This window comes from Choloepus didactylus, chromosome 6 (genome assembly GCF_015220235.1).
Source record: "Choloepus didactylus isolate mChoDid1 chromosome 6, mChoDid1.pri, whole genome shotgun sequence".
NCBI classification, from domain to species: domain Eukaryota; kingdom Metazoa; phylum Chordata; class Mammalia; order Pilosa; family Megalonychidae; genus Choloepus; species Choloepus didactylus.
Genome location: NC_051312.1, coordinates 52,748,537 through 52,820,625, shown reverse-complemented (window position 1 = coordinate 52,820,625; position 72,089 = coordinate 52,748,537). Strand labels below are relative to the sequence as shown.

The following is a 72,089-nucleotide window of genomic DNA, read 5'->3' as shown; positions in this document are numbered from 1 at the left end:
TTCAAGCCTATAAAATAATAGAATAGCATGGATATATTTGTGTAGTATCTGGGTTCAGAGAAGATGACTATGGCCAGGAGGAGGTAGGATAAGCTTCATGGTGAGATGGATAGGATCAGGCTAGTAGACATGCAATGGAGATGGTTCCTCAAGAAAGAGATACAGTTTATACAAAGACATGGAGATTGGACCTGTGTCCTTGAGGGAATCAATGGAGAGTCCTAAGACGGTTGTTAGAAAGCCAAGAGTACGAAGACTAGATGGACTGATGGGACCCAAGGACTGATGTGCAGAAAAAAGCCTCTTCCTTTTTCTCCCATGCGGGGGGCTTAGATGGAATTATTGCATTTTTCAAAACTGAGTCATCTTTTCTGTAGCACTCTGACAGCAAGTCCATTTCAGACTGTCTGCAGCTGTCCCCAGCAATCTCATATCCTCTGTCCTTCCTACCCATCCCTAAAGGCATTTTGTTTCTTCATAAAAAAGATGTTCTTCAAAGAAATTTAAAAGGGATCTCATCAAGGAAACCTGGGAATGAATGAGTTCCAAGATATATTTATAACTTGGCAAAAACTGAAAGGGATTACTTGAGTAAAGGGACTGATGACGGAGTAGAAAGAGGGTTCCTTTCTGAGATAGTAGAGAATATCAGAGAGCTCAGGGGAACTGGAAATTCAGGATACAGGAGGGTGAGCATTTCTATTTGTGCAAGTATCAGAACAGTTGAGCAAGTGGATCTTTCAAGTGATGTTTAAATGAATAAACAAGACCCATGACTCAGGGTCTGAAATGGAACTTTTGCAGTTGACCCTGTCGCTCTAGAGATGCTGTCTCCAGACTGAGACGGTGGGATGCCTTAATGAACATTAAAAACAGTTTTATTAGAAAAATATTAGGGGCATCAGGGAGGCAAGAAAAGATAATCAAAACAATCTATAATTCTGCTACTTAAAAATTATGTGATATAAGAAGTGACTCCAATTGCATCACTTGTAGTGAATATGAATGTTATTCCACACACTGAGATGGACAAGAAACAACACTTTATTATTTTTTTAATATAAAATTAAATCCCATTCTGAGCCTATACCCTAATTCCCCTCCCATCCCACAGGTGATTAGGGATTCAATCTCAGTCATTATCATCACCCCAATCCCTCAGAGTTGGGCAAGGGTCCCAGGGTCTCATATAGCAACAAGTCCAAGCATTCAGCCACTGGACTTAGTCTATGATGTGTATTGCTGAGGGTTCTATGGTCTCAGACCACCTGGTCTCTTCTGGTTCTGGTTCCCGTGCTTGAAGCCTGGAAAATCTTTGGTGAGGCTTTGGAATTCCCAGCTCCCTAGATTTTACCATCTGAGGTACTCCTCATCCAGGGAGTGCCGCAATACAGAAGTTGGGGGATAGGGAGGGGAACCTTCCCTCCAAGAATCACAGATTTATGTCCTATTTCTATTTAAAGGGCCTTCTTTCTTTCTCCAGTTCCACCAGGGCACCAAATATAATCTCAATGAGTTTAAGTTTTATAAAACTCATAACCAGGATCAGAACAATCTTGTAAACAACGTTGGCTTCTGGCCCTGAGACAAAAACCTCCCTTGTGGCAAGTGGCCACAAAAAAGGCCTGACCATCTGCTTACAATGGAGGATGGGAGGAAACATAGGAAAGACAAACACAAGTTAATATTCCAAAATTATCCCACCACACACTGTTGACAGTTTGGCAAATATCTTTTCAGAATTTTCTTATGCTTTCAAAGCAAAACGTCTATTTACACATAAGCTTTTTTTTTTCCCAACAAAAAGGGGATCATTCTATACATATGAGTCTGCAACTTGTTTTTTTTTTTCCCTTGGATTGCATGGATGTCTTTCTAGGGCAACTTTATTCCATTCAATGACATTGGGTATTGCTCCATTGACGGACAATCAGGTTGTTTCCATTGTTTTGCTGTCATAAATAATGCTTTATTGTTCACATTTATGCATGTCTTCGTGCCATAATTTTTCTATCATTGCTTCCTAAAAGTGAGCTTACTGGGTTTATCAAGTGGTTAATGAATCTTACGCACTCAGGTTTATTTGCAAACTACAGCACACAGACCCTACAAAGATGGCACTGGCCAGCTCTGCTGGATCAGTTAACACAAGCTGATTTACAAGAAAGAGCCTGAAAATGAATTTCTCAAGACTCTAATCTTTGTAACTTTGTGGTTGAGTTGGCACAAAAATTACTCAAAAAAGCTCCTCAGTTTGCCTCAGGGAGTAGAATTCTCACCATATAGTGTTCAGGCAACAACAATCTGGGCTTTACACTAATCAGCTAGGTGACACTGGACAAGTCATTTCCCACTTGGGGTCTCAGGTGTATCATCTGTAAAATGGGGATGGGATGGACAAATGAGCCCTGAGAGATGCTGCAGTGATATCATACATATTATATGTTTTATGAATCCATAAACACGCTTCTCCTGCGGTGGTGACCAGGATCCGTCTGTGGGTATATGAAGCAAACTTTGGGCTATATTGCCCCTGCCGTGTCTCTTCAGTCTCATATGTTATATTTTAACAATACTACATTTGTGTTAGCTTGTGTTCCCTGAGAAGCAGACCCTGGGACAAGGATTCAAGTTTAAGGGGTTTACTTTGGGAAAGTGCTGGGAACACCTGTAGGGGAGTTAGGGAAGTGATACAGGGAAGGAAAGTGGCCAATATAGAGTGGGTTATCAAGCCAGCAGCCACTCTGGATGTCTGGAGCTTAATCCCCAGGTAACAGTTTAAAACATAGTGAACACCAGGAAAAGTGCTTTAGAGTTATTTTACCTGAAGGGCAAGGGAGCTGGGGGTGTATAAACACCAAGGTCCATCAGCAGATCGAGCCCCCATGCAAAGGCTGAGTTGCCTCCCTTGGCTTAGAGAGAAGCCTAAATTCAACAGTTCGGGAAGAGTTGGCTGCAGCACAATTAAGGGATATGGGCAGGGTGCCAGCAGTGTACGTCTCCATTTACACCCCCATAGTTTCACTCTTCTATGCCCTTGCTCTTGCTCATGTTGTCCTTTCTCCTTTCTTTTAACTATAATCCTCAGACTTCTTGAGTTTTTGTCTTCTGCTGCAGCTTACTAGCTGTGTGACTCTGGGCAAATTACTTAAGCTCTCTGTGCCTCAGTTTCCTCATTTGAACAATAGGCATAATGATAATTCCACAATTAATTGTTAGGATTAAATGGTAATGGATGGAAAGTACTTAGAGGAGTTCCTAATACATATTAAGTGGTCGATAGGCATCAGTCATTATTTGTATAACCAGCCACCCCAAGGGATAGTTCCTCAAAGAAACCATCCTTGAGACCCTAGGCTGGGTTAAGGGCTCCAGCGCCTTCTATAGGCTCCTACAACCCCTTGGTGGACCTCTGTTTCAGCACTTAACTCATGATGGTGAAATCTTCCACATACGAGTTTGTCTTCTGTGGACAGTGAGTCACAGGAAGGCACTACCTTGGCTTGCTCAGGTGCATCTTCTGCCCTTGGCAGAAGACCTGGGACTAGCCCTAGAAAAGTGATCCATAAAATGGGTAATAAATAGATGCTCTGATTTCACTCACTCACAGATAATCCCTTTGCTTGAAGACTCACCCTGGATAAAATATAAATTTCCCTAAACTGCAGTAATATACTTCCTTGATTCTAACACACACAGTCCTACTATCCCCCACTCCCCAAATACTCACTCACACACAGGTACACACGCTAACACACAAAACAGTTTTTAATGTTTCTGAAATCAGGTTGCATCTATTTTAACACAGAAATATGTTTCCATCCTTATGTGCTTTACCTTAAAAAATTAGCTGTTATTAAATAAAGGGGGGGCCCTACTACTAGAATTGACAATATGTGGTTTAGACCTCAAGGTGAAAGATAACTTGGAAACAGTTCAGTTCCTCTTCATGAAGAAAGCAGTTTCCTGGAGGACAGCCCCACCCATGCTGCAGATCTCATGTCCCTGTCATTCCCCTGACACAATCCCAGGAACTGTTTCTGCCAAGTCTCACTGGCATCAGTCTCATTCCCATAGAGGATGGGCAGGCAGGGCAGGTTGGTGGGGGCCTAAGACTTCTGTTGAAGTCAAATTGAAGAGAGGTCCAAAGGCAGGTACAGAGAAGTCAAATCAGATATCAGGGCGAAGAAGCCAACAAAGATGGAAAATGAGGTCAAAGTTCAGAAATGGAGTAAAAGTAGCAAGAAAGTGAGAAGTAAACCCAGTGAAGAGGTTCACATCCAGCCAGGAAGATTCCTGTGTTAGTGGAGAGCTGTGTAGTGTGTGAGTGAATTGGTCTGGGATGGTGTGATAGTTTGGAGCTGTTATGCACCCCAGGAAAGGCCATGTTCTTTTAATTCATTCTTGTGGATATAGATGTATTGTGGGTGGAACATTTTGGTTAGGTTTTTTTCAATTGAGATGTGACCCACCCAATTCAAGGTGGGTCTTAATCCTTTACTGGAGCCCTTTTATGAGAGGATAAAAGGCAGAAACACCGAGAGAGAGAGAGAGAGAGAGAGAGAGAGAGATTGGAGAAAAATGCCCAGAGAAGCAAGAAAGATCCACAGGAGCTGAGAGAGGGAAAGCCATTGAAACCAGAACCAGGAGAGCAAGACCAGCAGACATCGCCATGTGCCCTCCCATGTGACAAAGGAACCCTACATGCCAGCAGCCTTTCTTCAGAGAAGGTATCCTCTTGATGCTTTAATTTGGACATTTCCACAGCCTTAGAATTGTAACTTGTAGCTTAAAAAATCCCCATTGTTAAAAGCCAACCCATTTTCTAGTATATTGCATTTTGGCCGCTTTAGCAAACTGAAACTGATGGATACCTCAAAACCAAGATCCAGGGCAGAAAGGACCTGACAAAAGAGGGCCTGGTAGATGAAGCCATTTGAGGTGGGAGAGGAGAAATCATCAACAATGAACAAAGGGCGTTAGGAAGGAGTAGTTAAGGTTAGCGTTAGACATTAAACCAAATTTGGTTTTGGTCCAAAGATAGAAAAATAACTCCAGATAGAAAAATTTAGAATTGGCTTGCTAATATCATTAAACCACAAAAAGAACTTTGTAGTAAAAAGATCAAAAGCAAACACGTATTTGAATTCTGGCTCTTTGGCTTAACTAGCTGGAAGAATTTGGGCAAGCAAGTTGGACAAGTAATTTCTTCATGCTTAAGTTTACAGCATGAAATGCAGATAATATTACTGGGCTGTTCTGAGGAATCAGTGAGATAAGATAATGCTGGTGATGATTAATTGAATACTTAATAGGTATCAGGCATAGTACAAGGGGCTTTCATGTACTTGGCATTATTTCCTATAACAATCCTATGAGGTAGGTACAATCATTCTCATTGAACACAAGCAAATTGAGACTCAGTGCCATTAAGTAACTTGTGCCATGTCCCACAGCTAGGCAATATATAGAAATCATCATGCATGGAATATAGTAGGTGTTTAACAAATATGAGTTCTGTCTTTTCACTCTGCCTGCAACACTAGCCATAGATGATTTTAAAATTGTCTGCTCATTGAAGATAAAATTCATGGAAGTGTGTTCCCTCTCTGCTGTGCTAGGATTTGTTAACTCTCATAATGTTCTTTGTGATCTGATAGCCTCTCAGTCCACTGAGGTCATGACCTTTTTGTAATGTGTTGACTTCCTCTGCTGACCTCCATCTGCATTTGTTTGTGGCTGTCTCTCTGTGCCATTTCCTCCTCTACCTAATTCCCAAGATGATTTGTTTCTTTTTTGAACTTGAGCAGCCTAAGAGATAATGTCAAAATCAATCAATCCCCCAACAAGCTTGGTAAGTACAATCCCTTGGCTTTGCATAAAGGAAAATCTCTACCATCCAACTTGTGGGAAACGGTGGGGCTGTGTGGAAGAGAACAGGGAGGCTAGAACACTTCCTAAAATATGAAATCTCATGAATGGGGAGACTTCAGCCTCACAGCATCCAGGTCTCAGTGTGAGAAGATGAGAACTGAGAAAGCGTCATCCCCTGGGACTTCTGGGAGCTGCAGGTGGGAGATGGTAGCCCTTGATCCAATGTGGATAACCAAGAGCCTCTTTCGGGAGTCCCAGGAACAATCCCTGAGTCTTGTTCTCCCTCAGCATGGCCTCGATTGAGAGGATGCAGTGGTGCCTTGGGAAGCATGGATAGGTTTCCCAGGAGAGGAGAAGGCTGGGATCCCAAGGTTACCATCTCTTTCAAAACAGTGCCAGAGGCTGCAAGCCAACAGCCATGGGCTGATGCAGCATGTTGTGGATTTGCCTTGCAAAGTGTTTGCAAAAAAAATTTAAATTAGTTGCAACATTTAAAATGTGAGGTTTCACATGAAACACCAGCATTCTGGCATCTCACATCTGCACCCCTGAGCCAGCCTTCCCACGGGGACAGAGCAGCCTGGATCTCAGGAAGCTTCCTCAGATGGAGCAGGGTCTCCACCTGCTCTGCACTCACTTAGGTTACCTGCCTAGTGCCCATCGGCATTTGAATTTCAAAAGAAGAAATGGGCTAGAAAATAACATTGGGGTTAAAAAAAGAGTCCTAGCTTATAACAGGAAAAGTATATAATCATGACCTTTACATATTTTTATCCCTGTTTTACAGAAATAGAAACTGGAGACCAGAGCAGTTCTCATGATTAGTAAATAGTGGAACCATAATTTGAGGTTGGGTTCCTCTGGCTCCAAGGTGTATAACCACTAAACTCTGCTATGCCTCTCCACCACAATAGCCTCACCTGGGTTCTGCTTCCACCTTTTGAATTGGATGCCCACCCATTCCTGATTCCTCAGGGCACCTGATGCCCTGTTAAGTCCCAGGAGTAAATATGATGCCAGTCACCATACTTAATACCAGGAAAATCCAAGTGGGGTCTCACTTTCCTTCTTCCCTGGTTGGCACCCTCTCTGCTCTCTGTGTCCCTGATGAAAATGTGCATGGTGATATTCAAATAGGATAGGAGAAACTCCTTTGTTTATCACTGAGGTTACCATTTGCATTGAGGGAAAAGAGATTGGAGGACTGTCACTCCAGCAACTCACCAGCCATCTGCACTTCACATCATTGGCCTGAATTTTCAGCCTCATTAAATTCTGTCAGGTCATCTGGTCCCAATCTCTGTGGTTGCCTAAGTGCGTATTTGTGTCCCAAGAGTTATTTTCATTTGTAACCCATGTTTTACTGCTCCCACCACCCCATCACTTTTAATTGCTCTTGCAGTACTTCCTATAGTATTTAAAAGTCCACCGCCCCCCAGCTGTTTCTGAGAGCCCCCAGGGGCTGCCACATGTGTATCAGATACTTTTTCTTGTGGATTTCTACATGGCTTCTGCCTTGTCTGTCAAAGTTTCCTGGTGAGCCACTTTTGTTGAGCACCACAGTCTCCTACCTGGTGCCACTGCCAAGAAGGGTCAAGGTCAAGGACATGGAACATGCATGTTCTATGTTTCATCATGGCTACCAAACTCTGCTCCATAGGATTCAGAGGAGAGGCCATGGGGAACTGGGCTGGGAGAAAAATCTGAGTGACATGCACAATATTGAGCTATAGTTTGCTCCTCCCCTTTGCTGGCTAGGCTTTATCACTGCACCAAGACTGTCTGCTTGATGTCCTCTTCCCTTAGACTGAGTTCTCTCCCAGGAGGCTCCTCACTCCCTTGTGCAAACCCTTGCTGCCTTACCCACACTTAGCTCAACTGGATTTCAGTGATGGACGTGGCTCAGAGTCAAGCCGGGACCCCTGAAATCTTAAATGACAGTATTTTATATAATCTTGTGCTTTTGAAACCCAAATAATCTGAAATAGGCCTATCATCCAGCCTCAGTCCAGACACAGGTTGGTTTAAGAATTCCTTTGGGTGCTTGGGTATGCAGTTCCAGTGTCCTCTTTCTTAAGAAGTAAGCCTTGTGACTCAATGGAGATTTGGGGGTTTGGATTCTGCTCGGTGTAGTCTGAGCAGCAGGGCTACAGCATTAAGATCACTGCTACAAAGATGGGCCTCCTGAGCCAGCTTAAGCAACAAGGCGGGATGCATATATGGAGGTAGACGCCAAGGACAGGGATATATGAAGGAATTATGGCTGTGAATTAGTTTTCTAGGGCTGCCCTGGTTTCCTGAGGCTGTGGTACAAATTACTATTAAAATTACTACTATAATAATTTAATATATTTAATAGTTTATTATTATTTATTATTATAATTTAATATAATTTAATATTAATATAAATTATATTAAATTATATTAAATTATATAATATTAAATTATATAATTTAATATTAAATTATATAAATTATTATTTATATATTTTATAATATATAATTTAATATATTATATATATATAATATATTATATTTTATATATATAAAATATATTTTATATATATAAAATAATATATTATTTATATATTTTATAATAAATAATTTAATATTAAATTATATAAATTATATAATATAATATTAAATAATTTAATATATTTAATAGTAATACAAATTACTATTAAAATATTAAAATATTTATAATATGAAAGAGTAAATTTCTCTTTCATATTATGGAGGCTAGAAGTCCAAAGTCAAGGTATCTAACTGAAGGCTCCAGTGGAGGAGTTCTTCTTTGCCTCTTCCCAGCTTCTGGAGGTGACCATCAATCCTTGGTGGCCTATGGCTTGTCCTTGCATAATTCCAGTCTCTGCCTCTGTTTTCATCTGGGCTTTATGACTGTATTTGTGTATGCATCTCTTCTCCCTTTCTTATAAGGACGCTGGTCAATCCATTATAACTTTGTCTGCAAAGACCCTATTTTCACATAAGGTCACAGGTACTAGTCATTAGGACTTTAACATATCTTTGCAGGGGGCACAATTCAATCCATAAGAGACAGTGAACTGTCTCTTGTTTCTGGCTTGATCTGTGTAGTTGCATTCTCTTTCCTTGCAGATGGTCTGTCTCTCCCTCCTTAGTTCACAAGATGGTATATGGCCATCCCACAGCTCTCAGGTTTCCATGTAACAATGCCAGAAATATGCAAAACTTATCATGTCTTTTCCAATCCCAATTTCAAACGACCAGAGAGGAGAACCCGATTGCTTCCACTTTGGTCAGTGTTCACCTTGGATCCCATCATCTCTGCCCAGTCCAGCACATCTTCCTCTATGGATCAAAGGAAGTTACTGAAGAAGGTCATTGTGACCTAAAGGTGTCCATTCTACCTGATTATAGTTTTGCCATCTTCTTTTATTCAACTTGTACCTTTCTGGGAAAGCATTGAGGGGATAGTCAAGAGGAGCACTGAGGTCTAGCAAATAATCTTGGTAGCTAACATATACTGAACAATTCCTATGTGCCAGCTATGTGCTACATAGGAATTATACGATCTTATATATACAACAAGATTGCCCAGTGGTTATTATTATTAGCCTCATGTCATAGCGAGGACGTCCATGTTTAGGGAGATGGCTGGGTCAAGATCTATATGGAGAGCAGAGCTCAAACCAAATCTCATGCTTATAATGGCTAGATTTAGAATCAGACACATCGTGAGGTTGTCGTGAGGTTGCCACTAACTATGTGAGTCTGAACTAGTCATACTGAGCCTCAGTTCCTTCATCTGTAAATGGAGATGAAGTACCTTACCTTTCTTATTAAAATGTTTAAACTAAGCAACTGAAGACCATCGTTCTTTTCCTCCATGTACCTGTCTTTCCTGCCTCATCTAAGCACACCTGTTCTCTCTTATGCTCTCCGACCATAACTAAAACCTCCAGAACTTTCCAGCCACCTCCTGATCTCCACGAAACACTGACCTCAAATAAACAGTTAAACAGGTAACAAGAATGCAAAATTCGGAATCAGAAGAAAATTGGAGTCAGAAGATCTGGATATGCATTTTGCAGCAGCATTATCCTGCTTGTTTCACCTAAGGCAAATTTTTGTATAGTTCTGAATCACAGTTTCTCCATTTGTAAAGAAAAAAAAAGAAAAGGAAAGAAAAAAAAAAGAAAAAAGGGAAAATAGAGCACTGAAAACATGTAGAGGTGGCAGTGGTGGTGATGTTTGTTGTTTTTTTTTTTAGTCTTTTTTTTTTTTTTTTAATTAAATTCAGTTTTATTGAAATACATTCACACACCATACAATCATCCATGATATACAATCCACTGTGGTGGTGATGTGTTTTTATTCTAAGTATTAAACTAAGAAATGACATGAAATGTTCTGGAAACTCTAAGGCACCACACACTTGGAAGGGATTATTATTAAGGTAGAGGAATCCAGGAATGAACTTTTGGCCTATTGCCTGGTTCCCAGGATGTTTTAGGCAGCCCATTGTTTGCACAGTACTTTGATACTCTTAATTTGTAGCTGCATATGTTTGCATGTCTTACCTTTTAGATGGCAGGAATCTTAAGCCAAGGGTGTGTCTTTAAAGTTTTTTTGCAGAACTTAGAAATGATGGATGCTTAAAAATTCTAGATATACAGATAGAATTCAGACTTTCTTGGTGTCTGTCTTTTGTGTTTTTGTTGCAATGTTTTTAAATTTTCTGGAGACCTGTTGACAATGGGGCGAAAGCCTTTAAAATTCTCAAAAACACCTATATAAATACAAAGATGCTATTAAATTTACAGGCTGTGCTTACTACTAACACTATACAAATTTATGAGTAGTAATAATAACTATAAACAAAAATGCTTGTTTCTCTTTTGTTCTTCACATTTGGCAAATACATCTGATATAGGTCAAATTTCTTTACATTTCTCCATCCTATGTGCCTTAAGGCACATATTGAGTTCTCAAAAGAAGAAAGGAATGTATAACAACATGGAATCATGAAATATTAAGAGCTTAAAGATCATTATGTTCAGCCCCCTCATGTGAAAGGTGAAGAAACTAAGTCTAAGAGACATGAAGTGACTTGCCTAAGGTCAAATAGCAAAAATAATAATTTTTTTGGTCTTTTTTTCAAAATATTTTGATATCTTTAGCATTGTTGATGTTTCCTTGCTAAGAGAACAATTTTTATATGATTTTTTTTATTCCAAGAGCCAAAGCAATGCATATTAGGCTCATTATAAAGATGGGAAGAGTAGAAGTGAGCCAGAGGAGGGAAGCCAGAGAGGGTTTCCAGGCTCAGCAGTTGCTTTTTGGCTTACTGCAGATGCACCAGTAAAGCAACTAATCATCTAACAGCAAAAATGCATCTAACCAGGTGAATTTCTCTAAATTAATAATCAAGTTACTTCATTCAAATAATTATTTCTTGAGTATCTACTTTATACCAACAGTGTGCTAGGCCCGATAAGGAAACAGATTTTAATTATAGGTAATAAAGGTAATATTTATAGAACAATGGCCAAGGGCAGGGACCCTGGATCCAGACTATTTCCTTCAATTTTTCCTTCCTCCCTTCCTCCCTCCCTTCCTTCCGTCCTTCCTTCCTTCCTTCCTTCCTTCCTTCCTTCCTTCCTTTCTTTCTTCCTCCCTCTTGCATTTGAGCTGGACTCATTCCTCAGTGGACAACTGGTATCTTCTCTTTCTTTAATTCCAATTTCTCCTTTGTATTTGGAACATTGTCATATGTTCAAATTTCACATTCATTGTCACATGAACTCTCAGCCACTAGGGCACCTGACATCCCTAGAATGGCAAAGCTGGAAGGGAAGGTAGAGATGATCTAGTCATCATATGATACTCACATTACAGCTGGGAGACTAAGGTCCAGAAAGGAAACATGACCTTTCAAGAAAATACAGCCAGTGCAAAGCAGAATTGGGACCTGAACTTGTTATGTCTTTACCCAGTGCTCATTTCACTGCATCATCTGAACACGAGTGTAAGCAGAGCTGCTGAGAAGAATTTAACTTCTTAGGAATGGTTCACAGTCTCAACAGACTTCTCATATACTTCAAGACTTAGCATTCATGGAATACTTAGAACTGGAGGGAACCTTAAGATTATTGAATCCAGTGTTGTCATTTTGCTGAGGAGGAGACCAAGGCTGAAAGAAGTGAGGGGGGCTTGCCCAGATCACACAGCTGGAGAGGGGCAGAATCAGGTCAGGGATTCCAATCTACTGACCTTCAAGCCCACGTGTTCTCTCTGTACATGCTCATTCTTATTTTTCAAAGTCTCCATTTCAAGAACCCATCTCTTTACAGTCACGTAAACTGAAAGGAATTTCATTTCACAATGCCTGGAAGAGCTTCAAGTGGAATTTATCCAAACCAGGAGGAAACTACTCTGTTGGTTTTTCTCTGCACAGTAAGTTCAGGTTGGTGTGTGGTGGGGGTGGAGCTATGGATAGCTGCCCAATTTTGCCTTAGCAGTTTCCTCATCCTTTCATACCCAGAATGTACCATAATTATTAGCTTGTTGGTGAAACCAGACCCAAAGTACTGAAAATGAAATTGGGAAGCTGGTAGAGCAATACCTGGCCCAGCCAAAACCAAGATCTCATGTTTGGGTAGCACATCTGTAGCCATATTGTCTTTCATACTCACAAAATGAACATATGGCTTGAGGGACAGACTGTTTAGTGGGTGTGTCATGTGCATACATGTGCATGCATCTGTGAGTGATGTGTAAATTATAAATCACATAAGCAAGGAAAAATTAAAAAGAAACCCATAGCTTTCCCTCATACTCTCCCATTCTCTCTCCTCTGCTAGGGAAGAATATCTTTCAATTTTCTAGAAACCAATCCCTAGTTCTCAACTGTGGCTGCCCAATAAAATCACCCAGGGATATTTGAAATTGATACTGATGCCTGAGCTCCACTCCCAGAGATTCTGATTCACCTGAGCTGGGATGTGGTCTTGACATGGTGATTTTTTAAAGACTCCCCAGATGTCTAGTGTGTAACCAGGGTGGAGAACCACTGAATTAGACCACCAAGTACCTCTGATTGCTGGGATCCAGTCCTTGTGAACTCTCCTAGCTGCTGCTAACTTTTCTGTATGCACTTTGGGGTAAAATACCCTTAAAATATGGTAACAGTGAAGAAAAGAAATCCATTCAATTTAATAGATGTGTTGAGAGTTTTCTAAGGGTCTGGCACTGGGACAGATGGACTGTGGTGGGTGCAAAGATGAATGAAAATGTCCATTTCCCTAGAAGATCATAAGGTAAAATAAGGGGTTCAGGCACCTATACAAATAACTACTGCCTAGGAAGGGAGCAATTGCTTTTTCCTGGGAAAATCCTGGAAGGCCTTATGGAAGTGGTGAAATCAGATCCTGGACCTTGAAGATTATGTAATGTGTGGGAACATTTTTTATCTTCTTAGTAGAAGATTCCTTTGTAAGGAGAGGTCTGCTTAATTGACAAGTTGCTTTCTTAAGTCACTGTGGGGTACAAGTGAACTGTGGGCTAGTGCCAGGGCGATGGAAAATGGAGCCTACCCTGTACAATGAAGAGTGGGTACAGGGGATTGAGGCTGAATATTAGGTGTAGAAATGGTCAAAAGACAACCTGGAGGCTTTCTGACCAAGAGCAGAGACTTTAGAGATATTTTTAATGAGGAATTATTTTGAGTTAAATGGGTATTATGGAATATAAACCTCCTCCTCCATGTTTACTAAGAAATCCTCAGTAAAATACATATTGCTGACTAATGATTTGGTGAGAGTGGATTCTGTATGGAAAATACAATGAAGTGCTGAATCCTGTTTTGAAACCAGCATAGAATAAAACCGGAGAATGCACATGGGACAGCTGTCTTATGGGTAGGTTGCTAGATTTAGCAAGTGAAGTTTCAGGATACCCAATTGGATTTGAATTTGAGATAAAAATGAATAATTTTTTTAGTGTAAGTGCCAAGTGATATTTGAAAATATATTAAAAATATTGTCTGATATTCAGATATAACAGGGACTCCTGTATTTTATCTGGAAACTCTACTATGGGTTATAGTTGGCAGCATTTTTACAATCAGAGGAAGTGAGCAAAGGCAAAGAGGACGGAAAGTTCAAGATGTGTTCAGGGACTATGGAGAAGTAGACTGGAAGTGTAGTGTCGGGTGTGTTGGGAGTTGTCTGGACAACAGAGTAGGAAAATAGGCTAAAGCCACTTCCAGAATGTCATAAATACAAGTCTAACTGGTTTGGGCACTGTCAGCAATAAAGAGTCCCTCAATATGGTAAAGGAAGGGAAATCATCCATCCATCCAACCGTCTATCCATCATCAATATCCATATATCTATGTATCTGTATCAATATGGGACAGCAAAAGATATGTGTCCTCTGAATTCATATTCTAGTTTTGCTATGTTTCCACTAAGTGATCTTTGGCAAATCACTTAATCTCTCAGCCTTGGTTCCCTAAAAAATGGGCATAATTAGGTCTGATCAGGATTCTCCTGCTGACTTTCAATTCCTGAGCAGATCAGGCCACTGTGAATGCTTTCTTTGAAGGCTTGTTTGGAGATGCCAGCCCTGTGTACAACTAATACCCCTGTCACCTTAAAAATTCTTTCTCAGTCTATTTCACCCTCTTGCAAAATCACTGGACATTTCACCAGTGAGTAAGGGATGCATCTTTGTTTCTCCTACCAAATCAGTAACTTTGTATGTAGGTGGGTGTTTCTATTTGTATACTGTGTTACAAAGTGTGTTCACTTTTGTTATTTCCATTGAACCCTCATGGAGATCATTCTGCTATCAAGGGAGGATAGATGGGAGTGCAGCATTAAATTGGAGGTAGTGAGATCACTAGTAGGTTGCTACTACAGACCAGGCGAAGCGTAATGAAGACCTGATCCTGAGTAGTGGAAATGATAGCTGAAAATGGAAGGGATGGATGAAAAGAAACAATGCAAATAAAAACAAAGGGAAGTTCTGATGTATGCACTTTGGTCTCCTTGACATTGCTTCCATTTCCTCTAGGGACATGTCCTGGATAAGGATGAAACTGGATGCTCCTTGGCTGTTTCAGATGACACCACCCCTAACTTTCCATTGGATAAGGGATGGCCCAAAATAGCTGCTGGTCCCCTAGGCTGGTGATTACTGGGACTCAGATTCCTGTTATGAAAACATGGGGAAGAAGCCAGGCACTTGCCCACTTACCCTCTCACCAGCTGACTTGGGGCATTAGCGCCTGGTGCCTGCTGACGCAGAGCATCTGCCAAATTCCATTAGCCCCTTGGCCTGGCTAAGCCGGGCATGTCCTGTGTTGCTGCCAAAAGAAGCCCTCCAGGAAGCAGCTGGGAGATGCGGAGATAGTTGTTTCCTACTAAGTGTCAATCAAATACTGACTGTCTGGTAGTTTGAAGTTGAGGATGGGAAGAGGTAAATGTATTGGAGCAGAAGACAAAGTCACGTATTAATCTAATGGTCACTTCTGAAGACAGAGAAAGCATTCCAAATAATCAACATGGATTACTTGTTTTCTTCTCTTTGCTTGAACTTTATATAACACCCTCTGGAGTCCAGAGAATAAGTCAAGTCTTAGTGAAATGACATGTAGGAGCATGTCACTGGTTCAGAGCAGGCTGCTGGGAGGTGGGACAGATGATGACCATCTGCCTTGTTGCCCAGGGAGCTGAATTCTCCCCACTGCTGGGCTACTTGACCCTCAGGTGTAGGCTCAGCCCTCCTGTATCTGCTACTGCCTCTCCTATTCCTGATCATGGGGAATTTGTGGACCCTAAAACAGGAGCTACATGAGTTAAAGTGTTAGATTGAGCTTTCTGGTGGTCCCATTCTGATTCAATGTTGATTTTAGCATCTAGAATCATTTTTGTTTTTGTTTTTATTCTTGTCCCTATGATTAGGTTCCTACTTGTATTCAGTTTCCTCTAGCTAATCCCAAGGAATTAGAATCCAATGCTCAAATCTTAGTATGCAGGTTGGGGCCCTGCTTTACAGGCAGAATTCTTTGATATCTCTGACACCTGCTTACCTGGAGGATGAGGCGCTAGGGAAGCAGTGGTTTTATCTTGGCTGCACAACAGAGAGAAGCTTTAAAAAAGTACAGATGTTTGGACACCACTTGCAGAGAGTCTGATTCTACTTGTCTGGGGTGAGGCCTGGGCATAGGCATTTTTCCAAACTTCCCTAGATGATTCAAATGTACAGGTCAGGATCAAGAGCCGCTGGTCTGGTGGTTAAGATCAGGGGGCCTTGGTATTACATAGATGTGACTTCAATCTGGTTTTATAATTTAACTGGGTGACCTAAGGAAAGCTATTTTAGCTCCTGTGTGGTCAGTTTCTTTGTCTTTAAAATCACATCTACCTCACGGTTGATGTGTAAAGCATCTAGCATAGTATCTGGTGCAAAAGAGACATGAAATATTATTGCCCATGGTCAGAACCTTGTCCTTGTGTCAACCATCTTCTAGGATAATGACCTGGGCTTCTTGCGCATGGATCATCTGTCTAAAGCCATGGATACCACTTTTCATGTGCATGTCTGTAGAATAGTCATCATCCATTCACACCCAACTTCTGCTCCACCCTGATGGGCACCTTGATTCTGCTACTCTGATCTACCCCACCAACCATGGAACCTGTTAGTGCAAAACTGGGAAAACCACAATGCAAACTGAGTTCATCTTCTTGGTCATTTCTATTCAACTGGCAGTGACTACACAAAGCATGACCTTGAGAGGGTTTCCAAGGCTGAAACTGAGCTCAGCCAGGACTTCTTAGTGATGTCCACCAGGCACGGGAGAGTGAGAGAGCGATGCTCCCATGTGCTGCCTCTCTGCTGACCCCGGCATCCATGTCCACGATTATTGCAGACTCATTGGGGTCTGTTAATTGCCATAATTCCCCTGCACCAATCCTGAGCACAAAGGAACTGTAAATTATTGACCTAGGGTGAATTGGGTATTCCTGAGTTTAGCAAGGAATAACACACTGCCTGTCTACCAAACCAGACAATTTCAGATTTGTTATGAAGTTGAAGGGGTGACACATTTCCAGGTATTGGAAACAGCTAGACAAGGCTCTAGAAACCCTGCCCTCAGATTGGTCAGCACAGAGCAGTGTTTGGAAGCGCCTCAATGCAATGTGAGCTTCTCTGCATATGAACCCTTAAAAGAACAAGTCAGTGTTTTCTTGAAAACTAAGAGCTATAAGCTTCACTAGCTTTACTTTTTTGGTGAAGCCCAAATCCTCTTAGAAATGCGGTTAGCTAGTTTCCACTCCTTTTGCTTCTGTATTTTCCTGATGACCTTCATAATGTTTCAATTTTGTAGAAGAGAGAGGCTCCAGGTCCAAACTACATGGATTCCCATCCTGGCTCTGCTACTTACCAGCCCTGTGAGCTTAGATGGTGTAATCGGATTCTCTGTGCCTTAGTTTCCTCATCTCTAAAATGCAGTGCAGAGAAATAATACTGCCACTTAGTTTATAGGTTGTTGGGGGGATTGAGTGGATCTGCATAAAGTGCTTTAAACAGTGCCTGTGTACAGTAAGCACTGTCATTATTATGGTTTAACGGGCTGAATGTGTATCTGTGACATAGGGCAGGAGGCTGAGGTAAGATTTTCCTAATTTGCCATGGCTATTTTTAGAAATGTGATTGAGGTTCTTCGCTTCTCTTCCAGGCTATGTGAATTCATCCATTTCTCCCTGTCTTTGGTCATTGCCATTCAGCTTGGGTGGACACTTAAGGATAATGGGCTTCATCTGAAATGTGCCGTCTAGAAAACCTCACCCTTTTATTGTAGTTTATCTCCTTCTCCACATGCCTAATTGTGTATAGTGGCCACAGCTTAACTGCCGTGGCATATTGCTAGTGAATAAATAAGAGTTGCCTCCCTGAGTCTTCCAGAAGTGACATCTGGTGGTCCTGGATGCTAATAAACACAGACAAAATGGGGCTCCCCTCTCTTATATCTGCTTTAGGTGAGCCCAGCTTATCACCAGTCAGCAGAGTAACTATTAAGAGTTTGTAAACTTTCTGAGGGTTTTCCATGGCTCCATCACTTTTCTAAAGGCTTCCCATGTAGGAATTCATCTGATCCTCACAAAATCCTACAACGTAGATGGAAGTATTTTTACCTGCCCTTTTCAAGTGAGGATAATGAGGCTCAGAGAGGTTAAGTAACTTGCCCATGGTCACACAGCTAGTAAGTAGCAGAGCTGGGACTCAGACCCCAGCAGTCAAGCTCCAGAATCTATGCCTTTCACTACCATACTGTGATGTTCTATGAGAGGAAAGAAGTTGGATCCCAGAAGAAACAGAGCCCTTAGTCATCAGGAAGGAGAGCTGGGCATGTATGCAGAGCAAAAATGGATTGAACTAGAAATAAAACATGGGTTTCCTAGAGGTACGGGTCCAAAGGACTCTGAGCCAGGAATAAGTCAAAATAAAGGGGCTAGAAGGAGGAATTCCAGACCCAGCTTTGTTAGTGAGGTTTGTCTCCTTAGCTGGCCAAAGCTTCACTAGGAATGACTTTGCTGCTGTGCTCAAGTAGTTTTTATGCCTCTAAGTCTGTTAGTGGGTGTGGTGTTGCCTTGATTTATCATGAGGCACCATTGTTCTCAAGGCCACATCTCAAGAAAGAGAATATATGAAGAGTGTTTGGGGAGTGACAATGGAGCAAGTTGAGCTGCACATCCTTGGATTTTCCTTACAAAATCCAAAGGAACCGAGATGCAAGCCTCTTTGGTTTCAGAGAGTTCGATAAACAGTGACTCTACAGTATGCCAATCCAGCAGTTTAATTCAGGGTTTCCTGACTCTGCGACTCAAGAAAACACACTGGATCTTTCTTTGCCAGGGACCACATAATATGCTATGAGTGAGTGACATAAAATGGGGAATGTCATTACCTGGCTATGAAAGTAAATTTAGAGCCAGGCAGAGGAAAGTTTACACCTTGAAGAGTATTTGGGCACCTTCCCCAATAATAAAAACATCCAGCTATTTCTGCCTGATTGTCAAATGCTTGGTAACATTTTTACAGTGGCATATGAAATAAAAACCTTCCTTGGGGCACATACCCCCTCCCCAATCCCCATAGTGCCAAAGGTGGCGCCTGATTTTGTGGCAAGTGCCAAGTTCTAAGGGCATCAATGATGGAGGAAGGCATATGGACAGTGAGTTATGTTAGAATGCTCCCCAGCCCTTAAGTGCTTCAGAAGCTTCTGTAATCGCTTAACTATAAGATGAGGAAGAATGGAACCATAGTCTTAGAGCTGGAATTTACTTCCAAGACCATCCAGTTCAGCCTCCTCCTATGACAGATGAGAGCTTGAGCCTATAGGAAATGGCTTGGCCAACCCCTTAATAGTGGCCGAACCGCCAGGACTTGTCTCCTAAGGTAGGCTTGTTAGAATCCAGGTTTCCATATTACCTAATAGATGGATAATGCATTTGGCCATATCTCTCCCCACCCCCAACTCCCTCAAAACAAAAAATCTTCAACTGCAGTTTGGAATGTCTTAAATGTGCACAAACACCCAGAGATGAGGGTGGGGATAGAAATAGATTATTCTCATGTCCTCATTTCCAGAAACCAGTCCCTGTAATCAGGAAGAGGTTTGCCACGAAGACTAGAGAAGCCCTTTGCATTTACAATCTAGTTGTCCTAGAGGGGTGAGCCTAGGACTCCTCAGCTGTTTGCTAATAGCTGATTAATTCAGGAAGCTTATTTAATTTGTGACCAATATAGCTCTATTTCACAGAGAGAGGGCCCCGTGTTGGCAGGTGCAGAGCTTAGCTCCCCAGATGGAATAATCTTTTTCTTATTAATTTGCTGCATGTTGCTTCTTATTTCTCACAGTCATTCGAAATGTGTTACAAACGACTACATGCTCTGGGTCCTGAATCAACTACTGCTGTAGCTTTGATAGGAAAGAAAAAAAAAATTGTTGACTATAAACTGAGGTGAGCTTTCCCGGCACACAATTACTTGCTCGCTTTTAAATCTTCAGTGTACTCTCCCAACACAAAGCATCACTCCACCCAGGAGCACCTGGTGCTCTCTTGTGTTTTTAGGAAATGGAAATCTAGATGAATGGGCCAGGGAAAGAGGGAGTGGCCTGGATAGGATCAGAATGTACAGTGCCACATTCTTGGGACGTTCAGAATGATTGTTTACTCCCCTCAGTCTAGTGATTTTCAAACTTGAGTGAGTGAGCATCAGAATCACCTGGAATGCTTTTTAAAACAGATTGCTGGGCCCCACCCCCAGAGCTTTTGATTTGGTGAGTCTAGGCTGAGGCCTGAGAACTTGCATTTCTAACGAGTTCCCAGAGATACTGATGTTGATGTTGGCTGAAACCACTGCACTTTGAAAACAAGGGCATTAGTCCAATTGGAGAAGTGTATGGCTTCTGCTATCTCCAAGTAAGCATTGCTTAGGATCTTTTGGAGTAGTTCTCTGCAGTTTACAGGATTAGTTGGTTTTTTTTGTCTCCTTTTTCCCCAAATATGCACCAAATTCTGGTTTAGAAACTATTTTTTTCAATGTTGGGGCTCAGTGGAGAACATATCTTGACTAAATATATTTGCATGTGTACTGCAGTAATTGATACGGATTTTTCCAAAATGTGAGCACTTAAGCTACACAAAAATAGTTCCCCTGGGTTGCGCAGCCATTCTAAGCAAACCAGCTCCTGGTTTCTAAGGAACTGTGTGAAACAGATACAGTACCAAAGCACAGTGCTGAAGAAGCAACCTTATGTTTTTTCCAAATGTAGAGCATACATCTCAAGCTCAGTTTTTTAAACAACACCCTTTGTCATTTACAGGCTTAAGACATGCCCCATCATTGCATCGTGTGTGTTTTTGTTTTGCTAGGTATAAAAAATTAGAAGCTCACACTTAAATATATAATGAATGCAAAGGTCCTGTTTATTGAGTGTGTGTGTGTGTGTGTGTGTGTGTGTGCACGCGCACGCGCGCACAAGTACTGAGACTTAATTGGAGGACCAGCTTTTACAATTCAATGCTCCTGACATTCCCAACCCAGCACACAGGATTACTGCTACTCAGAGAAGCAAATATCAGGCTGGGGGGTGGGGGCAGAGATGCCTCCCGATCTGGCGATTTGTTCCTATTGGGAGGGGTTGAGGTAAAGACCTATGGAAATCCTACATAGTGCCACATAAATAGCTCTTTTTCATAATGAGGAATAAAATGTGTAAGATCACAATATTTTTCTGTTAGTATTTAAACATATTCTTCAGATAATTTACTGCATCTAAAACAAGGAGTTTGCTTTTTTCCCTACAAAGAATTAAAATAGTGGCCAGAATTGAGCGACTAGATGAAGATACTCAAAAGACTGAGGGCAGAGAATTGGGGGGGTGGGGGCTGAGCCTTTATTAGCCGGAATGTACATAAACTCTGACTGGTTTGGAGTAGCTGCACCTGCAGGAGTCAGAGTTTGGCTCTCAAGTCGGGAGTTCACAAGAACCAACCACCAGCTAGCTCAGTGTAACCAATTAAATTCCCAAACCCACCACAGTACCCTCTCCCCAAGAAAAAAACAACACAAACCTTAGAAACAATTAAAACAACCCAAAGCTAAAAGAATAGCCCAGGTTCCATCAACAGATTTTGTTGGTCTGCACTTTGAGGATGGAACAAATCCATGGATGGTTGTTCCCAGCTTAAGTCCTTTGTCAAACTGCATTGATGTACTTGTATTATGTACATACACACATTGTGTATGTATATATTGTTTCTTGTCCCGGTTATTAACTTTCTTTCCTTAACAAGGCTTACCAATAGAAGCAGCCATTTCCATTCTGAGTAATGTATAGAACAGACGTGTTGTGAGAACATGGTGGAGACATGAATGTTTCACTCTGGGCTTAAGCCCTAACACCGCTGGGAGAGCTGCCTGAACGGAGGCAACTTGAAGCCCTTTGTTGCAGCTCAAAAGGTGTGGCATTTATCCAGACTGCAGTGAGTGACCACTTAAATGAACAAGTGGAAATTGAAGAATGATCCATTTTAAGATTTAATTCAGATTCTCACTCAGAACTGTGATGTTATTCATGGGCTTAGTATAGCTAATAAAAAGACTTCAGAGGCTAATGGCCACAGAGGCTTATCGTTATATTGGAAAATAGAGCAAATCAATGACCTGGATTACATCCAGCCACCTTAATGATTAACTGCTTATCCAATGAATAAAGCATAAATTGGCTACTCCTTTTAACTCCAAATTGGTTAATTTAATAGATGCCTCCAATTTTTTTTTTTCTCTATCTTCTGATAGAAAACATCCATTCATGTTTGTTGATCTCCTTTAACCTCTATTTGGATGCCATATTTAATTCTCACTTCTTTTTACTCTACCCTTTCCAAAATATTTTGGAGTTCCTCGACAAGGAAAATCGGTTAAGCCCGGCATTTATCAAATTTCTAATTACATGGCTGGGCTCATGTCATGACTGGCAGTCAAGGGCTTCTCTTAGAGTTTAGAGAACTTTGCAAATTCATTGGACAGATTAGAATCAAGTAATTCATCTCATTCTATCTGTTCTTCCATATACACAGCACAAGTCAAAGTTTGTTATGACTTTCTCGATCCTTATTTATAAGACAATACAAGAGAAAACCATGTGTGTATGTTTGAAATAGAAATGATACATTGCACAGATATAGTTCACCACGTTCTGGGATGGGTTGTCACTGTTCAAATGGGGAGTCTGAAGAGTAGGAACAGATGCTTTTTTTCCTTAATGGCCCTTTCTATAATTTAAAATCCTTCCATTTATTTCCCTAAGATTTAGTGATAACTTTAAACACTCTAACTAAATTACCCAGCAGCTTGGCAGTCATCACAGAGGCAGATCTTTTTAGAAATCTGTTTTTAGCAATCTGTTAGATCGTGAATACTATGATATAAAATCTGTCTGCTCCATGTGCAAAAATTAAATCAGTGCAATGGATACAAATACATAATGCAAATGGTATCATTTCCAAACAGAGTGTACATGACCTGCCTCTAAATATTGAATTTCTGTGTTTCTTTCAGTCATTGACTTTCTAAATTTGGGCCAATTTATTCTCATTATCTCTAAGCAAACCTCCTCCAAATTTTAAAGTTATTTTATAATCAAATAGAGCCAGCCAGCCCTGCTACATGCATGGATCCTGATGTTGCTAGGATACATGGCTTGGTATTTGATGAAAATAAATCATTTCAAAGGAGGAAACTTTCAAGTGTCCTAGAAAATGACACTCCTGTCTTCCACTGTGGAAGACAGGCCCAATCCTGGAGCTTCTCGGAAGTCCACAGACCGCAGGATTGGCTTCCCCATGCTTTGAAACAAGCATCCTCTCTTGAGGGCTGTTTAATTGCTGAAACTAGCCAAGTTGGTCTTAAAGCAAGGAACACACGTATTTATAGTAAAACATGTTGTCATGTTTGTTTTACAGTGAAGAGAAAAAAACCCAGAACCCCCAGATTTTATGTACTTTGAAAATATATTTAAAAACATTAAAAATTCTATATTTAAAACATATATTATATGTTAATTAGTACACTTAAATAGAACTTGTATTTACAATAGGCTTCTGATGCGATTAAGTTTTAATGCCAATTTTTTCAATAACATAATTATATAAATATACTAAAATACAATAAATATTTTTTTGTTTGTTTTACATGGTGAATAATATCTTTACCATAGAGAGAACAAGGCCACAGACATTTACTTACATTTTCAATGGGAATCACCATAAAAAAAGCAACAGGCCTGCTGCCATGCATGAAACACTCTGCCACAAAGAGACCACAGCAAGACTTTAAAAAACAAAACAAAACAGAACAAAAACGAACAGCAACAGAGAGAAATTTTAACAAAATAAATCTCAGGTCAATGTAAACCAACAAGCATGTGACTGTGATGTAACTTACTGGGTAAGAGAAGAGTGCCACTACCACACAATTGCTGAGTGTCTCCTACCCAGTCATTCAACAGATCTGGCCCTTAGTATACGTTGAGAAATTGAGGGGGCCTTTTTTTTTTCTTTTTTTCCTTTTTAAACTTTGGCCCCCAAAAGGAAGCTGTGAAAAGTTACCATACAGGAGATATTCCAAGCATTTATTACATGTTAAAAATAATTACAAAGATAACATTTTCAAACAGCAACAAACAAACCTATACTATAGGAAGTATTGAAGATCATCTGCTTCCTTCTTTTAAGACACGTATTCAGATGGTACTCTATGTAAAAGACAGGCTAGTTCTAAATGAAAAGACTGAACAAATAGAAATTACTTGCTGATGGTATCTTCATTTCCTGGGTCATGGTGGATATCCTCTTTTGCTTATCCTTAACCTGTTAAGATGCTGCAATTGCTCGGGGTTTTCTTATACTCAAGGACACTGGCCCAGATGGTGACCACTAACCTTTTCAGGTTGGGTCAAGAGCGAATGGACTTAGCGCTGATTTCCATTGGGGTCCTTTTCCCCCAGGACCTTTGACATTCTATTCCAGGCTCCCAACCTGACTTCCCTGAGCTAAGATGGCAGGCGAGGCAGGGACCCTCTCCATGAATAGGCAGTATGGGCAGGAGGTGGCTGTGGCTTTCACTGGGAGCAAAACTTTATCAACTCCATCCTGGTGTCCTCCACTGAGGCAGGCACCTTCAAGCCTTGATGTCCTGGATGTCTGGACAAGATTTTCTCTTGATAGCCTTCATCATTCAGCCTGAGTTTCCTGTCTCCTTCACCCTTACCAAAAGTTCTTAAAAGATAAAACCCTGGTTTCCTCAAGTCTAAAATTTCATAAGCAGTTAAGTGTTCATGTAGCAAACACCTTCCATCTCATTGCATCAATCTGATGACAATGCCATCACATTTGGCTCCTAACCTGCTCCAGGCTAATCCAGCTTTATCCAAACTAAACTAAATTATCTGGGGGTGGGATGGAGGGTGTACATCTGCTTGAGTGTGGTCCTCCAGTAAGAATCTCCTGAGCACAGTTAGATAATGTAGGCACTTAAAGCACGAGGCCCAAGCAACTCGACACGTCATTCCAGAGCTACCTCTGGAGAGTCCTCCAGAGGCCTCCCTTTTGGAATGTCTCAAGTACCATTCCCCACCCCCACAGAGACCCCAGGATGGCCATTCGGAAATTCCTCTTGCACAGCCTGGCAATGATGTCAGTTCCACATGGCCTCCATGTCGCTGTTCAGTCTCATTTCACTGGCAATGTGGATTCCTGCTCTGATCTAGTGTTCGGGGTCCATACAGAACTCCAACTTTTGCTTGCAAGACATTTTTAAGCCTTACCATAATTGTTTTTTAAAGCCTTACCATAATTTACCCAAATATTGTCCCCTCATTAAAAAGAACATTTTGGGGTTGTTTTTTGCTGTTCTTTTTCGCTTCTAAGGAAAAAAAAATCACTGTTTTCCATGCTTACATGAGTGCCACAATGTGACAAAAAATTGTACAGTTGTTCACAGCACTGGTAAAATATTTCTTCCTTAACAGAAAACAAAACAAAGGGGACTAAAGGGGACAGGGAAAGAAAGTGCTCTAAAGCAAACGTAGGTCTTTCCAACAAAAGACGCTTCCCCTGATGAATGCCCAAAGTGTAAGCTGGAGGCCGGAAGATGCATCATGGGAAGTGGAATATGAGCGTTTCATTCAGTTGCCTTAATTTTTTATTCACTTTCCAGTCATCTAATTGGTATCGCAAACATCTTTACAACATACAAATGAATCTTTTGTCAACCAGAACATATACTGAAGGAATTCCTCCTCCATCCCTATTCCTGGTGAGAACTAAAAAACAAAAACAAACAAACAAAAAAAACACACAAAACAAACAAAAATATACCCTTCCCATCCTCCCACCCCTAAGCCAGTAAAGCCATGACAACAGCACCTTGACATTGTTTTAATTCCAATGCTATCAGAAGTTAAAAGCAGTAAAACAGATATAGTACTAACAAGAACGAAGATACCTAACTATCTAAAATGTAAACGGAATGTTTTGGTTCAAATTTTTGTGTCTTTTTTTTTTGTCTGTTTTCTGAAAGAGGAGGGTTTATTATCAATTCACAATTAAAGCAGCATGCAATTTATTAATTTTTTTTTAACTTTTTACGTTTTCAATTCTTGGCAACGGCAACAAACCACAACATTATTGAGGAATGTAATGCAGACTTTTTAAAGTTGTGCGCAAATGACTGTTTTCCTTCTGGTCATGGATACGTCCAATAAATAGATTGTAGAACCACTGTACTGTATAAACTTCATTTATACATGCAGTTCATAAAATTATTTTTTCTTAACTGAATAATTTACCCTGTTATGTATATATACAAATAGATAATTTTTGTCTCAATATAATCTATACAACATAAATCCACTATCTTCCCCTTTTAATGGTCAATGTACATACACAGGAAGTGTCTATCCTTATGAATCGCCAACCAATTCTCTTTTTGCTATCCATAGTAAGTGCCCGCACATACGACTGGGTAGTTCGGCACTGGGAATTCCAATGCCTTTTGTCTATGCCCCTGCAGCCCTCTTTTGTGTAACCCATCGGATTGCACTTGGTCTCGTAGAAGTATTGCTTCAGTTGGCCTTTCGATACCGGGACCTTTTCAAGGACCGTGACCGTCCCGCCCGACATGTCCACTGCAGTTTTTTTATCTGCCGCTGTTACCCACTCGCTAATACTGTCACACACGCTCAGCTCCCCCCGGCGGGCGGGGTCAGAGTGGCGACGGACCCTCATAGACATGTTTGCAGCATCCAGGTAATTTTTGTATTCCTCAAGCAGAAAGAGAAGAGGAGGCTCCAAAGGCACTTGACTACTGAGCATCACCCTGGAAGTGTACAAGTCCGCGTCCTTACTGTTTTCTTCGTTGGGCCGTACTTTCTGGTCCTCATCCAACAGCTCTTCTATCACGTGTTCAAAAGTGTCAGCCAATGAAGTCAGGCCCTTTGAACCTGCCTTGGGCCCATTCATGCTCTCCAGAGTCCCGTGGGTCCGCACACCTGGGTAGGCCAAGCTGCCTTGTCCTCGGACGTTTGCTTCTTTCATGGGGGCAGCCTTCATGCAACCAAAGTATGAAATAACCATAGTAAGGAAAAGGATGGTCATCACTCTTCTCACCTGGTGGAACTGTGGGGAGAAAACAGAAACAGGACACAAAACCGGTTAGGCCTTGCTTTCTCAAAGATACAATGTTGGCCCATCTGATTGCAATTCCAGGCCATTCTGCATGGGTTTTTTTTTTAATGTATTGGTGATAAACTCCAGCAGCACCAGACACAAGTTAATGTCAGTAGTGTGCTATATGTGGTTTAATATAAACCAGGGACGTGCAGTGTTTTCCCTAGGATTTAGCATATAAACCCAAGATTAGATGGCTGCTAAGCAAGTGAAAAAATTGTGGCTTCAAGTTCTCCTTTACCTCCCACTTTAGCAGCTTTGTAAGTTTAAATTTTAATGATCTCTGCTCATGCTGTCACTAGAAACACAAAATCAGAAATGTTACTAAGCAACAACTGCAAGTGTAATAGTAATTTTTTTTTCAAGTTAGCAACATGGTTCTATTGAAGAAAGTGTGTGGCAGGAATAGTAGTAGCCCGAGGGGTCTGAGTGGGCCTTCTAGCCATGAGACGTAGAGGCACCAGCAACACAATAGAGCAGGTATCAGGGAGCTAGAAGGAGCCTTTACCCTGATGGTTTTATCTCCCAGAGAGATAAGCCATTAGAGTGAAGAAGAAGGATAATTTCATGGGACCACTCTGTTTTACAGATAAGGACACAAAAGGCCATGCAGGACCAGCCTCCTGTCATGAAGAAAGTTTATGTGAGAACTCAGGTTGCCCAACTCCAGGTCCAATGTTCTTTCCACTACACCTGGGTGATCGAAACTAAAAATGTTTCGCTTATTTCCAAACAGAAATCATTTTCTACACATTGATTTTAATGACGTATCCAAGCCTGGGGCTGATATGAAAACAATGCGTCTGCTTAAGAGAGAACTGGAAAAGTCAGCATTAAAAAGGCACTGAAGGCAATCTGAAATGCCTCCCATATGTGGACTCTATGCTTATCTCCACCAACTCTGAATCCCCTCACCCTTTGGCTTTTCTGGCTAATACACAATCCATCTAAGAAATACTAACTTCTTTTTGTATTGGAAATGTGGTCCACTGTGTGTGTGTGTGTGTGTGTGTGTGTGTGTGTGTGTGTGTATGTGTTTTAGCTTTGCGTTTAAATCTTTAAAGAGCCAAGTGACATTTTGCACATTTTGAAATAGGGAACTAGTGCTTCTTACTATGCTTTTGAAGTCTGGGAAGTCCCTTCCTTAACAGCACACCACAAAATTAATCTTTTCCTGTTTGCCAGAGGGTAGCTCTACTCTAAATTTGGCTCTGTATCTACAAGTATGCTCTGGGAAGCCAATTAGAACAGATGAACAGGCAAAATGAAAATGTACCTATTGACCAACCCAAGTTACTGCCAAGTGGAGGTGGTGAAGGACTTCAGAATCACTTACCTGAAGCATCATGTCCCTCAGTAGCAGTTAAGAGAAACATTCCCCAGCTCTGACTTTCTAACTTAAGTCCCACTTCTCAGTTTTGGAGCATGGACTTACAAAAAGATACACATGTGCCATGGATGTCATCCTGTGCAAATCAGTAGGAAAAGGGACCGTGACTCTGTCCACAAAGTATCACTGAAGAAGGCAACCTACCTCCACTCAACAGGTCATCCCGCAGAAATGGGTGAAAACCCATTTGGTTACTGGGAATTGAATGTTTCTTTTTCCACTTTGGTAAGAGATCACATTTTTGACCCTAAACTCAAATGTCCTTGTAGATTGATCCTCACTTTGCATGAATAGTCATGCTCAGTACTGCTTAGATTGCACAATGACCTGAGATTAGGAAGGGTAAATTGGTTTGAATAAAACATAGATGTCCATTCTACTAATACCTAAAACTCTGTAAATGTTCTGGATTTTGCACAATCAATGGAATGAACCCTTTGTGGAGGTTTCCATTCCTGGCAGACAGTACTTACACTACTGAATGAAAACCCTTTCTCATAATGTTCCCAGTCCAAATTAAAACAACACAGGGGCACCCTGAATTTAGGTCACCTTTAGATGAAAGAATGCAAATTTAGAATACTGTACTCCAGCCATCTATAGCACATTGGCAGAGATTTGTTGTTGAACAGCTAGCTTTTAATATCAGATTTCATCAAACCCAAGATACCACTGTTATAAAATACACCATTTTATGTACCACTAAGAAAGAGAAAACACTGCCAAACTATCGTTTTAAAAATCACTTAAAACTTTTATTTTATATTTACTGAAAGAGCTTTTAGATTTAGATATTTTTATCATATATAACTTGTGCATACATAAAAACAGAAAATAAGCAAAGTAAATTGGTTCGCAATGACAATTGTCATAACAGTTGTCTAGCCAACAATAGTAAGATGATATCAACTGTAAGACACAATTCAATTTCAGAGATGCTAAAATATGAAAAAAATGTTCACCTTAGAATCAATGAGATATAATAAATTTAATAAGTATTCATAAGTGCCCTAAGTGCCCACTGTAATTGCCTAAAGTGGCCCAAGGTACTGAGGCATCTTAGACTACAGAGATGGAAAACTGTTTTATCATCACTACTGTGGTTGAGTCTTTTAATGTTACATTTTTCTAAACTTGGTTAAAGACGTTTACCCTACCTCTTACTTGTCTCATTTATCTTTTTATTAATAACCTTTTGATTATAAAAGTAGTTAGTGCTTTATATATCATTTTCTCATTAGTTCCCCAAGCAAATATTTCAATGGAACAAATGACATCAGCTTAAATATTACTTGGCTTTCATCCTGAGGTCCAAAACACGGGCATCCCTCAAAGCTGAACATCTGCACTGATTCAGCAATTAAGTCTATGTTGATAGAGTCCAACTCCACGTATCCAGCAGCCCTTCCCTCTGAACAGCACTTCTACAATGCTAACTGCCTACTCACTTATATGGCCTTGAAACCTAGTGGATCCAACACTAAACTCAATATGTTTTGTTGGAACAATATTCTCTCTTAACTTTTGTGTTTCTGACAATGATTTCTTGATATTCTGGTGACCCAGGCCACAGGCTAGAAATCTTGGATTTAAGTTTGACAATACCTTTCTTGTACAGCTTTCAAATCCAGTCAGTCTAGAAGTCCAGCTCATTTTTCCTTTAAAACATTTCTCCTGTTCATCCTTTTGTCTCCATTCCACTGCTACCATCTTGGTTCAGCCCTTATCATCTCCTATTTTATGACTACAATGCTGCCTGCTGTACTTGACCTCCTTTCTATTCTATTCAACCCTGAGGACCATTGCCTGACTAATCAGTCTCATCCTTCATTGCACAAATCTTGCTGACTTTATTGTTCTACCACATCAAATCTAACCTCTTTTACCTAGTACTCAACACCCTCCAAAATCTGGCCTCTCCCTACTTATCCAACTTTTTCATATTACTCAATGCCTTGCTTTATCATATTACTCAATGCTTTATCACCTCTGATCTGCAAGTCAAGAGTTCTTGGAGTCACACACACATTGCTGCCTGGAAGTGACATGCCCCACTTCTGGCAAACTCCTTTCTCTCCATCTGGATATATTTTGCTTATCCTTTATGACCCAATTCAAGCATCAGATCATATACACTACCTCCTCTCATTACTCCAGCACACACTGCTCTCCTTCTCCTCTAAAATTCCACATCTCATTTAGTACTCCATTTCATACACAATTGTTAACAGTATTTGATAATTATGATCAGTCTTCAGTTGAATGGTAAGCTCTCTGAGGGAATGGATGATGTGTGATCCTCCATAATAGTTAACAGAGAATAATGTAACAGTACTACTCAGTAACAACTTATGGATGGTTTTATTAAACTAAGAGAAAAGACAATTCTGAAATCATTTTCAGGGGAAGCCTTTTTATTTGGAAAGCAACAGTCAACTCCAACTCACAGAAAATATTAAGTACAGGCTGCGCTAACTCCAAACACAAACCCTAAGTAATTTGATGGAGGGCAATTATTGGCAATGAGCATTGTTTAGTTCTTCTAGTAGGGTAGAACTTTACTTGAGTAATAAAAAACAAATAACACTACAACATACTAACTGCTCCTACTACTTCCTCTATAGCTCAAATTAATAAGAGACTCAGTGAGTTATCAGTGATAATAGCAAAATTTAGAATTTTAAGTCTTTTAACTTCCTTTTCTTTTTCCACTAACCTTTTCAATAGGCAATGTTATATACTGTATTAGGAAATCATAAGAGATTAAATGAGAGCCTCTACAACAATTCCTATATTTCAGCCCTTCAATTGAGACTTCATTACACAAAAGATGAAGAGGTTGTACAATATTGCTAAATAAGCAATTGGTCTGTATGTGTGTGTGTGTGTATGTATATATGTTCATACGTACATATGTACATACTTAACAAATTCATTGGTGCCCTCTAATTCTGCTCCAAGGCTTACAACAGTCAACTCAACCTCATCTATAAAATTCTTAGGCCCATACTCAGAAAACACAATGTAGTACCTAGGGCTAAAAAGGAAAACAAAAAAGAAGAAATACAGCTTAGTTTTAAACATGACAGATCTGCAAACCTCTTATAGGTCTTAGACAGCATGCTCTCCTGCTGTAAAAACAAATCATATTCATCTAAAAGACTATGGGACACTCACAGTATCATTTGTTTTTATAAAGTTTACAATGATTTTATAATATTTGATTATTATAAGGAGATTGGACAGGTGCTGTCCCCATTATACAGATAAGGCAATTAGCATGTCAGAAGTTAAGTAACCTGTTTAATGCCACACAGCTAATAGGTTGCCCGCCTCCTAGTCCAAGCTTTTACCATCAGGACATGCTGATAGTTTTAGAATATTAACTACAGGGAGGAGAGAAGCTATGTCATGAGGGGTGGTCAAGGAAGAAGCTTATAAAATGTGGACTCAGTTTTCTGTAGTTACATGTGTCCTGGAGCCCAAGATTTTAAAGGCAGCACCATATAAAATGCTACTTGGTAGTACTGGATTACTCATGAACTCTAAGACCTTCAACTTTAAGCTTGATTACTTTGTTGAGTAGAATTTCAGATAATGCAGTTTTCTTCTAAGAGACAACTTTGCAAAACATTTAGGCATGCTGGAATCAAGGTTCCATGGCCAAAGCTAAGAAGGGGAACCTAACAACAGTACAGATGATTTAGTCACATGCAGAAAAAAATGCAAAACTTTGTTCCTAGTTCCTTTTGGTCTTGTCTATGAGCATGTAATCAAAGAAGGCACCATTTAAAGATATGGCTGCTCATCTTAGACTTCTATAAGCAACAAGGATAATGGTAATGTTGAAGCAATTATCAATTAATATTTAATTCCTAATATACATGACACAATATACATAACTATTAAGAGACTCCCTTAATGAAATGTTGTAAATTAATATAGAAATCTTTTAGTTTGCATCCAATTTCACCATATCCATATATTAGCCTTACTTTTGTTCATTCATTTATCAGATATGGAAGCTACCTTCAAGTCTAGTAGACTAGGAAAGAAGTAGGACATATAGGTAAGTAATTAAAATATAAACAGAGAAAAGACCAATGAGAAGTATAGATAAAAGACTGTAAGGAGAAATAGGTCACTTCCAGCTAGGGAAATCAAAGAATGCTTTCTGGAGTAGATTTTGAAGGATGGGAAGGATTTGAACATATCCAGAAAAGACACCAGTGGAGGAACAGCAGCTTGAAAACAGGCATAGGTAGGAAGACGTGAAGTGAATTTCTGGAATAGTAATCATGAGAAATGAGACTAAAAGATTGCCAGATTATGGAGGGCTCTCAGGATGAAGCTCAAGTTCTCAAGTAGGGGAATGCTTCAAGAAGATCAGTTTATCCATGTGTAGGAGGACTTGAAAGAATGGATAGACTGGAGGAGACAAAGTAGTTCACTGATTTCATTCTTAGCAACTTGAAAAATATTGAGCTTGAAAAATTAATAGTAAGTAGTTACTTAAGTGTTGGGTGAAGGGCTTGGGTATGTCTTTTAGCTAACAAATTAATTAATTAATTAATTGATTGATTGATTAATTTCTAGGCTGATGTGAGCTGCACAAAGAAAGGCATTAGGGAGATATGTGTAGAGCTGAGTGGTAACTATCAGTACTGTCTACGTTGGCCAAAGAGAGGAAAAGGATGACGAGAGGTGGAGGGAAGGGAGGACTACAAACTCTCACTCCAATTATAATTACCCTGAACATTCATTCCACTGCTCAGTACTTTTAATTCAAAGATCTCTAAACACTTTGCAAATATTAAGTAATTAAGACTCATAGGGCCCTAGAGGTGCAGGTAACTATATAATTATCCCCATTTTGTACAGGAGGAAAAAGGACCAGTTTTTAGTCAACTTACTGTCGCTCCCTTGATAGAACAAGGTCAGAACCCTAGATTCCAAAAGAAAACTAGGCCTTAAAACTACAGGGACTAGTTTTTTTGTTTTTTTTCCATCCCTCTGCATTATTTTTGCATAATTTCCCCATATATACATATTGCTTAGCCAAGAAGATTGTTAAAAAGCCCATGCACATTCCTCAAAGAAAATATATGGTAGTTCGAATTCAAAAATAAGGTGGGGAAAAAAGGTAATGATCACTACAGATGCTTACCCACTTACTTCAACTGAAATTAAGAAATATTTTTATAAGCAACATCTGATAATGCAGATATTCCAAGGCTTTGAAGGGAGTGGCTTTTAAATGTAGTTTTTAGCATAGTGTAGTTATATTTCCGGGGCTATTCAGATATACTTCCGACAAAACACAGTTACTTCCTACCACAGTATCCTCTGTTTCCCTGAGAAGTCCAAGGTATTCAGTGACACTTGCAGGCATTACTTAGCCTCACTAAGAGTACCAGAGAAAATGCTGATCCTTAGTTTACATCTGGAGTGATACATACATTTAACTACCATGAGAAAAAAAAATATTTTGTTGAATCATTAATTTGACAGATAAATTTACTAGACATGAAATCTTTGATAGAAATCACCACAGCTCTGGTCCTCTGTTTCCTTCTCTATTCCCCATTCCATCCCTAAAAAATAAGGATTTTTTCTATTGGTGGAAGACCTACTCCTCCCCAGGGTAAAATACTCTTCCCAGAGTTAGCACTTAGAACAACTTGGAAGTACTTTGCACAAATTAGGTTCCCCACAAACACTGAATGACTCAATTCTCTCTGTGCTGGTTATAGCTGCCTAGTATTTAGGGGGGTGCAATTACAGCATGAGCAGTAAAGTAAGCTGAAATGGTGGCATAAATGCTAGAATAAGGGATAGAAAATGCCTGGTACAAGGACCAGATCTGGGCAGAGAATCCGCCACCTGGCAGGCCAACCCCAGGCCCAACCGCCACCATCCAAAGGCTCTGAGTGCTTCCATCACCACTGCCCTAGAAAACCTACTGTTCTGCAACCGACAAAGGCTTCCTGAAAGCCAGACCCACCCAGTGCTGACGGTCCCACCCATACCCTCACCTCCTCCACCTCCTCTTCGTAGAGGAATGCTGCCCCAAAGTGCACACATCTCTAGTCTATGATGAAGCCCTAGCTGCAAGCATACACAAGTCGTTTGCATGTCAAACGAGTAATCTGTCTTAAAACATTCTTATTTTAAATTTCAGAACTATTATTTTTTAGTTTACAGGAACCAATATGCAGTTGACATTCAATTAAAAAGCCTCATCTCATTAATTAGGGTTCAGTTTTCTGTTGAATTTCAGATGTGACTTGTTATAATGAACTAAAGTAAAGTTCAGAATTAACTATATTCTAATTACCGAGCTGCCAAAATCAAAGTTTTATTTACCAAATTGCCATTTGTGGTAGACAGTGATGTTAAGTAAGGAGATACTATATCCCTGGTTCCAGGAAGTTTCAGGAACCCATTCTTTTTTTTTTTTTTAATGCATAAATATAAGTTTTATTGAACAAGAGGATAAAGAGGAAAGACCAGCATGGGATGATATTTATCATTAGGGTACATGCTGGCAGACTACTAGGCAAGGCAGGTATATCTTGTCTTATGCAGGATGTCTATTCACCTTTAAAGTGGGTGCAGTGAAAGTGCTGGAGCAGAGTACCTAAGCTGATAGGAGTGAGGGAAAGGGGAAGCTCGGAAGCCCTGTTTTCATGGGTTCTTAGCTCCTGGTGTCCATCATCAATTTCATAATTGCCAACCATTAGGGACCAGAAGGAGAGGCTTTCTTTCCAAAATCTAGCATACAGCTATGACAGCAATTCTTTTTCTTTGTTTTCCAAATACTGTATATATTCACTTAAGGAGCACTTAAGTGCTCAAGTTTACAAGGCAAATATAAATTAACACATTACCAAACCTTGGAACTCTTGTCTCTCCAGTCACAGCTGAATATGAGAAGAGAGTTCCTATACATTCTTTTTTAAAATTATTATTAATTTTTGAACATTGTCATTACCACACACACAAAAGTAATAAGAATAAAAATTAAAGTGAAAAAGAACAATTAAAGTTAAAAAGAACACTGGGTGCCTTTTTTTTTTGCCCGTTTTTCTACTCATCCATCCATACACTGAATAAAGGGGAGTCAGAGACCCATTCTGTAAGGAAGGACCTGGAAAACTCAAGTAAACGTCACAGTTAACGATAGGTGTTGATTTCTACTCCTACTGAGAAAGCAGGTGGGGAAATACTTCCTGTATAGACGGAAATACTTCCTGTATAGACAGTGACTCTTGAAATGGTGAGTAGGGAGATAGAAAAACAAACGTCACTGTAACACAGGCATTTAAATTGCACCTAAATATACAGACTTTTAAATTTATACAAAAAATTCAGTACAAACTTCATTTTATGCAACCTAAAGACTCAAACTTCAGATAATTTTTTGAGTGTTACATTTTAAAATTAAGCATTTTAAAGAAATTCAAATTTATTACTAAAAATATTGCAACAAAAGGAGAAATTTATGGGGTTTGAAACTGGCCCCATGGGAACTGATCCCATACCTATGTTTCAATTCTCAAAATTATCCAAGGAACATCAGCATTGCCTGTGAGCTTATAAGAAACGGAGAATCTCAGCTATTGGCTTCCCCCCAGCTGCTAAATCAGAACCTGCATTTTAACAAGATCTATATACTTCAAGGAAATTCATTAACTTTAATAACATTTAACTAACAGATCCAGTTATCTCTTACGAAGTACTATAATTAAAATAAAATAAAATAAAATAAAATAAAATAAAATAAAAAAACAAGCAAGCAAACAGCAACAACAAAAAAATGCACACAAAATAAAACTACAATAACAACACAACAACAAAACCCTACTACACTGGCATAAGGATATCAACCAATAGGACCCAAATCTGGCTCTACTTCAATAAGGCAAACAATCAGATTCCTCAGTTGGGATCCAATATTTGGGATCATTTGCTTCAAGATAGAGGCACACAAAAGGGTAAGAAAAATTAAGTTATATTTCCAAAGACAAAAATACAATTTTCTGAAGGAAATGATGGGGCAGTTTCATAAACAGAACTGGAGACTAGTTCATTGTTGAAGCTTTTTACAAAGGACTTCAAGGACTGCTGGGTTGCAAACACCAGGAAGTCACCAAGTCCACCAGTACAAATGCACCGTGAACCCTGACAGTGTTGCTGTTAAAGCATTTGCAAAGGGTGGAGGTGAGATGATAAGAACCCTGTTTTCCCAGGTAGCATCCCAGTTATTATCAGGTTCCATCTTGAGCCCCACATAGAAAAGTACAGACATCAACCCAGTGAGAGACTGTCTACTCTGAATTACAAACTAGGCATGCCTCCTAACTGGGGCTATTGTGAAAGCATAGCAGATCACTGTCTTTCAAGTTTCTGAGTCCAGGAGTAAGTAAGCCTTGTACCTTAAAAAAAGGAAAAAGCAAGGGTAACACAACTGCATTCTTTGTCCCTAGGGGGAAAACATGCAGTAACTTCCCCAGACCAGAGGACAAAGGGAATCCCCTTGGGAACATGCCAGAACAATCACAATTTAAAAAAAGAGAAAGTTAAGACTAGTGCTTCCTATTTCAGTCTCTTTCTTCAGAATTGGCAACTTCTGATCAACAGGTTGCCTCTAGGGTGTTGCCGCACACTCTGAGCTCCTGACATGAAGTGCTATGGGAATTCCAACAGTCGTGAGCCAACACCCCGCCAGACACACCGTCGCCCCCCTCCTGCCCCCCCTGCTCCAACACATACTGTCTCTGTGGTCCCCAGAGCTGTGGTAAAGGCATGCCCTGCCCAGTTTTTCCATGGACATTGCCCCTGAAATTTTCCAAAACCAATGTACTCCTGTGGTTAATTAGCTATCTGAGCGATTTCCATTATAGAAATATCTGTACATAATTAGACCCATCGTAGGTCCAAACTGGCAGGCTTCAACTTCATTAATCCCGAAAGGGCTAAAATGAGAACGGGACAGATAGTTCTCACCTTATGAATTCTCACCCTCTAGATAAGACCTCTTGACATACAGAATATTAAATTTTAAAAAGCAAGAAAGGTGAAAATAAGAGGGGGGAAGAAATTGGAAAGATAAGTTTCTTCTAGAGACTTAAGAATGACATCCCTTTTAAAAAGACTATCAAGAAATCCTAGGGGAAACATAAATCAGCAAGAGAAGGCTATTAGCTCTCTGTTGCTCACCTTTATGAGACCATTTTCAGGAATCAGTTTGTTAAATTCCACTGAAGCACAAATGCGCAAACCACAGCCCTTCTTCTGGGATGTGTATAGTCATACAGAAGCGTGTGGGTAGATGCCAAAACATGTGTGGACATGCAACCCTTTCTGCAGAAACTCAATGTTCTGAACGTTAACAAGGATTAACCTTCTGCACGTATGGAGAAAACTGGTGGCTTAACACATCCAATTGTTGTCTGGGTTATTTTTGCATCCAACTATAATCTCTGTAATTGCTTACCGTAAAGCACAGGAAAGTGCTCATTATTTGTAGCTTAATGCAGGAGGAAAAATAATTGAATGCGTTCTCCTGCCCACTGCTCCACCCCAGTCCCCAACTCTTCTAAGTGTCACTGTTCATCTGAGTAACACAAGTAAGCTGTTTCCAGGCCCTGTGCATAATGAGCCACGTGGACCCTATTCTAGAAGCTGGCCCTGCTTCAGGGCTACTATAAAATACAAGGAAAATATTAACATCTCAGATGACAAAAGACCATATGGCCGATCAGAAAATATCCGCATCACTTAAGCCATTAGAGTGCACCTATATGGAAACACTAAATTCTGTGCTGCCATGAGTATCCAGATTGAAAACATCTGTTTCCCTTTTACTGACCACTGATTCCTACAGAAGGTATGCAAACACAATATATTTAATCTAAGGAAGGGAATGTAGGCTGTATTTCTACGTAGGATCTACAAATAAATACAATATTGGTGAGTGGAAGTTGTGTGTGTGTGAGGGGAGGGATTTGGGGAAGATGCTCTGAGCAGCTGTATATGTGATAATTCAAGTTTCTCTTTGTATTAAAAATGATTAAAAATAATAGCTAGCATTTATTAACTATGAGGAAGATAATCTAATTATCCACACTTACAGCTGAGGAAACTGAGGCTCAGAGAGGTTCAGTAAATTGCCCAAGGCCATAAGCCCGTCATGTGGTAGAGATGGAATTTGATCTCCAGAGTCAGAGCCTGAGTTCGAAAACACGGCTGGCCCACAGTGCCTCTTTCCAGATCAGGTCAAATGTGGATGTTGTGCCTTACATTTTGGGGAAGGCCTACTTGGCAGAGATACCCCACAGATGCTCTGCACCAATTTCTTATTTATTTAAGCAAAGCCCCACATGATCATTCCTGATAGGCCTAGTTTGTTTACACACTGATTGCACAGTTTGAAAATACCCTAATGTTTCTTCCTTATTACCCTCCACCCAATATTGAATTACTCCCTCAAGGAACCAACCATACATGCATACTTAATAGGACATAGTGTCAAAACTATGCAAAGGTAATTTGTTTGAGATGTTGGATTATTTTCCCGAGTAGATCTCTTCAGGTATTGGAACAGAACCACATGCTTCCTGAGGTGCCTTTTTTTGGTTATACTTGTGATATAAAATTTTTCTTTTAATCACCCAAACCTAGTCCCTTCAGAATCTGGAGGCCTTCCTCCCCGTGTCACTCCACTTGTGACTCAACCCATTTGTCCTGTTATTTTGAGATATGAACAAAAAGAATGGTATGGCAAGACAAGCTTTCCCTCAGGATCTCAAATTTATTCCCAAAGAGTAGTCTGGACAACTAGTTGAGCCACAAAGACAGCAGACCAGATGATCTAGCATGGTTAGAGCAGCATTTTATCACAGACTGTGACAGCAGGGAAAATAGAGTCAAAATAGTCAAAGGAACAAGGTTTATGGAGTAGAGACTTCCTGTGGGTTCTCAGCCACCAATCTGGTGCCCAGAAGCCCTCAGCATGAACAACAGAGGCAAAATGAACCCCACAGCCACACTGTGTTGCTGCAAAATGTACACCTGTGCGGACATCCTGAGTATGCGTGGTGTGTTAGATAACGATGTGGCTCAAAAGACAGAACACCTTGCTTCTGGTCATAGTCAGCCCTTGGAAGAAGCAGCTGCAAGGAGCCTGAGAACAAAACTGGAAATGCCTGTTTTGAAAGCCTTCACAGGTATTAACAAAAGAAAATGTTTATTTGTCAGTGGTGTGTCAGCTAGCTTCTAGAAGTCCACCCTTATGCCCAGAAATGATCTCTTGAGCAGGCCAGAGAGAGTCATCCATGCAACTCCCTAAATGCAACTATTCCTTATAGGGGAAGAGGAGTGGTTTTCCTCTTTAAAGTGGCCCCGCAAAAAACTCCATGGGAAAAAAAATAAAAGAATGTCCATGTAGAATGCATAACCATTCTGCCTGGCTCCATTTTCCACACTTTTCTATGTACTGGGACTGAAGGGAATTTTTCCTAAACAGAGCCCACTGCCCTCAGAAAAATAAGACTGAGAATCTTTCCATCAAGATTGGTAAGGAGTTAAGTGAGGGCTGGAATACATGCTTTGTGAAATGTGGAGTCATTATCTAGGCCATAAATCATGTGCTTTTATGTGATGCCCTATTTGCATAATGCAGGACACTGCCTGGCAACTTTAAGGGAGAAGTCTAGCAATATTGCATCATAGTGCCATATTTACTTATACCCTCACAGTTTCAATTTATCTTATAAAGTACTAATTACTTAATTACAAATCTTGGGGGAAGGGCAAAATCATCCCTCAAAAGAACATACCCTTGGGTATGAGAGTTTCAAGCTTGGCAAGACTTCCTCTGTGATTTGGGATTTATCACTTGAACTCAGTCCCTGGAAATAATGTTAATAGCTGGGAAAAGAGCACTGAAAGCCTGGTTCACAGTGCTCTTTGCTGGAACAACTTTCTTTTCTGTTCTAATAAACAACATTGTGCTTTTTAGATGCAGCACTGATAGTGATGCGAAAAATGAATGCAGCTCAAGTTTCCATTGCAAGAAATTCTACAAGTGGCAACAACAGTCCATTGTACATGTGTCACTAGAGGTGGTAAAAGCCCATGGCTCCAGTGAGGCATCTCCATTGGAACAGATGTCTGCACCAGTTCAAAATTCTCATTGCAAACCAGGGACAAATTAAGTGACCTCTTTGAAGTTCACCTCTCATTTCTTACCTTTCCAATTGACACACACTCTGTTGGGAGGCTGTGGAGAAACAGACATGCCCATACACTGATGGTGGGAGCCCTTTGAAGGACAATAAAGGTAATACCTATCAAAATTATAAATGCATTTTCCTGTTGACCTGGCAATTCCACTTCTGGGAATAAATGCACAGATATGCACATGTACAAAATGATGTGCATATAAGGTTATGAATTGCAACAAGGTATGTAATAGCAAAAACCATGGAAATAAACTCAATCTCCAGCTTCAGGAAAGTGGATAAACTATGGTACATACTTAAATTGAATCCATTCAACTGTAAAAAACAGTAAGTTAGCTTCCCATATACTGAAATGGAAAGCTCCCTGGAATGTATTGCTAAGAGAAAAAAGCGAGGTGCAGAACAGTATATATAGTATACTGTCTTTTGTGTAAGAAACAGAGCAAAATAATAATAGATATTCCTACTTACTGGTACTTCCATAAAATTCACTAAAGATTCCACTATATTATGCTGTACACTATACTATACATAAACCATAATAAACTAACACAATTGATCACCTATAAATGGTGTGATTAGAGGGAAAAATGAGTTGGGCAAGGAAAGACACAGGTGGGGTACCACTTCTGAAAATGTTCCTTAGAGGATGTGTTATCCCAAACTAAGAGACTGGGTGAAAAACCACTCTTTAGAAAGGCAATAAATAAATAAATAAAATTCTCAATGCAGCATTTTTTTTAATATTACTTTGGTTTATGAATCATAAAAATAATTATCCAAAATAATTACGCAAAAGTAACTACAGTTAAAAAATTTAACCTAGCGGCTTCACTTTGACACCATCTTTAGTAGGTGAAGCCAAACAATCTCCCATATGGCTCTGATGCAACAGACACTTCATAGATTTATGCCTGTTCCTTTGCTTTTGTGTCTCAGTGGTGACTACAGTTAAGAAGTCTGGTGGATGCCAGCTCAGTTTCAGGGACACTTCCCTGGAAGAGACCATACAAGGTGGGAGAATTGGGTGTAGAGAACAGTCTTTGGGCTGGAGGCTGAACATCTGAGTTCTGGTCCTGCCTCCGCCACTTTTTGTTAAGGTGACAATTTGAAATGGCTGTTGCTCAACCATTTTTAACCTACAAATTAGGCAAATTTAGGGGTGAACTAATTCATGGATCCTGCTGCCTCAACCTGTGTTGTGAGGAGGAAAAGAATACCTGCCCTGCCTGACTCATCACCAGCTTATGAAAAAGGGTGTTGTAAATTGTAAAGGCAACTCTACAATAACTGTTGTGAACCACAATACAAATCTGAGGGGTGACCATGGCCAAACACAGCGGGGGGAACAGGACCCATCCCTAAGGGACTCCAGAGATACTGAAATCATGGGGAGGAAACAAAACTCCCAAAAGATAGACTAAACATAAACAGAAAACAAGAACAGGCCAACAAAGAAGGAAGTGAGGATGAAGAGGTGTTTAAACAACTCCACATGTGGTCATCTTCTATTGAATACTGAACTGAATGCTGAATACTTTAAAGCCTAAGGGACATATCTGGAAGCAAACTATAAGGACACAGACTTGAATGTGAATACAAGATCAATGTCGAATGAATGATCCCAAAGCATGGACCTTATTCCTTGTGATGAATATTCTTGCAAAGGGTATCTGACTTACCTCCAAACTCAAATGCAAACTTCAAACACTTCTGAAAATGTTCCTTAGAGGGTGCGTTATCCCAAACTAAACTCTTAGTTTGGGATAAATAAATAAATAAAATAAAATAATAAAATTTTTTTTTTCTCATTTCTATATGTACAGTCATCTGGAAATCAGATCTCCCATTAAATGGATGGCCAAAGTGATGCCACAATGTTAAACTAATCATGAAGATCCAAGGGCTGCTTTCCTTACCATCCTGAAGTGTAACATTCCAAGAGGCTGGAAATAACCACACAAGGAAGTTCAATGGAGGTTCTAACTTGGTAGTGCTATCCAGAACACCTTAGGAAACCGGAGGGCTATTTGGAACTCAGAAAAAGAAACGGAAGATCTCCTTGCCATTTTGAGTAGGGAAAGGCCCTGTGCAAGGTGCCTGGTTCCAGCTGGGTCTAAGTAGTCTAACTGGTGCAACGCTTTCTGGGACTACCTCCTAATAAAATGATAAACCCAGCCTTCTAAGCTATGCCAAGAAGCTATGAGACCATTTTGGGTCAAAGACAACATCCTCTCAGCTTCAGCTTCACATTTCATAGCAGACTATGTATCCTTAAAAAAATTTCTCTAGGAGGCTTATCATCCTATGTTACTTCAACACAGGGCCTACTTTTGCACAAGAGGCTTAAACTGCCTCAGATTAAGAATATGTTTTATTTTAATTAAGGATTCATTCATTCATTCTGCAAAGGTTATTAAGAACTTACTGAGTTTAGATGTACTTTGCATTAGGAAAATCATTTTCAAGGCTACTTCATCTAAAGTGGAAATAATTAACCAGGTAACTCTTAGTGAATCCTTCAAATGGCTGAATCCCAAGTTTAAATTGTCACTGATTTTCAGGTATTAACAAGATGTCCATGCTCCAGCTATCAATTGCTTTCAAGAGAAATATTTCATTGTTACTTTAAATGGTCAATTGTGCATGGTTGATCATTTATTTAGTCTGAGGCTCATTAGTTAACAAAGAAAAACCCAAACAATTCTTTTTAAAATGTTATGTGGACACAAGGACAATGAGCCAACATGTGCAAGATGTACATAATGGGGAGAGACAATGAGCTTAGGTTTCATCAGCAGAGGTCTGGTCATAACCAGCTGTGTTTCTGTCTTTCCCTCCAATGAAGAGAACTCAGTTGTAGATCATGTTTATTCCATGAGAAAAAAAAAAAAAAATCACAATTTTTTCTCAAGCTCCATTTCTGCCTCCTCTCCCTTCTTAGTTACAAAGGTCAGAGCCATCCTTCTGTGGCTGGGTTATCTAGGAAAGCCTTTCTTTTGGGTGTCATGCATCAAACTTGTTATTTAGGATGACTGTGACTTACTCTTTTCCTAAAACTTATTTTTTAACCATCTGTTCATTTAACAGACATTTTTCTGAGCTCAGGTACCAGGGACACTAAGAAGAATGAAAAAGAATCCCTGCCTCCGGGGACTTCACTGTTAGAAGGGAGAAGGGAGCTGGTTAAGACACACAAGCAGATTAATCCAGTGCAAGGTAACACATGCCAAAATTAAGGAATGCACCAATGGGGGACGGGGTCAGAGGAGAGGAAGCTGCGGGCCCATGTGTTTGTGTGCACAAAAAATAAAACAGATCATAGTAAATAAATAAATAAATAAAATAGATCATATTTTATATAAAGCAAAGGATTAAATTATCTGATCTCCTAACCTCTTAGCACCTAAAACCCATAAAGCAAGACAAAGTACCTATGAAGTATTCAATGTTAATGAGTTTCTGGGGCACAAAACTGGAAATCAAGACTCGTTTATAGATACTTACCTAGAACTTGTTTTCCATTCGAGGACCTTCCCAGCTGATAACAACAATGCTGAAATCTTTACTTTTATCTTTTCCATGAGGGGAGCAAATGTCCAATCAGTAAGCAAGTATCTAGGGGACACCTAATATGCCTGTGCGCAGGAGCCTACAAGGTGCTAAGGGGACTAAGATGATGTAAGAGACAGTCTTTCAAAGGGTTTACAATCTAATTGCAGAGTTAAAACTAAAATACAGGGAAGAAAAAAGCAAAACTTATAAGACAGCTTCTTTGGGATGACGACGATATTTCATTCTACCTTTTTCAAAAGCATTACCATTTATTTAACTTCCAACTATTATACATTTGGGGTAACGAAACATACTTCCTCCCCTCAGGGTTTTGAGTGAGAAGGGAGACAAGTTACCAAAGGGAGATCAAAATATAGAATCAGCTTTCTGGCTAGCAAAGCAGCACTACAGAACGTGGTGAGGCTTGTTTCCTACTATCTCAGACTAAGGCCTTGGAACTCACCCAACCCACACCGATGGAGGCAGAGAAGTGGGAACTGATAGTTCAGAGGCCTTCCCAGGGACTGTGGGGAGCTGGCCCTGCATTTATTGCTTATTGCATAATGTCTAGAATGCCAAGAACCTTCTACAGATTTGGGCATGGCCGGTCCCACAGGGTAAGAGAGAAGTGGGTTCAATTTCTGCTTCTCTGGTTCACATGCTACACAGTCCAGCAGATGACAGGATCTTGTGGGTCTCACCAATCAGATTAATCACTCCTCTTCTCATGGAAAGGGACAAGTAATGGGGACAAAAGAAGAGCCCAGAATGCTCCTTTGATAGTGTTCTCTTTTAGGAGGCAAGTCCCCTCTAGGAAACACAATGATGGGGCAAAAGCGTTTTTCTCAACACTGCCGCAGGCATGGAGAATTTAAGTAACTTGTTCTAAGTCACAAAACTAGTAAGTGGAATCAAATATGATCCTGAGGCTCAGAAATGCAGTTCCAGGCCTGTGCTGCCTCATTAAGTTTTAAGTTTCCATTTAGCTAATGTTTCTTTAAAGTAAAAGACCATTCTGAGTAGGATATTCTAGAATTTTGTTCGAGACTAGAACATCACGTCCATGGCTTGTAGCATAGAATCTGTTACAGGGAAGACACCCGATAATTATTTAATGGTTGTACAATTGCTTATATAATTAACCATTAAATTGTGAGATTCAGGCCATAGATGACCTAGGAGTTCAGATATGTTGGGTTTATTACGTGCAGGAGGCTTTAAGTAGAATTTGAGCTGGGTCTTGCAGAGTGGGTAGGATTTACATGGATGAAAGGAGGAGAAAGTCACGAACAAACAGACTCAGAGGATTACAACAAAACAGCCTTCTGGTTTTATCAACTTTGGTACAAAGTGAAGCAAATGTAGGCATGAAGCAGGTTGATGAAGCTTTTTATTGTCTTGGCAAGTCACATAAAGTGCTCTTTGGAGGCTGAAAATTGCTAACAACAGTGGCTGAAATTCACTAAGCATCTACTACTCCAAGCCCTGTTCTAAGCCCTTCACATGTATCAATGCACTGATCCCTAGAGATGAAGGCACAGAGAATAAGCACGTTGCCCAAGATCACAGACCTAGAATCAAACACCAACATCTCATCGTTGGTCCCATGCACACTGCCCCTGCTCTTTTGCTCTCACAGGGAAGTTTGTAATTAGGACATGTCAACTCGGAAGAGTATCTTCAGCAGGATTCCCACCTCAAAGCTTCTGAATTTCCAATTATTCAGATAATGAAGTAAATGATAAGTCTCCCTAAATCACAGGATATTCAATTTATGTGGCTTCTAGTTCAGTGAGTCTCAAACTCTCCCGCACATCTGAAGCAGTAACGTATGCTTGGGCCCCATCCCAAACATATGAATCTCAGGGGCTAGGACCTAATATCTGTACTTCAAAGAAGTTTTTGAGATAATTCTGATGATCAGCCATGTTTAGGAACCACTGTTCCATGTTATGTTCTATTTTATCAGCATCTCTAATAGTTCACTTACCAGGATATTTAGCTTTAAGCAAAGTCATATCTAAGATGCTCAAGCATCAGTACATCAATGATCATATATTCATTTTCCCTCTTTTTTTTTAATAAGAAAAGGGAATTAAATTTTTAAACACCCTTAGAAATTAACACTTTCTATCTTCCCACCACCACTTTCTTCCTTGGCACACAGAAGGGTCTGTACTCCCCTTTTCCAAGGTTGCCAGCCTCTGCTCTACAGAGTGGATTCGAAGCCCAGGTGATGATTTTCACCTGCACCTGCCCTCAGATTAACACACAGAGGGGGAAATCTGGTTTTTTTCCCTTGTATACTGTGTGCCATGGTTCTAGACTGCCAGAGTGATGGGAAGAGAGCTGGGTTAGGAGAAGTCACTGGCCTGCATTTCTTGCCCTGTTTCTGCAGCTGTGCATCTCAAAATGAGCTATTTAGCTTCTCCAAGCTCCCACTTCCCCACGTGTTACATGGCACTAATGTCTGCCCAATCTATTTCATAGGGTAAATATGCAGGATCAAATGGGATAAGTTATGTGAATGCATGTTTTTTTTAAAAATTTATGGGACATTACCTTTTGGACAAGATTATAGTTGAAGTGTGGATTATTGTCTACCTATGACTTTAGCCAGTAAAACTCTTGAAAGGAATCTTACTGATGACAGATCAACCAAATTTTATCCCTAGAACCAAGCCCATGGGGGCACTGCACTGGGGCAAATTTTTAAAACCCCTGATATTGCTTGGATCACTGATGGTGAGAGTCCCACTAGAATTTTACATGAGACTGACCCTGAAGGATAATCAGAGGCTTTGGGATAATAGATGACAGCAAGTTTTAAGAAAGTCACTGTCAGGGATGTGAAAACTAGAGTAACACGCTGATATTTAGAAAAAGCATTGGAAAATAAATTTTATTAGTGATAAAAAATTAATAAAATGTTTAAGATAAGGTCTTCCTATATTGCTTCTCAACCATTATATATATCTATGGCTATTTCTAAAAATTACACAAAGTGAAAATTTTAACAGAGAAGTATCTATTTTATCAAAGTACCATTTGTGAATACTCTCAACAAACAGGTGAGTAACTTACAAAGCCTGGCCTCAGGGAAGGGCAGGAAGACTGTTTTCATAAGGAAGGATGAAAATTTACAGTGGTCTTTGCTTGGGGCTTTTGATCTAAAACAAGAGTTGTCCAACTGAGTTCTGCAGAGCAGAGTGACAAGGGGCCTCCTGCAAGAGGCAAAATTGAGGCCAAGGGACAGAATTTGATGCTCTTCTAGTTCAATTAGAAGAACAGTGCTTATTTTTTGTTTTATGTATCAGGGTTCCATACAAGATTTTGTTAGGGAAAAAAAACCTGTCCTACAATTTACTTCTTTATATTTCTACCACTGATTTAGAGATTAGTGGACATGTATGTCTCTCCCACCAGTTCTGCCTCAAAGAGAGGAGAAAAGAGTGGTCCTTGGCACTACTTCTTTAGGGCTTATCCAGATTGCTGTGTTCAGGAGCTAGAGAGCAGGCCAGGGACATGGCTACAGGTTTGGGACCTATTATCATTTCCTGACCTTGTGATTTTGAGTTCACAGAAGAACTATGTGAAAGTTTGCTTCCTTGTTGTATAGCAAGAAGTGAAACGTTTCTGAGTTGATCATGCCAAACTGCATTCTAGTTAAATTGAAATATTTACACGTTTCGTGAATACCACATCCAGATTCTTAGTTTTATCACATATTTGAGCAAAATCACCTCCTGACTTTGCACTAAAGGGAAACACATTGGACTGAGAAGTGTTTTCTAAGAAACCCTAAACAGATACCATTACTAAATTTAAACATGTTACTGATTAATGTTTAAAGGCAAGATAGTATTTGCTAAACTGAGTTTTTGTCTTTCTTTCGCAGCATAACCATAAAACCAACTTCTAGTAAATAGATGCATCCTCACAATCTAAGTTTCTTTAGGTGGAAAACACAGAGGATTTATAAATACTGTCAAATGATAGACACATTCCTAAATACTAAGAGGCCCAAACATAACCTTGTACGTAAGGGAAAAAAATCCATCATAAAAATCAGTGGAAGTGAACAATACCTTTGGTCTAGAAGTTTTCCTTCTATTACATCGGCATTATTACAAAGAAGTCTTCACAAAATATCCCCAAATAGCAAAATGTTTTAAGATGTTGCCTAAGAAGCACTTTCATTGTCCTAATGTGTACACAAAATGCTGCCTGAAGATCAGGGGCATCAAAAAGATCAACCTCTTACAAGAGAAATAAGTTCTTCCAAAATATTACATTCAATAACTTGACAATATAGTGCAGACAGGAAGTTCTGAAATAAGCCAGAACATCTGCTCAACAGACTTTTTTTTTTAAGACCAGGACTTTTTTTGGAGTGCATATATGAAGAGGTAATGGCAGAATCAATGGAATTCCTTATCAAGTAGCACCTGCAGATGGATGGCTTGATATGGGGAAGAGAGACCCCACCTAGCACAGTGCCCGACTGTTAATTAATGAATAATTAATTAATCAATCATACTCTGCGCATAATATGCTTACTTTTTTTTAAAAGAGAAGCTTTGAAACAGCAGAAAACAACCATGCAACAACATATATAAACTGTAAGATACAGTCCTAAAGGGATGTAAATAAGAAACTGCTTTGCTGACAATATTGATACATAAAAGCTGCATGCGAGATAATAAAGAAAAATATTCATGAGTATTTACACTGGGCTGTGAGTCTTTGGTCTAAACTGGCATTTTAATATCTCTCTCTGTTGGTTAATCTTCAACTGTTCTACAAAGAAAGCAAATAAATTACAAACATGTAGCTGCCACATTAGAGAAGTGGAAGGAATCAAAGGCGGTAGAGAATTCTGCAGAAAATCCATGAGTTTGGGGGAGGGGCAATTCCTTTGACAGTTTACATTTTAAGAGAAACTCTTTGGGAAACTGTAGTATCTGAAGATTTTATGGTTCCCAGAAGGTGAAGGTGAATGTTCTCTGGAGAAGTTTTCTCAGTTCAGCTGCTGAACTCTAAAAATCTAATGTCAAAGTTAATTTCTTAAGCAATTTGGGCATTTGAATCTGATCATGACTCTTTTTTTTCAGACATTCCATTCTGTCTACTCCAAGGAAAAAGAAATATTTTGGGGGAATACATATATAAGTATGGAAAAGGTAAAATGCAGTATTTGGCAAAGAAATGGGAAGGATTTCTGATGTTCTGCAATTTCAGGCTGTGTTAATAGAAACTTAATACCCAAATGATGATGCTGCATTATCTCAGGTAAAGGCTTCAAAAGGCAAAAATATATGAATGTCAACATTAGGATTATATGTGAACTAAACGAGCACATATAATGACCAATACAGTAGGAAAACTTAAAGAGTACAAATGTACTTCAAAGTATACCTCTAAATAAGCCCAACCTCCAACTTTAGCGTATGTACCCTTTATTACAGGGCTTCAGCCTCTGCTTAAACATCTTTGAGAAGAACATATTCAAAAGAAGCCTCTTTTTTCTTTGTTACATTGTAAATTCCCCTAATAAAGTGTTCTGTATGCAGGAATCATTCAATATTTGCTTAATTAAATTGAACTGGAAGTTCTTCCAGATACTATGTATGGTGTCTACATTTATACCTTTGTTTCTAGATCTGCTCTTTGCAGGAACACAAAATAACCTACTCCCTCCTCCAAATGACAGTTCCCCAAATTTCTGAAGACCTTCCTCTAAGTAAGGATGTCAAGAACACACCGCACCTGCAGCCATTCTATCCCTCAGCCAAGGTGGGCATTAACAATTGGAACACCTGCTAAGGGAGACAAAAACCATTTGCCATTCCAGTCCAAGTTTCCTTTTCCCCAAGCCATCTACTGGGAGTTCCTTCAATCATTCCTCACATGCAATGATTTCAAATTCCTTCTCTCTCCTGGTCATGATAAGCTGAACAGCCACCAGTGTGTCAGTGATGTTACTTAAAACAACTTATTTCCCAGCCTTGAACTGAACATTATATTCCAGATATGGTCTATTTAACAAAGTGAAAGAGAAATTATTTGCTTTTCAATTTGGGTATTAAGTTTCTATTAACACAGCCTGAAATTGCAGTAGCTATGTTAACAGCCCCTTGTCATAGCACTGGCTCACACTAAGCTTGTAGTTATTTAAAACAGCCAGGTTTCCTTTCTATAATTTGCTGTTAAATCATCCACACTTCTGCCCCAATTCCCTATTCTATCTTATACTTATACAAGTGATTCTTTGAACCTAATCATAGGATTTCAAGTAAAAGTAAATGATCTTGAGTCTATCATTCAACAGAATGATTTGTCACTGGTTTTAGGTTTCAATACGATAAGCACATCATCTGTGCCTTCAGACGCATTATCAGCCAAGATGTTGGTGTTGGATGTATTTTCCCAATGTTGCATAAGACAGAAAACCTTCAAGAGTTTGGTCTCAGAATGTGGCCTGGGACTCTGCCAAGCATATCCCTCCTGCAAAATTCCTCAACCTTCAGACTCAGTGTTATGCAAAAGAAATTTGTCTGTGTTTTAAAACACTTCCCATAATTCAAGAAATAAGTGAAAGTGGGAAAAGACAGAGCAACTTGCTTCAGTTTGGACATAGTTTCAGTTTGCAAAAGCACATGGAGGCAAAAAGCAAGCATCAGAAAATTCAGCAACTGCTGCTGATACTAGCAGCTCCAAAACCAAGACCGATTAGACTGAATCCCATGTGGCAAAATTTTTTTCAGTGAGTTTCTCTCTTTATTTTTCCTTAGTCATTTTTTTTTCCTGGAAAAAAAAAAGTTTTCTGCACTTGATTTCTTCTGTAGATGACACAAAGTATAGACAATATAATGACTTTCTTTAGTTATGCTATGGTTTCTCTGCTGACTAGAAATTGGCACACACTTAGGATATACAATATTACATTTCTTGAAGAATAGCAACTGGCATCTCCACTGGCATCCAAAAAATTTGAAAACATTTAAAAGAAAATCTCTTAGTAAGTTTATAGTTGCTGTCTAAATCTGCTGTCTAAATCAACCTTAGTATTTCATAAGTTCCAAACACAGTAATTTTGAGTGAATCAAATTATGCATAATAAATTTTAGAACTAAACCATCTAAACGACATTTATAATAGGTACAGGGGAAAAAAAGTATTATTTATGCTTATTTATTTTTCCCCATTTCTGCTTCTCTGCCAGCAAAAGAAATAAACCGTTTCCTGCAGTTACAAAGTTTCCTCACTGTCTATATTGCTAGCCTTCTTTCATTCAAAAACATGTACCCAAAGGCTTCCTCAGTCACCAGCACACTTCTGGATGCTATTGTGGGAGCATGCAAAGATGAATTAAATACAGATTTTGTCATCAAAGACTTTGAGCCAATTTGTAATTATTGGTTCCTGGTCCCATTACTATTTTTTGATGCTGTGTTAAATGTATATCTTTGTGTCTTATAAAGTTGAGGCAATCCTTATAATTTTCTTCTTTTTTTCCTCCTTATTTTTTGGTGTTTAAAATCCTGTCACAGATATGACCCTTTATTTTATTCTTAAGGCTTCTCAAATCATTAAAGATAAAATTAGATCATAGATGAAAGACATTCTTAAAGGTCTTTCTAGTCAATTTATTTGGTGTTCTTCTAACTCAGAAAGTGCAATGAATCGCCTGTGGCAAACGAATAAAATCAGAACCTTTGTACTCAATGCTTCAGTACTATGCCTGAAAATAATAAATGTTAAAAAGGAGGTTAGTCCTCGATTCCTGGCAGGCTATTCTACATTTGGCTACTACATTAAAACACAATAGGAACTCAGTGTATATAATGAGTTGTGGTATCTGCTTGTTTTAAAATCTCATCTACAATCCCAAATGTATTCTACCTATATCCCACTTCACCACCACCTCTCCCCCCTCCCCGCCAATCTGAATAGAGTGGCAAGGAAATCCTAGTAACTAACCTTGGAAGAATGGTTCATATAGTAAATAAGCTTATTTGGCTGATAAAGTTGTTGATTTTGTTCTCTAGGTGGCACTATTACTTCAACTTTTGATGAGATGCTTAAATTGCTTGAAATTGCCTGTTTATTTTCTTTGAATTTCCATTGTACTGTAAACTTTAATTTCATATGTACTAGCTGTAAAAAAATGACAGGCTGCCTTCTAGGTTTTATTTTAATAAACCAATTAAGTTTGAATGATTTTTTAATAATGTAATTTTACACTTCCTAGTTATATTGTCTTAGAATTAAGAAATCCCCCTTTGCCTGTCCCCTTCACCCCCAATGCAGAGGCATGTCAAAAACAGAGAAAGGCGTCATAAAGTTTTAGCCAGACCAAAGGGACCAAGATGAAAGCACATTTAAGAGCGACTAGGTTCTGTGAGCTTTCAAAATCAGGATGTTACTACCTTGACAACCAATGAAAAGTTCTTTCAAGTGAACCTTTGGGGAAAGCTACATGACATGCTTTACTCTCTGGGCACTTTGGAAATAAACTTTTACTTTATTATGGCTGTCAATGAAGGTTATAAATTTACTTTGCTTATCCCCAATCACTTTCCCATCTACACTCCGCCCCACCCCCCTTCTCATTTAATGGAACCCATCCTCAAACTTTAGGCCATCTCTAAATGAGATTTCAGGGCAATGAACCAGTTATTAGCATCCAATATATCTATCAGGGCTGTCTCACCAAGACTATGTGCATCCCAGAGTTTGTACTACAATCTTGAGTACTTACATTTAAATGAAGGCTTCCATACTTCTTACCTGAAGAATTATTCATGTATTTCTACAGAAATGAGAATGCCTTTCTGTTCCACTAAGAGAACACACCATTTACCACTCTTCCCCCCAAAAGTTTTTCAAAGTTAATACATTAGTTAACTCTATTGTTTTGCATCTGTCATCAATAAGGATTCCATATATTCAATAATTGGGTCCATGACTTTCCTAAGGCTTTATTGTAAGTATTCTGGAAAGTCAGTGATGCATTTAAGTTTAAAATTATCTGGGATTAAATAATTATTTGCCTTCAGTGAAAGTTTGAGAGGACTTTCAGGACACATATATCTAAGTTTAAAAGCCTCCCTCTGTTTCCTAGGGTTAAATCCCACATGCAAATGACATACGGATCTCATTTGGCAACATCATTTCTTGCTTGACTTTACTCCATACTGAACAGAGTAAATGGATGCAGAGTGTAACCAATAAGTTTGTTCATTCACTTTTGAAGCACATCTGTGCATGTTATTCATTCTAATAAAGAAAATTTATCACAACTCAACTTAATGTGATTCTTTTTCAAATGATTTCTTCCTCTACCGAACAACAGCGAGCATTTCACACCGAGAATTCTGCTGAATTCTCTTCTCAACTCCTCTTTAAAATGCAATTCACAGCTTGAGATCACGGAGCCTGCCAGTGAATGAATGGCTGCACTAGATGGCTGAGAGTCCTTCAATTAAGCAGCAATTTTGCAATTAGTGGAGACTGAGTGCTCCATAACAATTGTTTGAAAACAAGTCGAGACAAGTTAGCAATTATCCTATTCACTAGTACTGGATATTATTCACCAGCATTTGGCTAGGCGAGCCCCCCTCATGCAAACCAAATTCTTCCACGCAGGGAGATAAGAAGCAAGTTGGAAATTACATTTTAGCCATTAAAATAAAATCAATATTATAGACATCTGAAATGGTAGTGCGTTTCATTTTAAAAGATACTCAGAGTTTAAGTATCACACACATTCCATGCTCTCTGTTTTCAAAGCCTTAAAATGTTATTGAACTATGTGTATAAGACATTTCCATTGTGTACATCTTCAATTTTCCGGATGCTTAGTACAAGATTAAGTCTAAGACTGAAACCCAAAGATGCTATCTGTGTTAAACATTCCACAAGTTCACTACCTGGCTGGATATACAGCTGTGTGTGTGCATTTATATATGAGAGAGAGAGAGAGAGAGAGACCGCGCACGCAGGAGGGAGAGGGAGAAGGGGAAGGGGTATTTACAGAAGGTTTTAAGGATGAATGTAAACAAGCTTTTTGCTATACTATCAAGTGGGCGTGCTCAGCTTGCTGTACTGAGCTCCAAACCAGAGCTATTTATGTTTGAAAGAAACAAGATCAATCATTCTCATTTGACTATTGAAAAGCTGGGACTCAAGGATTCCAGGAAAAAGGGAATAGTTTACATTCTAATGGTGCCCCTATTAAACAGGAAAGGCAAGGAATTTTGAGTCTGTATTTTATAAATTTGCATTATCCACAGGATTTCTCCCCTCCTGGTGAGTGAAAATGAACCAGCAATATCCCAGCAGTCCTCCCCAGCCCCCCACCCGCCTCTTAGGCATTCTGCGAGTTAGGCGGTTAACTCACAAAGTATAAATGCATCATTTGAGGTGAACACTGCTTTCCAGGCATATGATCACTTTCTTGGTTGCTTTTGTTGCAAGTAAGTTACACACATTGAAAGAATATCATAAAGCAGATTTCCTAAATGTTTTATTTTCCGGATACTCAAATGTTGACCCACTCTACTTTTTAACATGACAATGGCCTTCAATATTACCTAAAAATAAACAAGATTTCCATTTACTAACTCAGCTTTGAATGGACTATGAAAGGCTCCAAAGGCATGTGAAAAATTACTCTGTTGTTTGCCTTTTAAAAAATGAGATGCCTAAGTGGGTTCGCAATGTCCTAATACTTAAAAACATGTAGGCAAGTCTTGTTTCTCTGGAAATAATTTCTTTCTGTTTATATCATTTATAAATAGAAAATGTTCTGTACTAACTTAAAATAGCTCTACATACATGATGCTTCTCCTGTCATATCCTTTTGATCTATCTATCTACATTTACCAACATTTATCACATTTTGCAAAATAATGCAGAAGAACAAAGACAATGACTTTATGCTCCTGGAATTCCAGTACAGGTAACCAATGTGTTTTAAATTCCAGTAATGGTTATGGTTACATTTCAACAAGTGTCTCTTTCCTTTCCCTTACCTCTGCTGCTAGTGCAGAGGTAAACTTACCAAAGGAGAACAAGTCTCATCGCTCTCAGGGAAGGAGATTGCAGCATCAGGGAAGAGGAATTAGTGTTATTCTGAAGGGGTGCCTTTCCCAGTGCCAAAAGTTTCTAGCGTAATTTCAACATGATATGGGTTCTATTACATGTAATTGCTTGAAGTGCTTGCTACATGTCATAGTCACAGAAACCTCCAAATGATAAGGCTGCATGAGATAAACACTGAGGGCTCCATGTTTAGACAAATTAAATCCTTAATTATGCCTCAGTAAATAAAAACGTAAAAAAAATAACAAAATAAAATTTCAAGGCAAAAATGACTTCGACCTTCTGACATACTTCCATAAAAATAGATTTTAGATAAAAATAAAGGGGGATATTGTTCAAGAAGTTGAGCTACTTTGAGGGTCTCATTTAATATAACAACTTTTACATGCAGTTAAAAATCAGTGTTCCCAGCTATATAATATTGCTTTGCTTTAAAAGATAACCGTAAAAGCAGATTAATAAACACTCAGAAATACGCTTTTCTTCACTTCTGGCCAAGAACATTCCAGCATTCTTGTCAGAAGATGTTCACTGGTTGCTGCTGATACTGAGGAGTCAGTGCAAAATACCCAGAGGACCCTAAAATAAAATCCAGAAGGTCCTAACACACTACCAACCATGACCTGTCAAAGAACCCCCAGCGTGAGGAAAACTTTTTGCATTGGAACCAAAGAGGTGCGACGAGTCAAAATCCATCCGAATAGGACGCCCCACGTTGCAGAAGTCAGAAGCATCATTCCACAAATCCACAAATATCAGCTCCGGAAGGGATCCCGCAAAGCCTTCCCTTAACCATTCCCTCCACCCAGCCTCCCGCCCCCAGCAGCTGCGCTTGGCAGCTCGGCCAGCAGAGGGCACCCTCTGCCTTTCCTAGCGCGATCCTCCCAGCCCCCTCCTCCTCGCACCCAGTGCCACCCCCCTCCGTCCCTCCATCCCGCGCCACCCCCAACACACAAACACAGCATCCTACGACTGCGACGCCTGTTCACTCACGCAGTCCCGTGGCTTTCTCCCGCAAGGGGTGCCCCGAGACTGCAACTCTCTCCTCCCCTCGCCCGTTCCACATAAAGCTACAAATACTCAGCTACTTCTTTCTCGATGCAACGCACTCTCTGCCTCTTCCCGGCTCCGCATCCCCGGGGAAAAGCCCGAGTCAGAATCCCGCACCCATTCCACCCAACCCCTGAAAGTCAAAACTTTTACATCCCTGGAGAGTTTCCCCCAGGGAAAGGCGCAGGACAGCGAATGGAGGGTTTACAGCCGGTCCCGGAGTCCCACAGCCCTTTTCGCGTGCGAGTGGCAAGAGTGCCCCAAGTTTTCCAAGCTACTTTGGCCTTGGACCTGTAAGTCCTCCTCGGTTTTAACTCTTGGGGAGCAGGTGACCGTGTGCAGTCCGACTCGAGCCCGGGGAAAGGGGTTACGGGCTAAGGGAGTGGGTCTCCCCCCAAATCTGCAGACGGACCGTCCAATCCGTGGAAAGATTCATAGCCCAGTTCCACCACCCTCACCTTCGTCAGAGGCCCTCAATAGCCGGCACCCCGAATGTCGCTCACGACCTTTCCTCGGCTCGGGAGGGGTTTCGGAAGTGTTAAGGATCCCAGGGGCGCTGTCTTCGCTCCCCTCGCGCAGCCCCGCGACTCCTCTGGGCCTTTTCTTTGCCTTTCCCTGCCATTTTCAAGGCTTCCTGGGGTCCCTCTCCCTTGGGGTCCCGGTTGCCCCTTCTGGGTCGCGGGATAGTAGAAGAGTCGCCAGGAGCAACTCCAAAGCCACCTTCTTCTGGAGAGGAGGGAAAGAGTTCTGGCCTTCTTCCCACAACTTCGCCCCCCACCCCCAACCCCACCCCGCCAACTTCCCCCGCGCTCGGCGCCCGCCTACCTCGGGGTCCACACAAAGCTCACGGGTCCCCGGCAGCGGAGTCACATCGTTGTCCCGCTCCTGGTCCCTGCGCCTAGCCCAGGTCCCCGTCACGGTGCCGCTCCCCGCCGGCCCCACAGGAGCGGAGGCAGCTGCAGTAGAAGTATCTCATCAAAGCTCCACGAGGGGGAAGTAGGGGGCGCACCGGACCCGCTCCTCGGCCCCGCCCGGGAGCCCGCGGCGCGACCGGGTGCGCGGGACAGCGAGCCGGCGGGAGCGCCCGGGCGCGGCGGCGACGGGCACCCTGAGCTCCAGCCTGCGCCTCGCGCTCGGGTCAGACATTATTTAGCTCTTCGGTTGAGCTTCGATTGGTCAAACGGCGCCGCCCCCCGCCCGCCCCCTTCCCCGTTCCCCCCCACCCGCCCCCTTCCCCGTTTCCCCCCCGCTGCTCGCCCGCGCTCCCGATACGGTGCGGGGCGGCCGCTTAAAGGGAACGCCGCACCTTTTCCTCGTCCTGGCTCAGCCCCCGGGGTTCCCCCGGCCCGTGCGCCCCTCGCCGCCGGTCCCCGGCTCCTACTCTCCCAGGCCCCCACTCCGTCTTCCACGAACAGTCCCGCGCATCTGGACAGAACGCACGCCCGGCGCCCGCAGTCCGAGGGGTGGCTGAGCCCCCAGCTCCGGGAACCCCGCGTCTCTCGCCCTCCGCAGAAACGCAGGCTATACCCGCTGGGGCGGGAGGCGGCGAGTGCCAATCCGACATCCCGGAGATCTTGCGCCCTTTCTTGCAACCCCCCACCCCCACCCCATCCCTCTATCATCCCAGGACCCAAGTTCTGTGGGAAGAGGGCGTGCGTTTCCCGGGCCACAGACACACCTTCCCGCACGACGGAGCCTTGCAAACGCGAGGACACAATGAAATCGCACAGAGCCTGGGGGCTATTGGTTTACTCCGCTCTCTTAAACACTCCGGCTTAAACAGTTCGCGCACTGACCTCTCCAGAGTTTACCTAATAGGAATTCAATCAAGATAATAACTGCATTTTTTATTAATGAACGCCCCCAGATAACGTTACACTAAGTTACTTGCTGCAGCCAGGAAGCCGAGGCAATGACAGACCTCACTAAAGCCACACGCTTCTACCAGACCAAACAGAAAATCGGAAAGAGAAAGAAAGAAAAAGAAACCCACCTTTTCAGTTACTACTTGTCAAAGTAAACATCAAGGCAGCTACTCAGGGGAAGACTTCGGCCGGAAAACTCCCAGACTCTATTATATTTTCACGTTCCTTTCGGTTAAAAAGAAGGGGGTGGGGGGAGTCTTTGGTGCCCAGTATATACTCCTTCTGTTCTGCAGCAAAGAAGTTAAATTATTGATAGTGGAAATTGCATGGCGGAGGTAATACTCGCACCCCATGAGCGAGGAGCTCCATTTGATCTCGGCAGAGGCAGGGAGATTTCATGCTAGTTCGCCGGGGGGGAGCGGCAGCGCGAGCCGCCCTCTCCGCGGTGAATGGGAAAGTGGGTGGGAGTCCACGAGAGGGCTCCACGGTGCCTTGACGTGCGCTATCATATGATAGTTCTGCTGCCTCGAAATAGACACTCTAGTGCACGAATTACCAGAATCAAAATTCAGCGCATTTAAAATGATACATCTTTTATTAGAAGAGTTCCGTTCCAGGGCATTGCACGCTTTTGCAGATGTTTGCACTTCCAGCCCTAGCAAACATATACACATAAGCCAACCTTTTAATAGTGAACCTGAGCAGCAAACGATAAATAAAAAGCTTTCTGCTTTAACCAACTGTGTGGGTGGGGAGGTGTGGGGTGTGGGGGCTGTGGGTGTGGGTGTGTGGGGGGGATTCAGTTCTCCTAAAGAACTAGAAGAAGAGCAGTCTTTCGGGTTCTTTTACGGCTTTAACCAAGACTACTGGAGAGAACTTAAAAAGCTAGGACTAGAAGACCATTTCCAATTAACCATTTGATAACCATTGGTGGGCACTCTACCCTGGGTTCTTGCTTTAAAACTGCATTTTCTTCCCATTAATTCAACCAATTAGTATGCACTATGACATCCTTAAAGTTTGAAATGACGAGCAATGATTTAAGACGGGGGTACTGGCATAAAAGTCACCTGGGGGCTCTTCAGATGTAGATGCCTCCTCCGGAAATTGTGATTTAGTAGGGGTGGGGCAGAATCCAGGAATAAGCATTTTAACAAGCACTCAAAGCAATTGGGATGCAGACACACTGGGGTCGTACTCTGAGAAATACTCTCCTAAGGGGTGCATGAATGAGTGTCAGAGGAATTTTCTCACCCTCCAAAATTTTTTTAGGCAGTTTTATGTGTATGTGCGTTTTCTGTAATCTTAAGGAAGCGTGACCTAATAATTGCTAAGATTCACTGCTGTAAGAATTTCCCTAAACACTCCCATATTAATTTTAGGAAGGGGAAAGATTTATAAAGAGTTTCCTTTCCTGGACCCTTTTGTGGTTATGAATGTGTTGTTGAACTGATTATATAATAAATACTCAGTTCAATTTATCTAATAGTTTACAGTTAACAAAATGAGTTCAATTGCACTGTCTATTTGAGAGCATCTAAAGACTAGTGACAGTAATTATACCCATTTTATAAATGAAGAACTTGAAGCTCAGTACCATGAGATAATTTGCCCAAGATCCCACAGCTAAGTGCTATAGTCCAGATTTCAATGAACTCAGGAACTCCACGCTCCAAATATCCCTGGCTCCGTTGGAAACAAACAAAGCTATCTGTTCTTCGGAAGTGTCGGATGTGTGATTATTCAGAATGCCTTTGCAAATTGTTGGACTGAATAGTCAAATTATTCAAATGTATGCAGTTTCTTAGAATGTCACATGTTTAGCTTTGCACCTCTGTCAACTTGACAGAGAACACGACCAATACAAACTACTCTAAGCACAGATGGTGGAGTTTATTATGGAATATTTAATGAATGTGAAATAAGCAGGCCAACTAGAAAGCAATAAAGGACAGAGGGCAGTAAACTGGGTGGGCTTGGCTACCTCAAAGAACCTATGTATTAGTTCCCAGTGATGTAGGCTGAATGTAGATACAATTTCTCTTAATATGGCAATACAATTTAAGAGGTTAGTTTTATTTAAACAAAACAAACTTGTACGTCTGTGTAAGGGACTGGAGTAATCCTGCCCCAAACTTTTTAAAAATAATAACTTCATTCTAACTTGGAGCTGATGTTTATTTTCCAACTTTAAATTTGCTTGAAAATTAGTTATATCCCTAGGTTTTAAAGCTCAATTGTAAGTAATTTACTTCCATCCTGAAATATTACTAGCAAATGGACTTTAGGCAGCATTCTCAATGCCTCTTCTTAGAAGTTATGGCAAATCTTCTACCTGCTGACTTCACATTGCCAGGTCGACACTTCTGCTGAAGGAAAAAGTGGTCTCCATTTCTGAGACTGATTGGTTCTATGGCCAGTCTTATTATATCTACTCTTCCTTGACATTATACAAATAAATGTCTGTATCTTTGCTTTCCAGTGTGTGGTGCAATTTTACTGAGGAACAGACGGAGGAGTCAGAAATGGCAGGAAAATTTAGAAATAAAAGATCAAATGCCAAATCAGACAGACCTTCTGATGAATCAGACCACTCTCTTGACACTTGTGGGTATTTCCAAACTTTCTGATATTTTATAATAACATTACCAAAACAATAAAAGATGAGACTTAAAACACTTGTCTCTTTGCCTTTAAAGTACATTTTACATTCAAATACAATGAGGCCAAAGAGAGTGCTTTGCATGGAATTCTGAAATTTTTTTTAATTCAAGTATTATACAGAGATAGTTTTACATGTCTAAGATAAAACTTTTAGAAAAAAATTATTTTCCTATTGGGATCAAGTGTGGTGCTGAGAATATAGAACACAGATTTCTGATTCTTCTTAAAGATTTGTCTTTGACATTATTGATATGTTAAGGGCATAGATTCCATGTTTTGGTAGAGTTTTATGATCTGAACATTTACTTTATCTCCAAAAGAACAAAATGCTTCATCACTTGAAAACAAAATGCTTCCCATTTTACTTTTGTGGAGTTTAAGAATTAATTTTGAATCTATTTCTTTTTTATTATTGGACTAATACTATCCTAATCCAATGTACCAGAAGGACAAAAGTCAGGAAGAAATGTGAATTCCTTTCTATTCTTGTCTGGAAATATAAACTAATCCTCATTACAAAGTGGGAACAGAGGCAGTAGGCTCAGATTTGACATTGACATATATTTTCTACTAATAATTTTAATTGGCTGAGTTCAGTTCTATAATCACTACAAGTATTTTATGTTTAACTATGTTTATTTAAGTTTCCTAGTTACTCCTGCCTCTAGTCTTCCTGGCAGGAAAAAAAAGTTGTCTAGCATCGAATGAACTGACCTCAAAAGCTGCTGAAAATTGAAGTAATTAGCATAAGGAAAATAATAAGTAAACAGAAAACTCCCCTGCTGAGCAGAGTGGCAAAGGTGTTTTTAAGTTCATGTTGGATAATTTCAAAGGCCAAAGCCAGAGTTGAACTGTGTTAGTCACAATCCCCCAAATTCTTGAGTAAGGCCTCTCCTGAGAAAAACCTTAAGGTAGAAATAAATTCCCTCTTCATTAGATGGTTACTTTAATAAGAGGTGTACTCCTTCTCTGTAAGCTTTTTATGAACAATGACGATATCTCTATACCTTATTCAAATATGATAAAATTGGTCACCACCTGTTATAGGAATTATGTAACCAGGCATAGACATTAGTGGCAGACAAAAGATAGGAACCATGGTAAGAAAGTGTTTGAACAGCAAGACAAGAGGGTCAAAGACTGAAAGCATCTGGGAACAATATTTAGTTAAATCAAGAAAAATAGCACAGAAACCATTTTGAAACAGACTAACCTCCCCCGCCCCCCCCAAAAAAACATATGAGAATCATCAACTTGCAACCCTCCAAGTTATCAGATTTTCCCTAAGAACATTTAAAAATTAATACTAAAGGATAAATGGGTTACTCATTGTAATATTTCTACAAACACGATCAAAAGGGATGTGAGATTTTGGACTAGGGGCAAAAGTTAGAGTTGACAATGGTAGCTGACTGTGGTATTTGTTGGTTGTATTGGGAGAAGAGTCATGAGAAGAATCAACAAGTGTAAATCAAAGGGTTCTAAGACATTGAATAAGATTTAAGGAGCAGATAACCTTATTTTTTGAAACCCAACTAGTGAGGCTGTGGGATGACTGGGGTTAGAGATTTTCTACTACTGAATTTTAAATTCATCATGAAAAAACGGAGAAAGTTAGAAAAGTACACAAAAAGATAATTTAGACAACAATACTTATTAAACTTCCCAAAGTTATATTTTAAAAACTCATGAGTAAGAATTTGGCCTATTTTTCCATGATTCTGATTCGTGAATCTACAGTGCCTGCCTTAAATGGTCTCTTTGATGAAAGGCCTGGATGGACAGGATGTACATCTGACTGCCTTGTCCTGCTCTTCTAGAAAGCACACATATATAGTTGGATGATGTTCTCCACAGCACACTTGTGTCAGCAAGGGTTAAGCATTCTATTTGTCTAGCATACAGAATGATATGGAAACATCTGAAACTCTTGATGTTTTCAACTCAGTGTTAACCATTTTATTTTACCTTCACTCCACAGTTACATTCATTCAGTGGATGAAAACTTGCTGAATACCTACTGAGGGTCAGATACTGCTCTATGTGCTACAAGACAGGCAGACGAGTAAAGCACACTTGCCCTTTTGGGCCTCATATTCTAGGACATAAAAGTCAAAGGTAAGAAATTATATTTTGTTTTCCTTTCTCATAGGTTTGGTGTATAGAAAGATGAGGTTCATCACACTCCTAGTGGCCAGGGTGTGATAGTGATGGATTAGAAAGGCTCCCAAAGCTGGAGGGAAACCATCATGACTGATAGTACGCCAGCTATTCTAGGTTGGCAGTGTTTTCCAGAAGATGGACAAAGGATAAGAGGCTGGAGGAAGAGATAGGGAGGAAATGGGACACAGTTCAGGGAAATACTTATGAAAGGTAGCTCCAGGCGGTGTTTCAAGAGATTATCTCATCTTCCTCACTACTCCTAGCTCTATCATTGCAGAACAGGGACATAGACTACATATATTTCTTCTGAGGGCTTTTCTAGAATCAAGCAATGCTAATGTTTGGCAGTTCTCACTTGTAACACATTTTTGTTCTTGTTGTTATTTATATCTTATTTCTTTTCATCCAACCTCAGTAGATGAAGATGGAGATGGAGAACAGCTGTTTACTAACTTCCTTGTGTTATTAAATCACCACTCAGACTTTTCTCATAGCAAGAGATCAGATCTCACAAACTTTCTTCATAAACTCCAACTTCCAATCCATTAATCATTTCCCTTGGTCTACCCTGGACCTCCTCCAAGCTTTCCATATTCTTCTGAAAATGTGGAGCCCCACATTAGACATGTGTGTGAAATTTTCCAGGGCTCAGGAAATATGGAAGTCATGAATTATTTGACCACAGCTGTTGGGAGAAACTAAAGAGAAGATTAAATCAGATTGACAAATTCTCCCCTCACAACTTGGAGACGGAAGGGGTTGTCTGATGAAAAGATGAGCTTTCATATCAAAGCTATATCTTTTATCCTTATGTTTTGGGTGAAGCATTTTGCAAAAGAAACAAAACCTGAATAGGACATTTAGTTTTTACCTTTTCTCCCCCTCAACAAAATTATTTAAGACCATGTCATTTTCCTGGACTCCAATTAATATCCTAAGTTATGAATCTTTGTTAAATTGGGATAGTGCTTTCATATTCTTGGGTGTTTACATTTTGATGTAATTTCTCTTATAAGGTAAGGTCTACAAAATGCTGCACTACTTCTGAAGCTTGTGCCTTCAGCCACATTGTGCCATTTCTTTTCATTCTGTCTGCACACAAAAACTAATTAGAATAAAGTTAGTAAAATAGGTTGAATTCAATAAAAGAGAATCATGCTAACCTAAGGCAATGCCTAGAATCAAATTTACCTGAATATTTCACTCTTCAGGTCCATCTTCATTATGACTTCACAATCCATTGTGACCAAATATTTTGGCCTTCTGGTTCTCTACAGACGAGCTGAAGAGCATGTGATTAGCAGAAATACCATTCCCACTACTCATGGTTGCCTTTTTAGGGGATGTTCATGCATGACTACAACATCAGTCCAGTTGTCCAAGAAAGAATTGGGCCCGACCAGGGTGAAATCAGCACTCTACAAAGAAATTAGGTAGGAGAGGAGAGTATTTACTTCCCTTTCATAATATACACTAAAAGTGAATGCTGCAAATAGGCACTTCTGAAACCTTAGTCTGGTGTAGGGCACAAGGAAGTGAAGAGTCAAGGAGGACCTCAGAAAGGGTGATGTTGATATAGATGAACAGAAAAAAGAATGTTTCATAAAAGTTGAGGACAGAGAGATGCGGTAGAATGGAAAATGGAGGGTGGACTGCAGAACCACACATTTAAATTCCAAGATGCCTTGATTGAAATTGTGAAAGTAGTCCCTTTGCAGTCACTGCCGTATATGTACTCTGGAAAACTTCTTTTTCGTTGCTTGGGCTGTAGTCATTACCTGAGGGTCAAGGCAAGATATATAATTTTGGAAGTCAGAAATGCCATGATACAAATTAAATATGTTTCTAGGATGCAAACTCAGACTACATTCAGCCTTCCTGAAGACAAATCCATGCTGAGCTAGAAAAACAAAGACCCAACACTTTATTATCAAATTTTATGTCTCTCCCAAATGCAATGAAATAAAATGTTTAATACTGAGTCTTTTATTTCATAGGCATGTTTTCCTGAAGGCCTTGGGAAGAATGAATCAAATATACTATCATCCACTGACCTTCCTATTTAAAAAAATGTTCCTAGTACAAACAGCGAAAGTTAGCTTGTGTTGCCAGTTGCTTTATGTCTGTAGTGAATACTGACTTGAATTACCATTGTCATATGATAAACATACTCTTGTGGCATTATATGCAGATTGTGGATGCAGATCACCTTAAAACTACTTTGTAAGCCAACCTTCCACTGCCTTCCATTTTGTTTGCACACCACAACTAATTAGAATAAAATGAGTAAAAGTTGAATTCCATAAAAGAGAATCATGCTCAACTACATGATGCCAATTTATCTAAAAAATGTGAAATTCCAAAGATTCTTGACTGTTTGCTTCACAATTAACTTCTTTCTGAGATTACTTTTTACTAATGTGGTTTTGGAAATCCATATTATAATTTATTTTTATGATTTTGCCTTCTATGCCTCAGGAGAATTTATAAAGTATATAATTTCCCCTTCAGCTAATTGATATTTATGAGAGCACAGCTTCAGAACAGTATTTAATAATAGAAATTAATCATAAAAGCAGAATTATATGCATGGTTGTGATATAAAGAACAAAGAAAGTCCTCAAGAAAATTTCTTTTGAAATGATGTGGATTAAAAATTTTTAATTTAAAATCAATAAACATTTTCTAGCATTTTAATTTTAATTTTAGAATTTCCTTCTTGTTTCTTGATCATTTTAAGACCAATAAGTCAGTTTTTATGTTTTCCTAATGTGAGGGTAGAGAAGGGACAAGCATCTTACCACTGAAAATGAAAAAAAAAAAAAAAAAAGGTGCTGTCAAATCTCAGATAAGAATCTAATACCAAATGAAGTAACTCTGAAAACGATAAGTAATAATATGGGAATCAATGAAAACTTGAGGTTTCAGGTCATCTTGTCTTAGCTAGGGCCTCAATAATCTTAAAGTAGCAGTGTAGTGTTTAAGAAGTTTAAAGTATAATTAACTTTGTTAGTGATCTACCATTTGGAATTAATCATGTCTTTTTAGCATGGTATTGCCATTTTAAATTATGTTTATATTTAGCCAAGTTATATAGAAAACACTTTATTTTGAAAATCCATATAATTAAAATCTTGCACAGACTGCCCATTGTTTTCTTATGTTTTGATTATTGGAATATGGAGGAAATATCTTTGTCATGTGATATGCATTTAAGGCCCAGCTTGTTTCAATGGGAAGAGTACAGGACAGTAAAGAGAACTTGGGCCCTAGTTTCAACATCATCACTTTCTGGCTGTGCAGTCCTGGCAAGGCACTTCACAAACCCAACCTTGTTCATAGAGATACTATAAGTTCTATATAAAAGGTTTGTTGACTGAAAAGAGAGATCTTCAGTATTATACCCCTCAGTTGCCCTATCAATAAAATGAGGGCGGTGGGCTTTCAATTGTGGTTGCCAAACTTGGGAGCACATTCAGACTTTAACTCAGAAAAAAACATGAATAAGGTGATTTCAACGCACTAGGGGAGCCAGTGAGTTAGACCACCTTTAAGATTCTTTTTTTCCCATTTAAATTTGGTCTCCTTTCAGAAACTACATATAATTTGGTAAACAAAACTTGTAACTCTTATAATTACTTCCTCTAAAGTTAAAGCCTTGAGCCAATGTAAGGATTCATATTCTGTCTTTTATATTATTCAGTTATTTCTGACAAGGCTTTTAGGTGGACTTTTTCACATACCAAAATGTCCTTTAAAGATCATTCATTTCTGCTGGGATGGCTTCTGAGTCCTGGGACATATCAAATAAATTATAAGTTCAAGGCCTTCTTCCTTGCATAAATCAGAGTGGAAGCTGGATGGGGTTTCCCCATGGGCCTCCACATCTTTGTTTCCTTAGAAGACACTGGCAGCTCAGGAAAGATCACTGCCTTGTGCTATCTAAGACTTACCAGTGTGCATCCTATCTCTAGTTTAAATCCACATCTTTCTAGGAGTTGCTTTCTATGAGGAAAATGGATGAGATTTATCAGGAAGATATCCAAATAGATGTATAACTCCCTTACCCAGAGTATTTCCCAGCCTAGTCTCTAGTGCTGGTATTCTGAGTTCTTTGAGTTAGTGCAAAGACACAAGGACCCATACACCAATTCCTGGCATTCTCCCAAATAAGATGCTATTTCCAGAGAGGTTTCAAGTTTGCAGTGGAAGCTTTGAAGGAAGAACACTGAATTGCACAAGGAAAGCCAATAAACATTTTAGTTCCCAGCAAGGACTGTAAGCCTTGTAATTACGTTTAGGACCACGTTTGTCCATCCTCTTCTGCTCCATATCTGTAAACAACATGTTAGTTTTGGAGATCTGTCATCCACTGCGTGTGTTTGGAAAGGGCGTTCCTCATCACAGCATCTGCAGTATCACAGCCAGTAACAGTTTGAAAAGGCAAGCTTACGAAATGGCTTCTAAACACACTAAAGTTCTAATCTAAACAATTTATAGTGTTTCTTACTCAATAACTCTTAGAAGTCAACTAACTTGGAACTGCCCTAAACAAGTTAAGAAAGAAGTTAGACATCAAACATTGGGTTAATAAACTAAAGTAAGTGGCAGGAAAGATGTGCAGGTGAAAGTTGGGATTCTAATTTTTCTCTCTGGACAATTCTCTTTCTTGCTGGTGTTTCATGCATGGTAACAACTATGTTAATAACAGATAAGATTGCCTAGGGGTTTACAAATTCGTTTATAGACTGATTAAAAGAAAGGGCTTTGGAATTAGCAGACTTGCTTTTGAGGCTAGCTTTGCCAATGACTGGCTCTGTTGATTCAGGATAGTTAATTAGTCTATGCCTCAGTTTCCTTATTTAAAAAATGGGATAGTAATCCCTGCCTGGAAAGACTCTTGTAAGGATTCAATGAACTATGGAAATGCAGAATGCTCACCACAGTGAACTCAATAAAGTTACAATTTATTATTAATTTATTTGATCCTCACTAAACACTTCAGGTATTTTCACTATCTTCATTTTATGATTGTGAAAACTTGACTTCAAAAAGCATAGATAACAATAAGCATTTTGAAACTCATTCTGTCTGGCACTAATGAGTATGGGGGTTTAGAATATTCTGAAAAAATATCTAGATACCATAATATGCACTTTGGGCACAAAGATATTTGAGTATTTTCTTCTGCTGTTTAGAGCAATTGGCTGGATGCTCTTTCCAAAGGTTTTGGATGCAAAAGTTTTTGAGTGTATTTAGTATTCATTCAGAGTTTTAAAACATTCTCTGTAGTTGTCCAGAGAATGTCCACAATTGGTCAAAATGTCTCATATAAGCCACACATTTCTCCCAGCTCCATATAAAACTATTGAATTCAGTGGTCACATGTTGCTAAACTGCTGATTTTTAGATACTGGATTTTAATTTTTTTAAAAAATGATAGTTTGGAATATAATTTGTCATTTGTCTAAAATAGAATGATGTCTGTCATCCCCAGTACTTCAGAAGTTATTTTAAATATAGCATCTTTATAAAAGTCAATAGCTGCCTCATCAAAGGGCAATCATGTCCAGTGTGGGTGGCTGTGCCAATTGTTTTTGAACTAGTGTCGAAATCTAGCCAATCCCAGGGAATGGCTTGCAGCCTTTCTACACCCACATTTTTTCTTAATTATCTCCACCAGGCTGAGTTAGCTAAGGACAGATCTATAGCATTTCCTGGATGTCAAAATGCCCACACACCTTCTGCAATCCTTCGGCTACCATCTCCCTCCCTTTCATGTTTCTCCTGGTTGGTCACCTACTAATCCGTATCATACACGTATATTGCATTATTCATGAGGTCCAGACAATTTCAGGATGTAATATCTTTGACTTTAATAAGAAATGACTTTAAAAATTAGAACTTCTGCTTGCACAAAGAAAATAAGCATTTAATTTGTTATGAGACATCCATCATTCCCCCCTTTTAGAAATAATCTGGAAAAGTTTTAGATTATTGTTCACATTAAACCTTTTCAAGTCATCATTTCTCAGAAAACAATAGGTTCACCACCTAGATTCCTTCTATGCTGGATTCAAATAAGTTGTTTTGGTTTTTTAAAAATCTACTTCTTAATAAACAAGTTAAAAATTGGTGGTGCCCAAAACTGTAATCAAAAGTTAGGGTGACTTAGGTCTTAATACTGAGAATAGTTTTCATCTTTTATATCACTGCAACTTGGAGCTGAAACGGAATTGAGTTTATTCTGAGAGCATGGTCTTCATTTTATGGGTGAGGAAGTAGAGATCAAGAGTGACTGACTGACTTTTCCAGCTAACTAACAGTTAATTGGGAACAAAGCTTGGACTCAGGCTTTAATCTGGCTCATTGTCTTCTCTTGAAAAAGAAAATCATCCAGAAGTCCACTCCCTTCAAGGGATCAGGGCAAATAAAAGGACCAGTCTTTGTCTCTAGGCTACAAGCTCCACCAAGATAGAGACCGTTTTTGCCTTGTTGGTTGTGGAATCTCTAGAGCCCAACACACTTTCTGGCACTCAATGGGTTGTCAATTAATATTTATAGAATAAAATTATGATCACTTTTCAGACTTTTCACTAAGATCAAGTATAGAATAAAGTGAATGTTAGAGTCCTTATAGAGGGTACACCTTTTGGGCAAAGTGGGAGATGGCCATCAAGTTTGTGATCCCCCTAAGGGTTAGAATATCTACCAAGATCATCAAGTGGGCTGGTCTCCAGTACTGAGATGAAATTCCATAGGGTCCAGAAGAAAACAAGCCACCACAAATGCATACATCAGTTATGGACTGGGCTAAGTGACTTCTAAGATCCCTCCCAGTCTGTAGATTCAATGAATCACAAGTAAACGTAAAGAACTTCTTGGCTTTGCTCTTCTTATTCTCCGTGTTTGTTCTCCTGGGAATTAGTGACTATGCCTTGGATGGTGTGCCAGCCACAAGCAGATCCCTACCTTCTTTGAGCCTCCAACTGTATGAGATGGAAGGAATGGATTAGAAGGGGAAGGTCATAGGCTGGTTAAAATTTTCCATTAGGCTTACAAAATTTTAGAAACTATTTTTAGACAGCATCTTTTAAAATCAAATAAATCAAGCTGGGAGGAAACAAAGTCTACAACCCATTCTAGTGCCTTTTAGGTTTGAGATGGCATGGTCTAGAAGGGTATGAGCACAGGCCTTGAAATTTGAAGACATAGATTCTGAGTCAGTCTTTTCCTCCTTCAGGCAGTATAGTCTTGGGCCACTCTGAACCTTAGTTTCTTCATCTGTAAAAGGTGATTGAGGATTCCTACCCTACATAATCGCTAAGGAGATCAAATGAAGAAACCTGTAAAGGAGCTTTCAAAGCACTATTTACATATAAAGAACTATTACTAGTGAAATACAAACAAAAAGAAGTCTGCACTGTGGCCTAATTTTTTTTAACAGGACTTTTTAGAATGCTAGAAAGAAAGAGAAAACAATTCTATCTGAATTTTTAAAACTCAGAATGAACACTCCCAAAATTGCCAAATTAGAATGGAGGTATGGATAAGGAGATCAATATTTTATTTTTGAAATATGGTCACTCAAAACAAAAAGGAGAGAAGATTTTCTTATTACTTAATCTTTCTCCTCTTAAAGGCACCCCTCCCCCATTTCCACAGCATTCACAATAATGGTAAACTCATACTAAATATTAACTAATGCTTATTTTTATCAAGTACCAAGCATCATCTTTACATGGATTATGACATGTAAATTTAAGAGACTCACTGCTTGTTAAATTCCTACTAGAACACACACAGACACACACACACTCATACACAGACACATGCAGCAGTAGCATATCAGCAGAGAAAGACACTAGCCAAAGAAAGATAATTTGAGATGCTTCTGAGGTAGCAGTTGTAAAATTAAAATAGGCAACTCATTAAATTATCCATAGAGTGAAAAGAAAGCTACAGAAATAGATATTTTCTGGCAAGTCAGTGCTTTTCAGAACAAATTTAGTTTTAAGCAGAGTTTCAAAATCACATGATAGCTCATATTCATTAAAATAATTTAAATGGTTAGATCAGTTTGTCCAAATTAAAAGCTTTACTGGTCTTTGGTATATTTAATAAAAAGCATATTCATTTAGACTTCATTTTAACTGACAGATTGGAAGCAATATGATTAAGTGAATGGTATTTGAACAAGTTGGAATCCTCTATGCTGATTTCTCCTCATTTATATTTGTTGAGTTTTGTGGCTGATTATCTATATTTGTAGTCATTGGGCCCTTACCATCTCTCTCTCCCTGCCTGATTTTGGAACTTTGTATCCTACTAATGTTTCCCCTAGAGGACAGGCCAGGAAAAAGAAATAAACTAAACTCAACAGTTTTCTCACCTTATTAGAAATTTTAGATTAGAGATTTAATAGGGAAAGAATGCATAAGTAAGCTTATGCAGGTTGATTTTAGATATTTTCAGGTCTTCTTTCCAATTTATATTTATAGGCAATTGACAAATAATATTTTGTAGGCCGATAAATAACTTGCCTTTAAAATTCCAATTACTGCCTTACTGCCTTGACCATATAAATTATGATGCTTTTAAATACTTAGTACTCTAGTCCAATCAAATGAAAACACTGTACAGAAAGAGAATATCATAATAATACCTTCCATTTATGAAATGTCTACTTCCGATTTTGCAAAACCCATTCTCTTCTATCCTCCCAAAATTACTGTGTTGTAGGTCTTACTATCAATGACACTTAAAAATCTACAGGCAGAATGCATACATTTTCATCTGAATCAATACTGATTTATTCCTTTAGGGGAGCTAGACCAAGCTAAAATCTCACACAGAAATATCAATACGCAAGCTCACTG

At 39.7% G+C, this 72,089-nt stretch overlaps 1 protein-coding gene across 1 annotated transcript; it reads right to left on the bottom strand.

The window, feature by feature from the left end:
- Positions 1-23,548: 23,548 nt before the first annotated feature.
- BDNF (brain derived neurotrophic factor) lies at positions 23,549-57,664 on the bottom strand. The gene is given in 4 exon segments (XM_037839114.1): positions 23,549-27,115; positions 57,344-57,448; positions 57,451-57,633; positions 57,635-57,664. Coding segments are annotated over 4 exon segments (1,083 nt in total). The 3' UTR covers positions 23,549-26,350.
- Between the last annotated feature and the right edge of the window lie 14,425 nt (positions 57,665-72,089).